The sequence below is a fragment of the Rhinoderma darwinii genome, chromosome 1, assembly GCF_050947455.1.
Source record: "Rhinoderma darwinii isolate aRhiDar2 chromosome 1, aRhiDar2.hap1, whole genome shotgun sequence".
Classification (NCBI taxonomy): domain Eukaryota; kingdom Metazoa; phylum Chordata; class Amphibia; order Anura; family Rhinodermatidae; genus Rhinoderma; species Rhinoderma darwinii.
This window is the reverse complement of record NC_134687.1, coordinates 71,592,342-71,664,430: the sequence shown is the minus strand read 5'-3', so window position 1 is coordinate 71,664,430 and position 72,089 is coordinate 71,592,342. Positions and strand designations below refer to the sequence as shown.

General features: G+C 42.8%; 1 protein-coding gene across 1 annotated transcript; it reads left to right on the top strand.

Moving 5' to 3' along the window:
• Positions 1 to 42,803: 42,803 nt before the first annotated feature.
• Positions 42,804 to 70,164, top strand: CNGA1 (cyclic nucleotide gated channel subunit alpha 1). The gene is made up of 8 exons (XM_075849603.1): positions 42,804 to 42,907; positions 47,829 to 47,945; positions 48,658 to 48,717; positions 59,154 to 59,189; positions 60,238 to 60,417; positions 61,483 to 61,590; positions 66,706 to 66,812; positions 68,756 to 70,164. Exons 1-8 carry the CDS (start codon positions 42,804 to 42,806, stop codon positions 70,162 to 70,164), a joined length of 2,121 nt encoding a protein of 706 aa, XP_075705718.1.
• The last annotated feature ends 1,925 nt before the right edge of the window (positions 70,165 to 72,089 follow it).

Genomic DNA, 72,089 nt, shown 5'->3' with positions numbered 1-72,089 from the left:
AGTGCTTTATTAAAAACGTTTATATTTATTTGTGTGTTTGTGTTTTACTTTTTCTTATTTTTACACTTTTTCTTCCCTATGGGGGCTGCCATTTTTTGTTCCATTTCTGTATGTGTCGATTAACGACACATACAGACATGGAATACGGCAGCCCCAGTCCCATAGGGACTGCGAACGGCTCCCGTCCCATTCACTTGTGTGTACGGCGTCTGTGTGGGAACTGCGCATGCGCCACTCCCACACAGTCCAATTTGAAATTGGCGCCGTCCGGCGCCATTTTCCTGTGGACCGGAAGTCACGGCCGGACAGTAATATTACTACTTCCGGTCGCGGCTTCCGGACTTGTGCACTTGGACCAGCGGCAGCAGACGGAGCGGACGGGCCGGAGGGAGCCGCGGCGGCAGGAGCAGGTAAGAGATTTCAATGTATGTTCCGTGTTTGTGTGTGTTTACTACTGTATGTAAACCTACTACACTGTGTGTTAGCTCAAAAAATGGCGACACACAGTGTAGGAGGTTACACCGTTCAAACCCCTCGTTTATCCCGGCACTAGCCAGGATAAAGGAGGGGGGGATGCTGAGAGCTCACTAGAGCGAGGGCTTTTCACCCAATGTTGCAATGCTGCAATTTTGGGAATAGCTCCATCTAGTGACCAGAAATGGGTAATATTATAAATTAGAATTAATTTATAATATTTCCTGACTCGTGAAAAAAATAAAAAAAATTTGAACAATGTTTAATCACCCACACACTAAATGTTTAATTAAAAAAACAAAAACGTGTTTTTCTGGCAACACATTCCCTTTAAGTCCGGGTTGGTACTGTAACTCAGTTGAATCATTGGTAGTGACATTTGTCATTGTTAGTGAGATTATTTCACACAGACTTATGGTCTGGGTTTGCACTTTGACCCAGCCGAGCCACAGGCAGAGGAATTTGTAATTTTTTGCAAGGTCATTTTACACAGACTCTTGGTCTGGCTTGGCAATGTTACTCATCCGAGTCACAGGCAGCAACATTTGTCATGGTTTGTGAGGTTATTTCACACAGACTCTTGGTCTAGCTTGGCACTGTGATTCATCCACGCCACAGGCAGCATCATTTATCTTGTTTATTAGGTTATTTCATACAGACTCTTGGTCTGGCTTGAATCTGTGACACAGCTGAGCCATAGGCAGCGACATTAGTCATTCTTTGTAAAGGTATTTCACAAAGACTCTTGGCCTAACTTGGCACTGGGACTCAGCCAAGCCACAGGCAGCAATATTTGTCACTGTTAGTGAGGTTATTTCACAAAGACTCTTGGTTGGCTTGGTCCAGTGACTTAGCCGAGGCATAGGTAGAGAAACTTGTTATTCTTTGTGAGGTTACTTCACAAAGACTCTCTGGAATTGGATCCGTAGTCCATCGATTGTTTGAATACAGGTTGTCATTTTGATTAAGCCGAACCACAAGCATAAACATTTGTCATTCTTTGTGAGGTTATTTCACACAGACTCTTGGTATAGATTGGCACAGTGTATGGTACTATTATAATCAGGGACATAGTGTATGGCTCTATTATAGTTAGTGGTGCAGTGTATGGCCCTTTATTATATTTAGAGGTGTTGAGAATTTTAACTTCATTTATAGGTGTAGAAATTTTTTAAAAGTGACAAGCTGAAGACATCTGAGCAGAAAACTGCAGAAATGGGTCGTGGCCGGGAGAAATCCATCATAGAGGTCTGGACCGGAGGGAGAAGACAAGAACTAGAATCTGAGACGTCACCTGAGTCACTTAATGTAAATGTTTATTCTGCCTCTAATCTGTACTGTAGTCACTGTATGATCTGCAGCGAGATGATGGGTGGTTTGATTTTTTTTTTTTGTGAAACAGCATCTCTCAGCATATCCTTACCATTGTTCGGGCCATGCTGGGAGCTGTAGTTTTACGCCGTACAAACCTATACGGCACTAAATTGAGCTGTATTTGTTCTGGTGTTGTATATATGTACAGAGCTTGGTTCTGGGGCTGTATATATGTACTGATCTTGGTTCTGATGCTGTATTTAAGTACTGAACTTTGTTCTAGTGCTGTATATATGTATGAGATTTGTTCTGGTGCTGTATATATGTATGAGCTTGGTTCTGGGGATGTATATATATGTACTCAGCTTGGTTCTGGTGCTGTATTTATATACTGAGCTTGGTTCTGGGTGTAATGTGCGTGGTCGCTCACCACGAACTCCTTCCATCTGGTCGACGCCCTTCTCTCCAGAGATGTCTGCACATTCGGCTGTCCTGTTCCACAGTGACCACCAGGGTGCACTCGCAAGCTCAGTCCTGACAATGAGCCAGGTCGCACACAGGTGGGAGATTAAGCTGATTGCCATCAGAGCACCCTGGACTGTGTCCCTCCCTGCTAAGCCTGAGCCTTGTTGTCGTTATCCTAGTCTGTCTATGCAAATGGTCTCCAAAGTGTTTTCCAGTTCCCAGTGTTTCCTGTTCCTGCTACCTGTATCCCGCGCTATCCTGGTCAAGTGCCGCATTGAGCTGAAGCCGTGCTGTGCTGTACTGCACGACTGACGCCTGGCTGCTGCCTAGTCCCAGCCGAGCCTGTCTTGCTACTGACTGAGCTACCACAGGTACACTATACGAACTATAGGCTGCGACCTGTGTCCTGTTGGTCAGCTGCCATACCGTCAAGGCGGATATGTCAGGGTGGGTACACATACCCATCGTGACACTGGGGATGTATATATGTATTGAGCTTAGTTCTGGTGCTGTATTTATGTACTGAGCTTGGTTGTGGTGCTGTATATATGTATGAGATTGGTTCTGGTGTTGTATATATGTACTGAGCTTAGATCTGGGGATGTATATATGTTCTGAGCTTGGTTCTGGTGCTGTATTTATATATGAGCTTGGTTCTGGGGATGTATTTATGTACTGAGCTTTGTTCTGGTGCTATATATGTCTGAGCTTTGTTCTAGTTATGTATTTATGTACTGGACTTTGTTGTGGCACTGTATGTATGAGCTTGGTTCTTGAGCTGTGTATATGAATGAGCTTGGTTCTGGGGCTGTAATTATATAGGATATATTTATAATAACAAAATTGTAGGGCAGATGGAATTGTTCTCAATTCATTGTATATTTAATGGGAACCTGTCTGGTAGTTTTAACCCCTTGAACCGCCACCGTGCGGTAATACATGACCTGACAATATTTCCAACTGTATGTTTTTTTCAGATGCAGCAAAATCTTTAAAATCCACTTTTAAAACGGCGCACACTATATGCAAATTACTCATTAAAGGGTCATTGGGCGGTGCCGCTATCCTGAAAAGTCACATAGTCCTGCCTCCAAACTCACCTTTACATGTTTGATTGACATCCCCCTGGCTGATACAACATTCTTAGATGCCATTGCCATGTGGTACTATACACATGGGGGAGCTGTGTGGCCCTATATACAAGGGGGAGTGTGGCACTACTAAGGGGGGCTGTGTGGCACTATCTACTAGGGGGGCTGTATGGCACTATTTACAAGGGGAGGGCTGTGGCTCTATCTACAGGAGGCTGTGTGTGGTGCAATCTACAAGGGTCTGTGTGTGGCACTATCTACTAAGGGGGTGCTGTGCGGCACTATCTACTAAGGGGGGCTGTGTGGTACTATATACAAAGGAGGGGTTCTGTGATCCACAATATACAGTGGGAGGTCTATAGCGCTATATACAGGGGGGCTTTATGGCGATACCTACAAGGGGAGGTGGGGGTCGCTATCTACAAGTGGGGTGTGACACTATCTATAGGTGGGGCTGTATGGCACATTCTACAGGGGGCACTATTTATAAGTGGGGCTGCTTGTGCCACCTGGGGGGGCCTCAATCAAGAGTTTGCTATGGGGCCTAGTCTTTCCTAGTTACGCCCATGCTATCCATATATGGACAGTGAAGTCAGGGGGTCTTCCTGGAGCGGAATCTATGGTCGGAATGTTGCCAACGCTCTGGAAGGGCATTCCACTTCTGGAGTGGGCACTGTGGCACTATGGAATTATGTGGACACTGGCACTATCTATGTGGACACTGGCACTATCTATGTGGGCACTATCTAAAGTGGGAACTGTGACACTTCCTACAGGGTCATTGCGGCACTATCTACATGGGCACTGTTTTTTTTTAGGGGGTTTGGACATAAAAAACCCTGACTAATGAAATCCATCCGTTTTTTTAATGGCCATGAAAAATGGATGGCGAATGGATGAAAAACAACCATTAAAAATGGACAGACGGACTGGAAATGGATGAAAATTTGGAGACACACTGATGCAAAACGGCCATAAAAAAACTGACAGTTGATAAGTTTTTAATTGCCCTTTTTTTTCCACTGTCGTGTGAATATAGCCTTAGGCCTTATTCACACGACAGTGAAAAAAAATGTCCATTTAAAACTGATCAACTGTCAGTTTTTCATGGCCATTTTGCATCAGTGTGTCTCTAAATTTTCATCCGTTTCAAGTCCATCTGTCCGTTTTTAATGGCCGTTTGACATCCATTTTGCATCAGTTTTTCATGGCCGTTAAAAAAACTGATGAATTTCATTGGTCAGGCTTTTTTTGTCCCAGCCCCCTGAAAACAACCAAAGGAAGGTCACATGTTCACCTAGACTCTATTTACAGCCTCCCTGTATATGATGCCACGCGCCTCCCTGTATATGATGCCACACACCTCCCTGTATATGATGCCACACACCTCCCTGTATATGATGCCACACACCTCCCTGTATATGATGCCACACACCTCCCTGTATATGATGCCACACACCTCCCTGTATATGATGCCACACACCTCCCTGCATATGATGCCACACACCTCCCTGTATATGATGCCACACACCTCCCTGTATATGATGCCACACACCTCCCTGTATATGATGCCACACACCTCCCTGTATATGATGCCACACAGCCTTCTTGTATATGCCACACGCCTCCCTGTAGATGATGCCACACGCCTCCATGTAGATGATGCCACACCTGCCTCCCTGTAGATGCCACACCAGCCTCCCTGTAGATGATGCCACACCAGCCTCGCTGCAGATCATGCCACACCAGCCTCGCTGCACATCATGCCACACCAGATTCCCTGCAGATCATGCCACACCTGCCTCCCTGTAGATGATGCCACACCTGCCTCCCTGTAGATGCCACACCAGCCTCCCTGTAGATGATGCCACACCAGCCTCGCTGCAGATCATGCCACACCAGCCTCGCTGCACATCATGCCACACCAGCCTCCCTGCAGATCATGCCACACCTGCCTCCCTGTAGATGATGCCACACCTGCCTCCCTGTAGATGATGCCACACCTGCCTCCCTGTAGATGATGCCACACCTGCCTCCCTGTAGATGATGCCACACCAGCCTGCCTGTATATGATGCCACACCAGCCTGCCTGTAGATGCCACACCAGCCTCCCTGTAGATGATGCCACACCAGCCTGCCTGTATATGATGCCACACCAGCCTCCCTGTAGATGCCACACCAGCCTCCCTGTAGATGCCACACCAGCCTGCCTGTAGATGCCACACCAGCCTCCCTGTACATGATGCCACACCAGCCTCCCTGTAGATGCCACACCAGCCTCCCTGTAGATGCCACACCAGCCTGCCTGTATATGATGCCACACCAGCCTCCCTGTAGATGCCACACCAGCCTGCCTGTAGATGCCACACCAGCCTCCCTGTAGATGCCACACCAGCCTCCCTGTAGATGCCACACCAGCCTCCCTGTAGATGCCACACCAGCCTCCCTGTAGATGCCACACCAGCCTGCCTGTAGATGCCACACCAGCCTCCCTGTAGATGCCACACCAGCCTCCCTGTAGATGCCACACCAGCCTCCCTGTAGATGCCACACCAGCCTCCCTGTAGATGCCACACCAGCCTGCCTGTAGATGCCACACCAGCCTCCCTGTAGATGCCACACCAGCCTCCCTGTACATGATGCCACACCAGCCTCCCTGTAGATGCCACACCAGCCTCCCTGTAGATGCCACATCAGCCTCCCTGTAGATGCCACACCAGCCTGCCTGTAGATGCCACACCAGCCTCCCTGTAGATGCCACACCAGCCTCCCTGTAGATGCCACACCAGCCTGCCTGTAGATACCACACCAGCATGCCTGTAGATCGTGCCACATACTCACGAGAGCAGCGCCGTCTCTCCTCTTCTTCACTTGTGGTCACTCGTCTGCACGGGATCTGGCAAGGCAGCGCGACGGGGCGATGACGTCATCGAGGCGCCTTCAAACCCATGAAGACGAGTGACCACACCTGAAGAAGCGCCGCAAACGTGAGTATGCCAACGATAGCCAGCAAGGGAACTAGTAGTTCCCTTGCCAATCCTCATGTAACAGATCCGTTTTTAACGGTTGTTACATGTATTGACAGCCGTTAAAAACGGATCCATTCACTTCTATGGGGGCCGTCAGGCCGTTAAAACGGCCAAAAATAGGACATGTCCTATTTTTTGACGGCCATTATTCACGGGCCGTTAAAAAAACGGCCGTGTGAATGCACCCATAGAATATGATTGTTCTGAAAACGGCCATGTGAAAGCCGTTAAAAGGACGGCCATCACATGGCCGTTTTTCACTGTCGTGTGAATGAGGCCTTATTGTTAACCATGAATATTTATGAAAACCCCACATTATGTAATGCATTTTTGTATTATTTTGCTGATTTTTTTAAAATGAAAATATCCATATAATATATATCTGGTACATATTCAGCATCGTTCTACACTACTCAATGTTATGTTCACGTGAATATATAGAGATAGAGATACAACTAATTCGATTAAGTAGCATTACAGAGAGCTGAGCAAGCAAGATAAAGGAACAGATTATTGAACTGGTGTAAACATAATCCAATGTTAGTGCAATTCCTGTCAGCCAAGGTTACAAACTGGCAAAATATGTTTCAATATCCTACATTTTTACCATCAGTTGTGGTGTAAGTAATAAATGAATGTTGTAATTACCGCTGTGGAGTATAGACATATGCATTAGACATGCATCTTGTCAAATCCTATAAACTAGATAATGATCACAAGAAGAGTGGAAATTATTATCACATAGATTTACATAGTGGAATACAATTATTTCTGGGTGTTGTTTGCGTACACAGCTCCAGTGCTGTTAAATGTCTTATTTTAAACATATACTATGCAAATACCATGATCTATATTTATCCCTACTACTTTTATTCATGTTTTATTATTGCGTTGTAGCAATTGATGCTTTTATATATATATATATATATATATATATATATATATATATATATATATATAGAAATAGCCTATTTATATATACAGTAACCTTTGAAATACAAGGTAAAAATATATACATTTTAAGTAAATATTCATTATAACATTTTTCAATGCAATGATAAAGTCAATCCTATTCATTAAGTTTACACCCAAACAAAAGCAAGTCATTGGGTAAATCTTGTGGGTGGTATATCTGTATTACCATGGGTGGCAGTTCACTCTGGGAAAGCAATACTCAACACCTATTAGTAGACGATCCCTCTTGCATATTCATGAGCCTCATAATCCTCTTTTTAGGTGAAAGGATAATAGTAACTCTTTCTGTGCTAGCCGCATCAATCTCCAAATCCTAAATGAAACCTGGTGCTGTGTCAGGAAAATTGTTGTTCAACACTGAAATGGGGGAAACTTTCCTGTTCTAGGTATTATATGGGCCTGTATCCTTGCCTAACTTTTGGCTATGGTTGCAACTTATTTGTGGAAAAAATATCTTACACTGGATATGCTGGCTAAGATTTGTCGGAGATTTATCTAAGGAAGGATTACAGGACACTAAGGAGGTGAGTGGCCAGCTTCACATATACCATTACTGATAATATCTGTACTAAACGTGCAATGTATTGTTTCCCCATATAATGAATTCAGATACAGATTATGGTTGTGTTTTAAGATGAGTCACTTTTTAAAGACACTTGTGAAAAGTGGGTGTGGCCAAATTATTATCATATTTAAAGTATGTCTTTATCAATACTGCAATTTAATATATACGCTATACACAAACATCAATAACTAATTGTATCACTACTGTTATAATGGGTATTGAAACATCTTTCAGCAAAGTCTACGTGCTATGTTCTGTTCTTAACAGACTTTACATGTCTTAATAAATTCGTTTTTCCAGCCAATGAGATGACTAAATGTTGCAAATTCTACTGAAGGAAATCACATTCTATTTCTGTGTCTTATAGAAATAATTTCAAATATATACCGTTTATTGTTAGCACTATATGTGCGGCATGCCCGGATACTGACCACAGAGGGCCCCTGTACAAAAACAGTATATGGGCTACCTGTTTTTCAACTGCTAGTTGGATGACAACGGTTTGCTAGCCATAGACCACCTTATTCATGGCTCTCCAGAAAATATCTCTCTGGTGTGACAATTCAGACACGGGTGGGGTGTGTGTATTATATCTATTAGGCAGTAGGAAGCAGTATTGTTTTTTTTAAAGTAAATAAATTCATACTGTATAGACAATAAACACAATTCTATATTTAAATATACTAAAACTGGGAAAATGAAGAAATTCTGTGGGACTACGGCGCAATACTCATACAATAATCATCAGCAAGATTGCAATTCTTAGCAGTTAGAATTTTAAATTAGAGTTGGATAGCCGGTTTCCAGATTGGCCACCAAAATCCTTCTAGACACATCAGTAGAGGAAAGCTGCTAAAGCTTTGTTGCCCAGATATTAAAAATTATACGGCCATTTTCCACATAGTACCACCCATATTAGATATTATGAGGATGTTGATTACTTTAAGGGCTCAGCCAGGTGGAATATTGTATAGATTATCCTATTCAAAGATGATTACTAAGATGATGGTTATGAGAGTTGGCGATTCATAAAGGCTATGTATATTGTCCTATATTAACGGGACACTAAAGCTAATGTATTGTTTCCCCATATAATGAATTCAGATACAGATTATGGTTGTGTTTTAAGATGAGTCACTTTTTAAAGACACTTGTGAAAAGTGGGTGTGGCCAAATTATCTCCAAATTATCTTATCTCCCTTTGCAATCTAATGGCCAGTGTGAAAAGTGGAATATTTCGAAAACATTTTTATATTGACAATCCGTGGGTACCGCATGACCCTTGATACTGCAGCCTAGGTTCCCACGTGTATCGCTGTCTACTGTTGCAGCTTCATCGGAAATAACTACTCAAAGACACTGCAGGTCATATATATATATATATATATATATATATATATATATAAAAGCTATATAGACAAAGTATTGGGACACACCCCTTTATAAGTGAATTCAGATGTTTCAGTCAATCACATTGCTACAGGTATATGACATTAAGCACCCAGCCTTTACAAACATTTGTGAAAGAATGGGTCACTGAATTCAAGCGTGGTACTATATTAGGATGCCACCATTGCAACAAGACAGTTTGTGAAATTTCTTCCCTCCTAGATATTCCATGATCAACTGTGAGTGGTATTATTGTAAAGTGGAAGTGTTTAGAAACCACAGCAATTCAGCCACAAAGTGGCAGATCACGTGAAGTTACAGAGCAAGATTGTTGAGTGCTGAGGCGCATAGAGCATAAAAGTCGCCAATGCTTTGCTGACTCAATAACTGCGTTCCAAACCTCCTTTGGCATTAACATCCGCACTAAAACTGCACTGGGAGCTTGATTAGGATGGGTATTCATGGCCGAGCAGCTGCATGCAGGCCTTACACTACCAGGCACAATGCCCAGCGTCGGATGGAGTGATTTAATTCATGACGCCACTGAACTCTGGAGAAGTTGAAACGTGTTCTATGGAGTGATGAATCACCCTTTTTTTTTTTACCTAGCAGTCTGATGGACGAGTCTGGGTTTGGCGAATATCAGGAGAATGTTACCTGCCTGACTGCATTGTGCTAGCTGTAAAGTGTGGTGGAGGAGGGATAATGCTATGGGATTGTTTTTTAGGGGTTGGCCTAGGCACCTTAGTTCCAGTGAAGGAAAATTTTAATGCTTCTGCATACCAAGACATTTTGGACAATTGCATGCTTCCTACTATGGGGGAACAGTTTTGGGGTAGGTCCCTTTCTGTACCAGCATGACTGTGCCCCAGTGCTCAAAGCAAGGTCTATAAAGGCATGGTTAGGGAGGGTTTGGTGTGTAAGAACATGACTGGTCCTCACAGAGCCCTGATCTCAACCCCATCGAACACCTTTGGGATGAACTAGAACGGAGATTGTGAGCCAAGCCCTCTTGTCCAACATCAGTGTCTGACCTCACAAATGCTCTTCTGGATGAATAGGTGAAAATTCCCACAGACACACTCCAAAACCTTGTAGAAAGCTGTCCCAGAAGAGTGGAAGCTGTTTTAGCTGCAAAGGGGGGGGGGGGGGGGGACCAACTCCATATTAATGCCTATAGAGGTGTAATGTGTAGGTTTCCCAAAACTTTTGTTCATGAAGTGTATATATTTACATTACTGTGCAAAACTTTTAGGCAGTTGTGGAAAAATGCTGCAAGGTAAGAATGCTTTAAAAAACAGAAATGTTAATAGTTTTTTTTTTATCAATTAACAAAATACAAAGTAAATGAACAGAAGAGAAATCTAAATCAAATCAATATTTGGGATGACCACCCTTTGCCTTCAAAACAGCATCAATTATTCTAGGTACACAGATTTTGAAGGAACTCGGCAGGGAGGTCATTCCAAACATCTTGTTGTTGTGACTGTATGCTTCCTCAAATACTTCTGTCGCTTCATGTAATCCCAGACAGACTCGATGATGTTAAGATCATGGCTCTGTGTGGACCATATCATCACTACCAGGGCTCCTGGTTCTTCTTTACACTGAAGGTAGTTCTTAATGACATTGGTTGTATGTTTGGGGTCATTGTCCTGCTGCAGAAAAAAATTTGAGCCAATCAGACGTCTCCTTGATGGTATTGCATGATGGATAATTGCAAGATGGTATTGGCCGCAATTCTTCCATGAAGACCGCTTCTGGCCAGACTTCTCCAAACAGTAGATGGGTGTACCTGGGTCCCACTGGTTTCTGCCAGTTCTGAGCTGATGGCACTGCTGGACATCTTCCGATTTCAAAGGGAATTAAGCATGATGTGTCTTTGATCTGCGGCACTAAGTTTCCTTGGCCGATCACTGCGTCTACAGTCCTTAATGTTACCCATTTCTTTGTGTTTCCTCAAAAGAGCTTGAACAGCACATCATGAAACCCCAGTCTGCTTAAAAAATCTTTGCCTGGGAGAGACCTTGCTGTTGCAGTATAAGTACCCTGTGTCTTGTTGCTGTGCTCAGTCTTGCCATGGTGGACCTGTGACATGAAACTGTCTTCCACAACATCACCTTTGTAGGAGAGTTTGGCTGTTCCTCACCCAGTTTTAAGTCTCCAACACAGCTGTTTCTGTTACAGTTAATGACTGTGTTTCAACCTACATATGAAAATTATGAAGTTATCACCTGCATAATTGGTTTATCATACACCAGACTATAATCCTACAAAATCCATGACTTTGTGCAATTGTACCTAGAAGAATTGATGCTGTTTTCACGCAAAGGGTGGTCACACCAAATATTAGCTTGATTTAGATTTCCCTTCTGTTCATTAACTTTGTATTTTGTTAATTAATAAAGAAAAAACATGAACACTACTATTTTTTAAAGCATTCTTACTTTGCAGCATTTTTCCACATGCCAGCGGTAAATTGATAAGCCCTGACATATTCATCTCTAACCAAAATGAATATTAGCGCAGCCCAAACATTATCAACCCTCCATATTAATACTAAAAACGAAAACTAGAATAGATGGCATATAATGCTAAAAAAAATTCTGCAGCGGCAGTTTCCACAACGACAATCACTTACGGTTAGAGAAACTTCATTCATGAGACAACCCCTTAAAAACCTTGTTCAATTGTTCTTACCACCAGCCCTAATGTGGACATTCTTGACCACAATTGGTTTGGTCAAAGTGTAGAATATCCAAAATGGTCTCCTTATTTTTCACCCTTAACCCCCTCATGAAGGCATGGTTTTCATGGTTAGTGCTAAAAGTCATGACCGTTGCCAATTGGTGGAATTTGCTAGGATGTAGAAAAAGCTGGCACCAGCTGGTGATGCAGGTAGCAGAAAATAGCAGACAAATAAAAGGCAACTTTAGTTTACTTTTGAGAATTGCCAGATTAGACAAAACCTACTTATCCAGTAATTTAGAGTACACCCCTTTTTAAACTTTACCTCAGACTCATGGGTAAGTTACCACCACCACAACCTTATAGGGCACTCCCAGATGTCTGTAATAAAGTAAATACAAATAAGTTGCTTTCCCATTGCTCATATTATTTCCCTATACGGTTATAGATTACAAATACTACATTCCACATTTGTGGGAAAACACTCTACACTAGCATTGTGCATTAATTATAGGTGGCTATAAGGAGTGATTGGTGTATAGGATATATGAAAAGAGCTTGTCTGTTTCAGTCAGCCAAAAATGTTTTAAGAATACATCTTTAGGGTTAAATCTGTATATTTTCTTCCTTACTATCTGTATCCGTTAAAGATTTTGTATAATAATAGACTTTCTATAATTAAGTTGTTTAATAGACTGGTAAACAAAGTGTTTTACTTGTGTGGTTTAAGGCATTGTTATTTGGGTACCATAAGATGTTGTTATATGTGCAGCGATGCAGTGAATGGAGTTATTATGTAGGCATTGCTATATAGTTATGTGGCAATGTAGTGCAGTGGCATTTTATGGCAGTAGCATGTGGTCAGTGTAATGCAGCTTTATATGGGCATTGTTTGGCAAAATCATGTGGGCAGTGTATGGGAGCATTATGTCAGCACTGCATTTCAATGATATTTAGGCAGAGTATTATGTGAGCAGTGTAATAAAGAAGTATTTATGCACAACATGGCACTTTTTCTCCAGTATACAGCGCTATTGTATAAGCAGAGCCCGATGGTTTTCTCTTCATATTTATGGTAACAGGAGTCGTTTTTGGGAGTGTGATCAATATATATGCTAGGGTACTATACCGATACGGAGAACAACCAAAATTCCCCACCACATCATAGAGATAATCTCATATATATAGCATATATCTTATACGGGGGAGGGCATCTGGGCCCAATGTATACATGATATAAACGGCGAAAAATTCACTGACGAGAGTAGCAACCTAGAAATTAGAGTCTATGGTACACCAAAGCAGTATAAAAGAAGTTTATTGATAACAAAAACATAAAAATACATTAAAATTCAGAGATGGTTACCACAGTGTGAAAAGATGGATGCCAGACAGTGACAGACTAGATGGGCATAAATGCTACATCAAAATATAATAGCAGGTAAATATATACACCAATATGAAAGGCTCAGTGGAAGCAGGGATTAGAACATTACAATTTAGAGGTAAAGGCGAAGACCAACCACAATTTATGCAAACATTAGTTGTCCAATAGTATAAGTCAGAAATATCTGTGTATACATTGCATGGTGCATTGGAACAACTTACCCATCAAATAACAGTCACTGTCTGGCATCACACCCCGACGAAGGCATTCAGCCAAAACGGACTGGACCAAATGATCCCATTGGCCTTATAGGGCCCACAGGCCGGAGTTTACCCACCCCCGCGGTAGAGGCTTCAAGAATACAAGCGTGAAGAAAAAGAAACACCGGCAAGTCAAGGTCAAACATCACATAATATGGCTTACATGTTTCAAGCCCATAATAAATCAGAGAACAGAAAATGCAAGATTAGCAATAAAGTTGCTGGTGCTTCCTATTCTTCATTAATTGTAATCACTATGCAATCAGGACTGTTCTACTTTTAAAATGGTATCCTTCTCGCCACTGGGTATAAACTTTGCCCTGCACTGTGATGGTAACTTCCCCATGAATTTAGGTGAAAGTTTGGAAAGGAGTGTGCTTCCAAATAGGCCTTATTCACACAACGGAAAATTCACGCTGATTCTGATGCATAGGAATCTGTGTAAATTATGCTTGTGAAAAGCCTCCCATTGTGCGGGTAGCCACATACAGATTATTCCAAATCAATGGTGATAATCTGCATGCAGAAACGCAGCTGTTTGTACTGTGAAAGTATTGCAGAAATCGAAAAGTCAATCCTGGTCAAATCCATATCGGATTTTTCCTATGAAAAACTTTGTCGTGTGAACATAGCCTTAGTAGATTAGTAGGTTTTAGCTCACATGCCAATACTCAAAGGGAAACATTATATCCTGGATTACCCAGTCAATTGGTATGGGATATGTGTGAAATGCCATCGGATCCCTAGAACAATTTGATGCTACAGAGAAGCAAAAAGCAGTTTTACCTATAAAACAGCAAGTACAGGTGAAGCATATGGTTTTATGTACTTTACCAGTGCTTGTCGCAAAACTGCGGAAACCGCTACGTGTATGAGCAGCTTTATAGGTCCCGATAATGATGGTGGATCATCATCAGTTCTCCCTAAGTTTACAAGTGCTGACATGAGAACCATCTGTCATTATCATGTGCAAATGTAATATCCCTGAAATCTTTTCAGGCCTAATTATCTATCCTGGATGAAATCTGACACTGGAGCTGTCCAGCAACCTAGGGAGCTCAGTGAGGAGAACTAGACAGAAGTGAGACAGAAATGTCTCTTGGATCAAATTACATTTCAATCTCAATTTTAATTGAGAAACACCTAATCTAGAAAAAAAAAATTAAAAAATGTCAAAGGGATTGAAAATCAGTCGATGTAAGGCCGGATTCACATGAGCGTGTGCATTTTGCGTGCGCAAAAAACCCTGCGTTTAACAGCTCCGTGTGTCATCGGCATATGGCGCGCAGCCGCCATCATTATGACACGTGGCGCTTTTCTGTTTTCATTCATACTTTTCACTGCTGTTGCGCGAATCACGCACGTCCCTCGGAAGTGCTTCCATGTGCCATGCGTGATTTTCACGTACCCATCGAAATACGCACAAAGAACGGACATGTCGTGAGTTTTACGCAGCGGACTCACGCTGCGTAAAAATGACGGACTGTCTGCACGGCCCCATAGACTAATATAGGTCCGTGCGAGACACGTGAAAATCACGCGCGTTGCACGGACGTATATCATGTTCGTCTGAATAAGCCCTAAGTGTCTATGTCGATGTAACAATCTGCATTGGTACAATGTTTTATGATATTTTGAACTTAAGCTTGTTTATATGCTTTAACAATATAAAGCCGGATACACACGAGCGTGTTCGGTCCGTGATATACGAACCGTATGCCGGCAGTATTTCCCGGACCAAACACATTGCAGGGAGCCGGGCTCTTATCGTCATAGTTATATATGATGTTAGGATTCCCTGCCTTGCTTCAGGAAAACTGTTGAGAGAAAAGTTGAGTCTCTTGAATCAACTGTGAGATTACATTTTTATCTGCTTTGCTGAGGATGATTCAAATTTGTATTATTTTAACTTAAAGGCTATGTACACCTTTGAAAGGATTTTTTTTTTTTTAAATAAATCTATGTTTTATGTGATTTTTAAACAACTTTTATCTTGACTTTTTATAAATACATATACAGGATACATAAAAGCTGTATCTTCAAAAGCCATTTAAAAAAAAATAAAAGTCAATTTGAAAGTTGTATAAAATCACATAAAACATTGATTTATTTAAAAAAAACAATATTTTCAAAGGTGTACAATAGTCTATAAGATATATTTACACGAGTAGATATTTATATTAGTAATATTCAATATGATTGCTGGAAGCAATAGGTAAGTATTTACACACAACATTTGTCTCAATAATATGATAATAAATTCATCATCTGGTAACCTATTTAACCCCTTGACACACCAGGACGTAGCGGTACGTCATGCATTGCAATGCTTTAACACCCCAGATGTACTGGTGCGTCATGGATGTAAACTGTCACCCTGTCAAAGGACAAGGTGACAGAACTGTGCCATCAACTGTTTATGACAGTTGATCAGCACAGTAAGACGGCAGGGGACCAATCACAGCGGTCCCCTGTCGTCGATCGCTGTGATTGGTTACTCACAGCAGACTGACCAATCACAGCTCCTTGACAACAGAACTGGCTGTAAATATTGTTACAGCGTCTGATCTCCTCAGTGTGCCCACTTACCCGCAAAATCACATACAGTTACCTGATGGGCGCTAGTGTGTTAAAAACTGCAGGACGTTCCACAATAAACAAGCCCTCCCACAGATTTTTGGACGAAAAAATTAAAAAGTTATTACGCTCAGAATATGACGACACCAAAAAATAAATTATTTGAAACAAAAGTGATTTTATTGTACAAACGATGCAACACATAAAAAACCTATATACATATGGTATCGCCGTAATCGTATCAACCCTCCAAATAAAGTAAATATGTAATTTATAGTGCGCGGTGTACGCCGTAAAAAAAAAGGTATAAAAACCTTATCAGAATTGCTGGTTTTTGGTCACCTTGCTTGCCACAAAATGAAATAAAAAGTGATAAAAAAATTGCATGTACCCCAAAATGGTACCAATGAAATCTTCAGATTGTCCCGCAACAAATAAGCCCTCACACAGCTCCGGTAGAGAAAAAAGTTCTGGCTCTCAGACTATGGCGATGAAAAATCTGCAGAGCGTTCCAAAAGCGGATAAGATCGGGCACCATTTATCAGTGTGACACTGGCAACACATCTGTGTATTATTATTTATTTACCGCATTATTGTACCACCCTATTAAACCCTGATGTTCTCTGTCCAGCTTACATATGCCCCCACATTATAAACTGAAATACCAGCAAAACCCAAAACGGAACAACTACCAAGCAAATTCTGCGCTCCAAAAGCCAAATGGTGCTCCCTCCCTACTGAACCGTACAGTGTGCTCAAACAGCAGTTTATGTCCACATATATGGCATCACAATACCCAGGAGAATCCGCTTAACAGTTTATGAGGTATTTGTCTTCAGTGGCCCAAACTGGGCACAACATATTATGCCCTAAAATGGCATATCAGTGGAAAATAGAATTTTCACTTTGCACAATCCACTGAGTGTTAATTTCTAATAGAAAAAAAAAACAACAACCTGTGGGGTCAAAATGCTCACTACACCCCTTAAAAAATGCCTTGAGTACTGCAGTTTCCAAAATTGGGGTCACAATGTGGGGGTTTGTTTTACTATTTGACCCCAGAGCCCTGCAGTTGTGTGCCAATGCTGCGAAAATCACCAAAATAGTCCACAAATGCGCATTGTGCTCTTTTACTCCTAAGCCCTGTCATATGTCCAGGCAAATGATAAATGCCTTGAGGGGTGTAATTTACAAAATGGGGACACTTCTCTATACTCTTGTACCTAAGGGATCTCTGCAAAGGCGACATGGTGCCCCTACACCAGTCCAGCAAAATCTGCACTCTAAAAGCAAAATGGCGCTCCTTCCATTTTGAGCTCTGCCTTGTGCCCAAACAACAGTTTAGGGCCACAGGTGGAGTATTGCCATACTCAAGAGAAATTGGGTAACAAATTGTGTGTTTTTTTCTCCTATTACTCCTTGTGAAAATAAAATAATTGGGAGCAAAAACTACATATTTTTGGAAAAAATTTAATTTAATTTTCACTGCCAAATTCTAATAAAATCTATGAAACACCTGTGGGATCAAAATGCTCACTACAACCCTAGATGAATGCCTTGAGGTGTATAGTTTCCAAAAGGGAGTCACTTCTCAGGGGTTTCTACTGTACTGGTACCTCAGGGGCAGGGCCGAAACTAGAAAAGACTGGGCCCCATAGCAAACTCTTGACTGGGGCACTCCCAGGTGACACATGCAGCTCCCTATTGTTAGTGCCCCCTGTAGATTGTGCCATACAGCCCCCTGTAGACAGTGCTATACAGCCCTGCCTGTAGACAGTCACACCCCACTTGTAGGTAGCTCCCCTACCTCCCCCTTGTAGATGCAGTGGCGGATTAAGTAGACCATGGGCCCTGGGCTGTTACCCAAACTTGGGCCCCCCTTCCTCACCGCCGCCCTGCCGCGCCGTAACTATTTTTAACACTACCTTTTTGGGCAAGCATTAACAGTGTTACGATTTCCCTTGTCACAGCGCGGTGTCCCTACATACTGACAGTATCACACTGTGCAGGGACACATCCTCCTGACAAGGGGAATTGTCTATCAGTCCTGGACTGCAGAAAGACTTTTTGTGAAATACAAGTATTCCTATAATAAAAATGTCAGGAGAGGTGACAGATTCTCTATAAATCTAGTGACTCACAGGTGACGACGTCTCAGATTCTAGTAGTTTTTTTCCTCTTTTCTTCTCCATCCGGTCCAGCGCTCATGACGACTTCTCCCGGCCATGACTCATTTCTGCAGAATTTGCCACTCAGACGTCTCCTCACTTTTCCAACATTTCCACACCTATAAACGAAAATAAAGTTATCATGGTGCCACATACTGTACCCCTAAATATAATAGCACCAAACACTGCGCCTGAATATAATAATACCACACACTGTAAAACACCACATACACACAGCCCCCTGTACATAGTGCCACACACAGCCCCTGTAGATATTACACACCCCCATAGATATCGCCATACACAGCCCCCTCTATATATCACACATCCCCCCCCCATAGAGAGCGTTACACACAGCCCCCTATAGATAGTGCCAAACAGCCCCCCTGTAGAGAGCGCCACACAGCCCTCCCCCTTGTAAATAGCACCAAAAAGCCCCCCCTATAAAGAGCGCCACACACATACCACTGTGGATAGCACTACACAGCCCCCCCCTTGTATATAGTGGCACACAGCGCTCCCCCTTGTATATAGTGGCACACAGCGCTCCCCCTTGTATATAGTGGCACACAGCGCTCCCCCTTGTATATAGTGGCACACAGCGCTCCCCCTTGTATATAGTGCCACAAGGTTATGTACACATTTAAAAACTTTATATTCTAATTATATATATATATATATATATATATATATATATATATATATAAGTATGTGTGTGATTGATTGATTTCATTAAAAAATATTTTTACTTTTTGAGATACAGCTGCTTTGTATCCTGTATCCGTCAGGTCAGCAGGACTGACAGGATCAGTGACACGCAGGATCCACCTCAAATCTATCACATCTAAGATTATAATTTAGCGCAGGGCCCGTTTCACTGATCCCGTCAGTCCTGCTGACCTGACGGATACAGGATACAAAGCAGCTGTATCTCAAAAAGTGAAAATATTTTTTAATAAAACGGAATTACAAGTTGCACCAAACACACATTTTTATAAAAAAAAAACAAAAAACGACGTGATTTTTGCGACGTTTTTTCCGTAGACAATTGCTATTTTAGAATTTTTATTCATAAAGTTTGAAAATAATAGTAAAAAAATAAGCTTTTTTACGTTTCAGCTATTTTTTTTGGTAATAACAGTTTTAAATACCTTTTAATTAGTAACTAGTTAAAAACAGGGGTAACACACCACTGTGATTTCATTTTTAAAGGTAATAGCTTCACTAGCGTCACCACACAGAAACAATACACTATTCGGGATTATGTCAATTGCAAGACTGCGGGAGTGGTCTACCTAATCACATGTCCATGCCCCCTTAACTATGTGGGAAAAACAGCACGACAATTTCGTCGCCGTATTAGGGAGCATGTTGGAGACATTGTCCATGATAGGGACACTCCAATATCTAAGCATGTGCATGCCAAACACCAAGGCCAGGCAGCATGTTTAAAGTTTCAAGCTATTGAACTTGTTAGACCCCCCAAAAGAGGAGGTGATTGGGATAACCTGATTTTACGCAAAGAAGCACAATGGATCCACAGACTGGAATGCATACATCCAGCAGGTTTAAATGAGCAGACTAATTATACATGTTTTATTTAACACTCCGTATGGACGACCTATCTCCCTTGGGTTGCCCAGGGGGTGGGTGAGTTCATTTTTGCTCAACACATGTAGGTTTGAGATGGCCCTATTGGTCTGCCGTTTTTTAACGGCGATCGTCTCTCGGTCCCCCATGTCATGAGGGATCGTATTTCCTTCCACCCTACATGTGATTAATTACATTTTTAGTTGCTTTGTGAGGTAGCCTACTTGCGGTGTTTAACTGTCCCGCGAGATTTACTTACAATCCATTATCGTGTAGCGCTTACCTTCTCCTATTTTGGCAGTCTGGGCGAATTGTCCCTGACTTCTACTGCGCCTGCGCGTGCGGCTTGATGCGGCCGATGATGACCCCTGGTTGTCAGCTGACGGCGGGGGGTCACATGGGCAGGTGTCACTAATCGTGAGGGTGTGGGGATTGGTCAGTTCATGTTTGCCGCTAGAATACGAGGGGTGGAGTTTAGCGTTTATAGTAACGTAGCGCCTGCAATGAAGTATGCCGTTGACATCAATACGTGCATCTTTGCCGTGACGCACAGCAGAATATCTGCTGTTAAAGGATTCTATCGCTGGTGTGAAGGCCAGAGTTACCATTATACGGACCCCTGAGGATGAGTACCTGAAACGCGTAGGGTCGTTGTACTGTTTATGGAATGTTTGCATTGGGGATAGTCATATCGTGTTACACCCAGCACTAGGAGACCCGATCTATTCGGACGCCTGTGCTTTATTTTTTGGGATTGTACTACTGATGTGCCCTGGATATATGCTGTTTCCAGACATAATATTGTTATAAACACCGAGTTAGATGTATCACAATGACTCAGTGTTTTTTGTTTAATACGTTTTTTAACAATCACGGTGGGGCTTATGTCACAGTGGTGTGTTACCCCTGTTTTTAACTAGTTACTAATTAAAAGGTATTTTTTACTTTATTGTTACTTCAGTGAACTATATAATTTACTCATATTGTGGGAGCACAATTAGATTTCTATCAAACTAGACAGTGAAATTTAATAACAGTTTTACCCTAAAACAGACCTTTTATTTGTAATCGTCATTGTTTACCGTAAATTTTAATATATTACATGTCTATATTAGGGTAATTGGGTCAGCGCTAGCGTTACAACAATGATTGGCGGGGGGGAACGTTTTTTTTGGGGGGTGGGTATTTTATGTGTATTTATTATTTCTTTTTTTTTGCACTTTACTTTACTATTTTTTTATTACTATGGTCTGTCCCCCAAAGGTCAAAGAAGACCTTTGGGGAACTTTATATATATTTTTTCTTTATTTTACACCAGGTTTTTCCACTGTAACTGGGGCTGCACAGCAGCCCCAGTTACAGGGGAAATCAGCCCTCTCATAGTGACGATTGTCACTAATAGGGCTGTGCTGGGTCTAGTTAGACCCAGCAACAGTCTGTCACTAACGGCACCCGGTGATCATGTGACCAGTCACATGATCACCGGGAGGAATAGAGACAGCGCCGCTGCTGCTGTCTCTATTCCTATACACAGCGTTCATTGAACGCTGTGTAAGAAGACATCGGAGAAGACAGAAGCAGCGAAAGCTGCTTCTATCCTCTCCTCAGGGTCCCCGGCAGTCACTGACAGCCGGAGACCCGACATTCAGCTGCCCGATCGCGCGGGCAGCAAGTTAAAACCCGAGCCGTAGAAAGTCTATGGCTCGGGTTTTAAGGACCCATCCCTGACCGCTGGCCGTAAAAATACAGCCAGCGGTCGGGAACCAGTTGGGTAGGAGGATAACTAACCTCAGCGCCGGTGACCGCCCGGCTCTTCTCTTCTCTTGCAGCTTTGGAGTAACAGAACAGCCGTCCGTCGCTGTTCTGTTACTCAATGGCGCACTTGTCAGGGAGGCGTGTCCTACCCCTTTCCCGGCCAATTCCCTGCTCCTCCCCTCCTCATCTTCGGAAGTTAGCAGCGCTAGCGCGCTGAATAGGTTTGGAAGATGTGCGGTTCGGGCTGCCATGGGCCCCCTGGGAGCCTCGGGCCCCGGGCGGCCGCCCGAATCGCCCATATGATAATCCGCCACTGTGTAGATGGTCCCATACAACCCCCCTGTAGATATCGCCATATAGCTCCCTTTGTATATATAGTGCCACACAGCCCCCTTAGTAGATAGTGCCACACACAGACCCCTAGAGATTGTACCACACACAGACCCCTGTAAATAGAGCCACAGCACCCCTTGTAAATAGTGACATACAGCCCCCCTAGTAGATAATGCCACAGAGCCCCCCTTAGTAGTGCCACACATCTCCCCCATGTGTATAGTGCCACACAGCTCCCCCTTGTGTATAGTGCCTGTCACGGTTTGTGGGCATGTGGACCCACTAGGCCGCACCGCCGTAGCAGGGAGGCAGCTGGCCAAAAAACAGGGAACTTCAGCAATACAAAGTCCCGCACAAGGGTACCTGGATAGTCCAGACAGTGGCCGCAGCTCTGGCACGGATGGAGGTGTGTGCAGCAGGTTGCGCCAGACGTGGCGAATCCCTCTGGATGTGGCAGATGACACAGGACGTGGCAAACAAGGGAACGGGTAACAACTGGAACAGGAAACACTAAGGGACCATTTGCAAGACAGACTTGGGATAAACTAACAACGCTCAGGCAATGATCAGATGGGTTGGGGCCCTCTTATAGTCTTTCATGTGCGCACGCTGGCCCTTTAAGAGCAGGCACGAGCATACGTGCACACCCTACGGGACACAGCAGACCGGAGCAGAAGTGAGCGCTGGCGTCTCCTAGGAAGGAGATGGGGACCAGCGCTCACAGATCCATGGCTACGGGCATCAGGAGGTGAGTAGACCCGACGGCCCGCGGCCATGGACGCTACAGAGCCACACAGCCCCCCCTTGGGTATAGTGCCACACAGCCCCCCTTGTATATAGTACCACACAGCCTCCCTTGTTTATAGTGCCATACAGCCCCCCCTTGTAAATAGTGCCACACAGATCCCCAAGTAGTACGAGACAATGGCACATCTGAGAAAGTTGTATCAGCCAGGGGGATGTCAATCAAACATGGAAAGGTGGGTTTGGAGGTAGGACTATGTGACTCTTCAGGATAGTGGCACCGCCTCCTGATCCTTTAGTGAGTAATTAGCATATAGTGTGCGCCGTTTTAAAAGTTGATTTTATAAATTTATAAACCTTCCCGGCCATTCTTCACTAATGCATGTATTTTTACCTGCGTGCTATAGACGCAGGTACAATTACTGCAAAAGGGGTTGGCTGTCGCTAGCATCGGGGCCCCCTCAAATGCTAGCGACGCCACCGGGCATGAGAGGGCCCGTGCCACCCGGCCCATAAATGTTAGAGGCTCGGGGGCGCGGGCCCCGTAGTAGCGTCGCTACCGCTGTAACAGTTATAACGGCTAGTAGCGCCGCCACCGGGCATATGGTGGGGGCGTGCCGGTTATGCGGCACGGGCCCCCTACTGCCGCGGGCCCCGTAGCAGCCGGTAGCTGTAGATACGCCACTGCTCAGGGGCTCTGCAAATGTGACATGGCGCCACATTTATGACCACATATGGGGTATTGCTGTACTCGTGTGAAATTGCTTTACAAATGTTGGGGTGCTTCTCCTTTATTTCTTGTGAAAATTAAAAAAAGAAAACATTTTAGTGGAAAAATTTTGATTTGGATTTTCACTGCCGAATACCAATAAATTCAGCAAAAAAGTGGGGTCAAAATGCTCACTATACCGCTAGATAAATTCCATGAGGGGTGTAGTTTCCCAAATGGGGTCATTTTTACGGGTTTTGCACTGTTTTGGCCCCTTGGGGGCTCTGCAAATGTGACATGGCGCCGCAAACCATTCCAGCAAAACATGATGTAAAGACGGGGTAGGGAGACAGACAGGTGAGCCCTAATCTGCCCGCCACTCAGTCCCTGCCTACTTGCAACGGCCCGTCCTAGGCGACGGAGTACAACTGGGCGACGGTCCCTACTCTCACTATGTGCACGACAGACAGACAGACAGACAAGGGTACAAAGAAGCTAAGGGAAAAGGGGCAGATGCCCACGGCAACACCGTGAGCAACAAGAGTAGTGAACGAGCCGAGTCAAACCAGGAGTGTACGAGGTACCAAACGCAGAGCAAGAGAGTAGTCAGTAAAGCCAGGGTCAATATGAAGCAGAGGACAAACAGTACAAGCAGCAGCAGCAGCAGAGCCAGGAAACAAGCAGAATCACAGACAAAGGAGAAGCAGGAAATGAAGGTATAAATAGACAGAGGGCAGGAGCTAGCTCCGTCTGGCCAGGCTGTGATAGGCTCTCCCACTCCTCAGCCTCCCAGCCTGACTGGTAGAAGATCGTGTCACTCTATCAGACTTAGGAGCAGGTGCAGACTGACTAACCACGGGCGTCGACACAGAAGCGGTGTCTGGCAGATCCTTTACAGTACCCCCCCTTTTATGAGGGGCCACAGGACCCTTTCTAGGTGGACCTGGCTTATTGGGGAACAAAAGATGGAACCTCCTGAGCAATACCCCAGCGTGAACATCCCGGGCGGGTACCCAAGTCCTCTCCTCAGGCCCGTATCCTCCCCAATGGACCAGGTACTGGAGGGAGCCTTGGACCACTTGGCCACCTCGAATTCTACCCCTTCAGGGGTAAGAACAGGGACCGGAGGTTTCCTCGAGGGAGCCAAGGACGGGGAGCAGCGTTTCAGGAGGGAGGCATGAAACACGTTGTGTATTCGAAAATACGGGGGTACCACCAGTTGGAAGGAGACAGGGTTAAGGACTTCAATGACCTTGTACGGCCCTATATACCGGGGAGCAAATTTTTTGGACGGGACTTTAAGGCGTAAATTTTTAGAAGACAGCCACACCAGATCCCCGACCACAAACAAGGGGTTAGCAGAACGTCTTCTATCTGCCTGAGTCTTTTGTATGCTCTGGGACGCCTCTAGGTTCTTCTGAACCTGGGCCCAGTCTGTGCACAGTTCCCGATGAATGACATCTACCTCAGGATTGTTGGAACCACCAGGTGAAACGGAGGAGAACCGTGGATTAAACCCAAAATTACAGAAAAAGGGGGAGACCCCTGACGAGTTACTGACCCGGTTATTAAGGGAAAATTCAGCGAGGGAAATGAAGGAGACCCAATCATATTGACAGTCAGAAATAAAACACCTTAAATATTGTTCTAGGGACTGATTAGTCCTCTCAGTTTGGCCATTAGTTTCAGGATGGAAGGCCGAGGAGAAGGACAGATCAATCTCCAACTTCTTACAGAAGGCTCTCCAAAACAATGAAACAAATTGTACCCCTCTGTCAGAAACAATATTGACAGGAACCCCATGGAGACGCAGGATGTGTTTGACAAACAAGGTAGCTAACGTCGTAGCATTGGGTAGTTTCTTGAGGGGCACAAAGTGGCACATCTTACTGAAACGGTCTACTGCAACCCACACCACCGACTTGCCTTGAGATGGGGGCAGATCGGTGATAAAATCCATGGAGATATGGGTCCAAGGTCTCTGGGGAATGGGCAAAGAACATAGTAAGCCCGCTGGTCGGGACCTGGGAGTCTTTGACCTAGCACAAATTTCACAAGCGGCGACGTAGGCCTTAACGTCTTTAAGCAACCCAGGCCACCAATAGTTTCTGGCAATGAGGTGCTTGGTACCCAGGATGCCTGGATGGCCAGATAGTGCAGAGTCATGATTCTCCCTGAGTACCCTTAGCCGGAATTGCAGGCGAACAAACAGCTTGTTTTCAGGAAGGTTCCCGGGAGCTGAACCTTGATCAGCCGCAATTTCGGAGACTAAGTCAGAATCAACAGAGGAAATTATTATACCTGGGGGCAAAACACAAGCAGGATCTTCCTCCGAAGGAGGGCTGGCCATGAAGCTACGCGACAGTGCATCAGCTTTAATATTTTTAGACCCAGCCCTATAGGTGACCAAAAAGTTGAATCTCGTAAAAAATAACGCCCATCGAGCTTGTCTCGTGTTTAGCCTCCGGGCAGATTCTAGGAAAACCAGATTCTTGTGGTCGGTAAGGACCGTTACCTGGTGCCTAGCCCCCTCCAGGAAGTGGCGCCACTTCAAATGCCCATTTAATGGCTAAGAGTTTGCGGTTGCCAATGTCACAGTTACTCTCAGTGGGTGAGAACTTCCTGGAGAAGTAGGCACAGGGACGGAGATGAGTGAGGGACCTGGTACCCTGGGACAAGACAGCACCCACTCCCACCTCGGAGGCGTCAACCTCCACGATGAACGGCTCCATTTGGTTAGGCTGAATCAGCACTGGGGCCGAGATAAAGCACTTCTTAAGGACCTCAAAAGCCTGGACCGCCCTAGTCCTAGGCGACGGCGTACAACTGGGCGATGGTCACTACTCTCACTATGTGCACGACAGACAGACACGGGTACAAAGAAGCTAAGGGAAAGGGGCAGTTGCCCACGGCAACACCGTGAGCCACAAGAGTAGTGAACGAGCCGAGTCAAACCAGGAGTGTACGAGGTACCAAATGCAGAGCAAGAGAGTAGTCAGTAAAGCCAGGGTCAATATGAAGCGGAGGACAAATAGTACAAGCAGCAGCAGCAGAGCCAGGAAACAAGCAGAATCACAGGCAAAGGAGAAGCAGGAAATGAAGGTATAAATAGACAGAGGGCGGGAGCTAGCTCCGTCTGGCCAGGCTGTGATAGGCTCTCCCACTCCTCAGCCTCCCATCCTGAGTGGTAGAAGAAGGAGTCACTCTATCAGACTTAGGAGCAGGTGCAGACTGACTAACCACGGGCGTTGACACAGAAGCTGTGTCTGGCAGATCCTTTACACATGAGCTCCAAAAGTCAAATGATGCTCCTTTCTTTCTAAGCTCTGTTGTGTGTGAAAACTGCAGTTTATTACCACATATGGGGTATTGCTGTACTCGGGAGAAATTGCTTTACAAAAGTTGGGGTGTTTTACTCCTTTATCTATTGTGAAAATGAAAAAATCTGAGCTAAATCAACATTTTATTAGAAAAAAATGTAGATTCAATTTCACGGCCTAACTCCAATAAATTCTGCAAAAAACCTGCCGGGTCAAAATGCTAAGTATACCTCTAGACAAATTCCTTGGGGGTCTGGTTTCCAAAATGGCGTCACTTTTGGGGGGTTTGCACTCTTTTGGTCCCACCAGGGAGTTGCAAACACGACATGGCACTGAAAACCATTCCAGCAAAATCTGCGCTCCAAAATCCAAATGGCGCTCCTTCCCTTCTGAGCCCTGCTGTGAGTCCAAACATCAGTTTATGACCATATATGGTGTATTGCCGTAATTGGGAAAAATAGCTTTACAAATGTTGGGGTGCTTTTTCTCCTTTATTCATTGTACAAATTAAAAATATCAATTTTTTTCAGAAAAAAAGGAAATTTAAATTTTTACAGACTAATTCCAATAAGTTTAGCAAAAAACCTGTGGGGTCAAAATGCTACCGTTACCCCTAGATACATTTCTTGAGGGGTTTAGTCTCCAAAATGGGGTCATTTTTTGGGGGTTTCCACTGTTTTGGCACCACAAGACCTCTTCAAACCTGACATGGTGCCTAAAATATATTTTTTTTAAAAAGGAGGCCCCAAAAGTGCTTCTTTGCTTCTGAGGCCTGTGTTTCAGTCCATTAGCACACTAGGGCCACATGTGGGATATTTCTAAAAGCTGCAGAATCTGGTCAATAAATATTGAGTTGTGTTTCTCTGGTAAATCCTTCTGTGTTACAGAATTTTTTTTATTACAAATGAATTTTGGCAAAAAAAAAAATAAATTTAAATTTCCACACTACTTTGCTTTAATTCCTGTGAAACTCCTAAAGCTATGTTCACACGCAAACTCAAAAATGTCTGAAAATACGGAGCTAGTTTACGGAGAAGTTTTTTAAACCACTCGCGATTTTCGCAGCGTTTTTTACGGTCGTATATGGAGCGGTTTTCTATAGAGTTAATGAAAAACGGCTCCAAAAACGTCCCAAGAAGTGACCTACACTTCTTTTTTGCAGCCGTTTCTATACACGGACATTTTGAAAAACGGGCGCGTAAAAAAATGGCTCGTCAGAACACAATGCCGTTTTTCCCATTGAAATCAATGGGCAAATGTTTGGAGGCATTCTGCTTCCGATTTTTCAGACAATTTTCGGGCGTTTACGGCCCGAAAAATGGCAGAAAATAGGCCGTGTGAACATACCCTAAGGGGTTGACAAACTTTCTGAATGCTGTTTTGAATACTTTGAGGGCTGCAGTTTTTAAAATGCAGTGATTTATGGGGACTTTCTAATATATATAAGGCCCTCAAAGCCACTTCAGAACTGAACTGGTCCCTGAAAAAATAGCCTTTTAAAATTTTCTTGAAATGTGAAAAATTGCTGCTAAAGTTCTAAGCCTTGTAACGTCCTAGAAAAATAAAAGAATGTTCAAAAAACGATGCAAACATAAAGTAGACATATGGGAAATGTTAACTAGTAACTATTTTCTGTGGTATTACTATCTGTTTTACAAGCAAATACGTTTAAATTTAGAAAAATGCTTTTTTTTTGGAAATTTTCTCTAAATTTCGTTTATTTGCACAAATAAATACTGAATTTTTCGACCAAATTTTTTCAGTAACACAAATTACAGCATGTCACGAGAAAACAATCTCAGAATCGCTTGGATAGGTAAAAGCATTCCGAAGTTATTAACACATAAAGTAACACATGTCAGATTTGAAAAAAATTGACAGTGTCCTGAAGGCCAAAACAGGGGGTGTCCTTAAGGGGTTAATAATGTAACTTCAGAATGACCAATAATTATTTTTATGTTTTCATAAACAATTATTTGCATGCTGAGTCGCTATACCTATTTACATTAAGCGATTATCAAGTATGCTTGCTCGTTATCCTTGGAATCTGAATTGTCTGCTTGTGCTTTAGAGTAGCCCTGGCATCGGGAGAAAAGATTAGTAATAATTGATGAAGGTACAGAAGACTTTAAAGAGGCTCTGTCACCAGATTTTCAAACCCCTATCTCCTATATGCAGCAGATCGGCGCTGCAATGTAGATAACAGTAACGTTTTGTTTTTTTTCAAAAACGAGCATTTTTGGCCAAGTTATGACCATTTTTATATTTATGCAAATGAGCCTTTCTTAAGTACAACTGGGCGTGTTTAAAGTTATGTCCAAGTGGGCGTGTATTGTGCGTGTACATCTGGGCGTTTTTACATGTTTTACTAGCTGGGCGTTGTGAATGGAAGTGTATGATGCTGACGAATCAGCATCATCCACTTCTCTTCGTTACCACCCAGCTTCTGGCAGTGCACAGACACACAGCGTGTCCTCGCGAGATCACGCTGTGACGTCACTCACTTCCTCCCACAGGAACTTCATCGCGTCGGATGAGCGAGGACACGCTGTGTGTCTGAACTGCCAGAAGCTGGGTGGTAACGAAGCGAAGTGGATGATGCTAATTCATCAGCATCATACACTTCTATTCACAACGCCCAGCTAGTAAAACAAGTAAAAACGCCCAGATGTACACACATAATACACGCCCACTTGGACATAACTTTAAACACGCCCAGTTGTACTTAAGAAAGGCTCATTTGCATAAATATAAAAATGGTCATAACTAGGCCAAAAATGCTCGTTTTTGAAAAACAACAAACGTTACTGTTATCTACATTGCAGCGCCGATCTGCTGCAATAGGAGATAGGGGTTTGAAAATCTGGTGACGGAGCCTCTTTAAGACTAAGATAATTGGACAATTGTGTGTTTAAACAGAGAAAGCAGCCTGGTACTAGTCACAAGTCAAGACAGACATTAGGCACACTTTGCTATAAGGGACTTGGCAGTGTGTTGTAAAACTGCCTTATTTGCTCCAGTTCTGTATTGTTATCTGTCCATAAGGGACAGGGCATCATATTTTATGTTAACCAGGGCCCTATACAAAGGCCTGGTTAACCGGTCAGCAGGAATAATACATTTTATAGGGGCCACCAGGCAATGGACTCTATGTTGTGTGCTTTGCCTAGTCTACCAGTTAAACATCTACTATGTGCAAAAACTGGCATGAGAACAAATGTTTTCACAGTCATCTAAACAGAATAAAAGTGTCACATGTAAGGCCAATTTCCCACGAGCATGAATCACGTCCATGTGCTGTGCGTTGAAACAACGCACAGCACACGAACCTATTGATTTCAATGGGGCCATTCACACATGCGTGATTTTTCACGCAGCGAGAGTCCACTGCGTAAAACTCACTGCATGTCCTATACTGGTGCATGAAAACCACACACCGCACACGGATGCACATCCGTGTGCGGTGCGTGATTTACGCATCAATTCAATTGAAAATAATAATAAAAAAATGTGCTTTGCGAGTGTGTGAATAACGCATACCACTCGCAAAGCACACTGACACATAACACAACACACGGACCAGATTCACGCGCGTTTTTCACGCGTGTGAATCTGATACGCTCGTGTGAATGAGGCCTTATAGTTATTATATCCCGCCAAGAATGTTTTTAACCACAAAAAAGACTGAAAAGTAATATTCCTACAACCAAAGCATTGTGCAGTGATAAAAAAAATAAAGGTCAAGCATTAAGAAAATCTGCTAGATAAGGTTATGCTTTTATGCTCCCTTTCCTAGAAGGCTTTGTTGTCTGGATCAAGACTATATCAAATGCCCAAAAAGTTTTTATAACTACATTTGATAAGCATTTTATACTGTGGAATGTGCAGCATGCCAAGCTTAGATATCCTATTTCAGCAGAACATTAGTAAACTAGTAAACATGACACAGGGCTTGATAAATATAGCATTCAGCTTGACTACCATTCTTGGTTGCATTCTTTTGCATTGAAGAATACGCATCATTGTATCCACCTGATATAGTCGATAAACATGAGGTATAATAGGTGTGATAATATTTGATGGCTTTCCCATTTCACCTTCTTAGAACCCATCACTATAGGTATAATCTGACATTTTGTACTGTTACAATGTTTGTTTTCTTGTAAGTGTGTGTACAGTAAGGAGCACACTATTTCAAGTTGCATGTGCATCAAATGTTGCTCTTTCTTGGTGAACCTACCAGAATGGATTATGGCATGGCTTAAATAGCACAGGAAATTATTCACTTTGCCATAGACGTTCTTATTTTAGCAATAATAACCAGATAATGGATCTTTTTGTATATAAAGAAGTAAAATACTTTTATTGGTTGTCTATGGCCAAACATATCTGGACACCCTAACATCATATCCATGTGCTTGCTGAGCATTTTATTCTAAGGCTGTGGACACCGTTGGTTCCGTCCACTAGTCTGGTGAGGCTTTTTGAGATTTTGAAACATGGATGCAGGGATTTGCATTATTCAGATATAAGAGTATTCATGAGATCATGTGTTGATCTTGGAGTAAGTATTTCAGTTTCTGCTATAGGTAAACACACGAGGTTGATGTCAAGACTGTGGGCAAAACATATTTTTATGGACCTTGCTTCGAGCACATAGACACTGTTATACTGAAACAAGAACTGTTGCCATGAGTTGGTGGCATGAGAAAGAATTGTTATGGTATCCACCAGCCCTGATTCATCTTCCCAGATGTTAAAGTGTGATTTATCAGTTCTTTTCATTGTCACAAAGTTTCTTAACCATCAGGTTTATACTACTCTTTGATGACAAAAAAAAGTGTAGCATTAGGTAATATTCTTTACAGCACAAAAAATGGAAATCTAATGGATAAATTATAAGTCAATGGAATCTATCATGGTACCTGTAAAAACTGGATGTGACATGACAGACATGATGTCAATATGAACAGCAGCCACACCAGCCAATGCTTAGCAGTGTGCTCTGTGATCTAAGGCAGTGTTTCTCAATTCCAGTTCACCAAGTACCCCAAACAGGTCATTATTTGAGGATATCCCAAAGAGCAGGGGTTCCCAACCTGAGGTGCAACAAATTTTGATTGATTTTACTGTTTTTACATTTTTTTCTCAATAAATTCAAATTTAATTGCTAAATTTATTAGTTAACGAGTTAAAAGCTTATTTTTTTTTTACGTTTAATTTGTTCATCTGCAGTATTTTATGTGGCTCAATTTGTGTTTCAAAAATTAGGAATTAGGCCGAGTTCACATAACTTTTTTTTCTTTTGTTGGAGGGCTGCAATACATCCCAATGTATAGGCATACAGTGGTGAACCCCCTGGGTGGGAAGAGTGCTAACTAAAGTGCTGTGCCTAGGGAAGCTCCTGATGTCACTGTCCATACAAGGACAGTGAAGTCAGAAGCTTTGTGATGCTGAATCGGAAGCGCTCTGGCCAGGAATTCTAGACACAACTCGCACAGTGGCCCTATATCCCCTGCGAGTGCAAGAAATTTTAAGCAGCCAGAGTCCCCATCTGCTTTCAAAGCAGCCAGAGTCCCCGGCTGCTATCCCTGCATGGAGAAGCTACATCACTGGAGCGGTGTTGGGGTAGCCTAAGTTATGTAACTGGCGGGTGTCGGCAGTTGCGTCAACGAAACTTAGCCACGCAAATGTTTAACGAAGGTGTTTGACAAATAACATACAGTGGCATCAGTCAACCATAGATCTCCACCTTAAATAATGTTTACTGCGTGGTAAATGTTTCTTTGCGGAATCTGGCGTGATGGAAAAGCACAGTCTACTACGCTATTCAATCCTTAAAAAAAAAAGTATAGTGATGTATACCAGCCCGTCAGAGGCAAAATAAGCACTCTTTTGGCCTCCATTGGAGCCCTATAGACACATTTAGTATGTACGTCGGGAGCTAAGTGAAATAGGCCTTAGACGTCTTCATTTTCAAATGTGCTAAGACTTTTGTAGTGGGTGCAAACATTAGCCAAACATTTTCTAGGGGTGTGTGGCATAGAAAAGGTTGGAAACCACTGCCATATAGAGAACATCTGTGTCAATTCCTGAAACACTGACAATGGTTATGTCACCTGTGCAATACTAAGGAAACACTGTAGGAAGCTGCTGGAAACCCAATCCATAAAGCTCCTAATGAACAGTTCTTTTGCCGATGACGTTTCCCAGAAACAGTTGAAAATTTGATATGGTTGTAGCTGAGGAAAATTCACTACCCTTTTCATTACTCCTGAGCTTGTGTAGCATTGTGAGTGTCATCCCCCTGTCCATATAGTAACATCTCTGCATCAACATCCCTCCCCGCATTACCGCCACACAACCAACTACCCCCCCTATCATTCGATCGCAGGGTTTACCTGTAGTCTGTAACCATGGAAGTGCATAAGTCTGCATAAAAGCTACAAAACGGTAGGATATTTTTAAAATCAAAAGTTGTTTTATTTTTACTCTCAGATGCATTGAAGTGACACGTTCAGGCCTCAAGACAGCAGCATGGACCCACTGTGTCACTATTAGATTTGGCAAATGCTAAAACGCAGTCAATGGGAGTTTGCGATCTTCATCCTAAAATACTCCTCACGGGGGTGGGGCCTTTGTGCAGGGAATCTCTGGGTCGTATGCCCTAGGTAGGACAAACAGCTGACCAAATGGACAAGCAAAGTAAGCAATGAAGCTGCTCAGGCAACATGTGGCAGTTCTGAGCAGGTTTAGTCCAGAGTACATCAGCCACAGGCCTTTCCGTTTTTTAATACATAGCAAAGATCTTGTGTGCCTCTGTGGAGAGGCTGGCCAACGGCGCTCTTCTTTGGCTTGTTAGAGAAGTGCAGATTAAATCTGTGGACAAGTGCAGGGAATTAATATTCTTTACAGGTTCCCAAGTTCTTTCCTCTGCCTTTGCAATAAACAAAATAAAATAATTTACATCTGATCTATTTGGAATTGAGTATTTCTTTTACCTAATTTTCTTGATCTTGGGAGCAGATCGCAGTCTCGTGTTGCAAGAATGAGTTAGCGATATGCAGGGAGGCAGGAATCCACAGCTTATATGTCACAGGGTTTCTCTTTCGCAGGACAGAAAAAGAACCAAGAAAAATAGGAACAAACTTGTATAAAGGTACTTCAGGCGGATGTATCTGGACAACAGCCACACTTTGTCTCCTGGTTGGTCCTGGGAAGAAATTCTACATTTCCTTTCAGCAAATTTCTTGTAGCGAGTGGTGGCATGAAAACAAGTTGCCCACGTGTCCGTTTCCAAATCTTTAAAAACTGGGAAAACTATGTGGGTACTTCAGAAACAGGTTGAAGGAGTAATGGGACCATTAGATGCATAGCGTGTACAATAAAGGATGGCAAACTGCCAGAAGATTAACTTTTGTGACTATTTTATGAAAATTTGTCTCAGGGAAAAATATCAACCTAGTTGTCCTGTTGGGAAAACACAAGTTTCCACAAAAATCATTTGAGTACTTGGATGATGTTCAGTCTGGCCATTAGTGTATGGATGATATTGAGCTGGATGTTTAGCAGTTTACAAAGAGAATGCCACAATCTAGAAGTAAACTGTCAGACACAATGTAAAGTCCATATTAACTTATTAAGTCCATATTACTTATAAATTGGTAGAAGTCTCTCCTGTTTTTAATTGACCCAAGTAGATATTTCCTGGATATGGCACATTGCACATCATCACTCTTTCAAATATTATATATTCTAGAAGGGTCCAGAATTTTATTGATATAAAATGTATTCCCTCTCATTCATAGATTGAGAGCTAAAGTTAAAGTTTTTTTTTTAGTTAAACAATTAGTGTGTAGGTGATTAAACATTGTTCTAATTTATTTATTTTTTTTCACGAGTCAGGAAATATTATAAATTAGATTCTAATTTATAATATTTCCCAGCACTGGTCACTAGATGGAGCAATTCCCAAAATTGCAGCATTGCATGTGGTAAAGCAACCACATTGCTTTATGCTACAAAATTGGAAAAAAATCCCTCGCTCTAGTGAGCTCTTAGAATCCCCCCCCCTCCTTTATCCTGGCTAGTGCCGGGAGAAACGAGGGGATTGAACGGTCTAACCTCCTACACTGTGTGTCGCCATTTTTTGAGCTAACACACAGTGTAGAAGGTTTACATACACTAGTAAACACACACTGAAACATGAACATACATAGAAATCACTTACCTGCTCCTGCCGCCGCCGCTCCCTCCGGTCCGTTGGCTCCGTCTGCTGCTGCTGCTCCAAGTGCACAAGTCCAGAAGCCGCGACCGGAAGTAGTAATCTTACTGTCCGGCCGCGACTTCCGGTCTACAGGAAAATGGCGCCGGACGGCGCTCAGTTCAACTTGGACTGTGTGGGAGCGGCGCATGCGCCGTTCCCACACAGACGGCGTACACCATAGTGGATGGAACGTGCCCCGTTCGCATTCACTATGGGACTGTAGCTGCCATATTCCATGTCTGTATGTGTCATTAATCGACACATACAGAAATGGAAAAAAAATGGCAGCCCCCATAGGGAAGAAAAAGTAAAAAAATAAAAAAAAAGTAACACACAAACACACAAATAAATACAAAAGTTTTTAATAAAACACTAACATCAAACTGATATAAAAAAAATTTTTTTGGTGACACTGTTCCTTTAAAACCTGGGAAGATCTTCCAATATCAATGGCCTCAAGAGTGGCACTTATTAAAATGGTGATGTTGCCACAGGTAATCTTTATTGTGGCAAACAGCTCAATCTAGATTCTACTAAAAGTTTTTAAAATGCTTGATGTGCTGATTACTTGATTATGGAATAAGGATGTGTCTTTCCAGCCTAACAATGTCCAAAAGAAAAGGGGGGACTTTTAGTCCGGAAAATGTTCCATTATTAGCTGGCGGCATAAATTAAATACTTTGTGGAATGGGAATTTAATATGGTAAACCAGTAGGTTTAATAAATTTATTGTACGGCCGATGATCTAAAAGGGAATCTTTTTGGATGAATATTTGTGGTATTATTTGAAGTCCACCACCTGGACGAAAATAATTTTTAATTTGTTCTCCGTGAGTGTATATAAAATATAACCTTTACTGGGTTTTGTTAAAACATTTGTAATATGCAACATATACACATAAAAATTTCATGTGCTAATATTGCATGCAATTTTTCATATATTTTTTATGATATGCATTTTCATTATGATTTTTGAGGCAGCAAATGAGTCCACCTGTATGAGGTTTCTTAATCTGTATTGTTTGATCGTTATTCTCTTCGGGAGGTTCCCCCACATTTGTTTATTTTCTTTAATTTGTATGAAAAACATATAGGGGTAATATGGAGATTTTAGGGCATTTGCCTTCCTACCCCATTTTCCGGTGTTAATAGTCCTTTAACAGTTGTCTCCAATGCCAGGATAGTGGTGAACCTCTTTTAGGTAGTAAATGATAGATAAGTATTCTCCCAACGCGCTTCTTCCTGACCAAACGATTCCTCAGGGGAGATAGGTCAAAAGAGCAGCTTCATCCGGGTTCATAGGAGGCTGCTTGGAGATTAGTATAGCTGTCTATCCCTTTTATATCCGGTCATTCCCTAAACCCTCCCTCTACACACACACCTCCCTGTGACGTTTTGGGGCTTGTGTCTTGTACGGGGCGATGACCCGCCGCGCGACCGCAGCTCCACTGACATCAGACAAACCGTCCATATGTCAGTTAAGGCCGCGATCGCGCCGCGAGCCACCACCCCAGTCCCCGCCAATGTCAAGCTCCCTGCTGTCTCTCCTCAAATGGAGATATATTAGGTCTGCAAGCAGCGATTCTGTTGTTCACCGTCTGCAGAGGCGTTGTTAGGGAAATGGAGATAACTCCGCCCCTTATTGATGACGTGGCAGCCAAACACTGGCTGCGACGTTACATCAATCCCCCACTCATTGGTCAAGTCTGCAGCGTCTCGGACAGATGCTGCAGATCTGAGTCGGAGTGGGTAAATAGACAGGAAAATCCTGTCTATATGTGAAAGCAACGAGCTCGACTGGTCAGTGGGGTATCAGGGGGTGGGGAAGAGCAGATTTTAAAAGGTGGCGTATATTTCTTTTGGGAAAACTCTTTCTCAGAGAAAACTTCCCTAGCCTGATGCAACCATGCCTCCGTATTGATGGTACTTGCAATAAAATTTGCCATATCCTTTTGAAAATTTTTGGATGAATATTTGTGGTATTATTTGAAGTCTACCACCTGGACGAAAATAATTTTAAATTCGTTCTCCGTGATATTATAACAAGAAAAATAGATCCGGAGTGTATATAAAATATAACTTTTACTGGGTTTTGTTAAAACATTTGTAATATGCGACATATACACATAAAAATTTAATGTACCAATATTGCATGCAATATTTCATATATTTTTTATGATATGCATTTTTATCATGATTTTTGAGACAGCAAATGAGTCAACCTGTATGAGTTTTCTTAATCTGTATTGTTTGATTGTTATTCTCCTCAGGAGGTTCCCCCACATTTGTTTATTTTCTTTAATTTGCATGAAAAACATATAGGGGTAATATGGAGATTTTAGGGCAGTTGCCTTCCTACCCCTTTTTCCGGTGTTAATCGTCCTTTAACAGTTGTCTCCAATGACAGGATAGTGGTGAACCTCTTTTAGGTAGTAAATGATAGATACGTATTCTCCCAACGCGTTTCTTCCTGACCAAACGATTCCTCAGGGGACTAAACCTATTGAAATCTTTGAGGGGTTTGTTCGGTCTATAAATCAAAATGATATTGGGCTGAGATTCACGTCTGAACCCCAATACACCTCCATTTCTAGACGTGCTTATATCCATAGAAGACAATGGCAAATTAAAAACATCAATTTATAGAAAACCTACCGCCACAAACAGCCTTCTGAGGTGTATCCCTACCCACTTAAGAAAGGCATACCGAATGGGCAATATCTCCACCTCAGAAGGAACTGTTCGACTGCACGAGATTTTAGGAAACAAGCAAAAGATCTTGAGGCACGATTTGTTGAAAGAGGCTACCAATCCAAAATTTTAAGGTAATCATACAAATATGCATTTTCCCAGAAAAGAGAAGAACTACTAATTCCGAAAAAGAAGGAAACCATTAAACAACCCATACGGCTAATCAGAACGTATGATATGGCAGATCATACACTGGAAAATTCTTCATATGGGCGCAGACCTAAGTGAAATAATAACACCAAGGGCACAAATAAACTATAGAAAAGGAAGAAGTATAGGGGATCAAATAACGCACAGTCATCTAGACAGCCTAAGGCCTCCTGGACACTTCCGACACGGTTTTCACGGCTGTTTTTGACAGATCCGTGTGTCTGTTTTGTCGGCCATGTGCAATGCCGTGTGCACTCTGTGTTTCCATTTCCGTGCGCCGAGCATGGTACTGTCCAGGGTGCTGAAAGAGTTAATGGGCTGCACTGATCGGCGGTAACTCTTTCAGCACCCTGGTCAGTACCATGCTCGGCACACGGAAAATTCAATTTTAATGTAATAAAAAAAAAAAGTTCATTCTTACATTCCTCCTGTCCGGCCTCCAGCGATGACGTTCAATCCATGTCGCCGCTGCAGCCAATCACAGGCTGTGGTGGCAGTCACGCACGTCAGGATGACGTCAGAAGGCCGGCCTCCAGGGATGAAGCTTCATCCCACGTGATCGCCTCTTCAGCCAATCACAGGCTGCAGCAGCCTCTGCAGCCAATCACAGGCAGCAGCGGCCTCTGCAGCCAATCACAGGCTGCCGCGTCACAAAAGAAGGTCGGACTGGAGGAAGAAGAGGGACTCGTCACCAAGACAACGACCGGGTAAGTATGAAATGCTTTTTATTTTATTTTTAATCAGCAGCCTCTTCTCTATCAGTTATTGATAAAGACAAGTGGCTGCCGATTAGTGTAATATTTTTCTAATGTTTTTCTGCCCGCCCGGCGGTTGCTAGGCAACCGCTCCATCACACATGGACGGCACACGGATGGCACACGGATGCCTTCCGTGTGCCTTCAGTTTTTTTGACGGCCCCATTGACTTGCATGGGCCTCACGGTCACGGAATCCCGGACCAAAGTAGGACATGCTCTACTTTGGATCGGAATGGAGCAACGGACCGTCAAAAAAACTGTAGTGTGCATGGCCCCATTGAAATGAATGGGTTCAGGGTGCTATCAGTGACAAAAACGGATAGCACCCTGAAGGAAAAAACTGAAGTGTACATGAGGCCTTAAAAAGGAAGGTTGCTGGTTAAACAGAAAAATAGACGGATGTTTTAGATGTGGGCACTGTAAAGCATGTACATATACAAGTAACAAAAGTTTTTCATAGCGCCCACACAGGAATCAGTTACCCTATAAAAAGCTTCTCCAACTGCAGAACAAAAAATTTAATATACAAAATTACTTGTCCATGCCCCTTAGATTACGTTGGGAAGACCACAAGGGAGTTAAAAAAGAGAGTTCTTGAACACATAGGCGACGTTCTGCATGAAAGAGACAAACCAGTATCTCGCCACGTCCATCTTAAACATAAAGGAGACCCAAGTTGCCTTCAATTTACAATAATAGAATGGTTACAATCATCCATAAGTGGCGGGGACATCGATAGAATATTATTACAGAGAGAGTCTAAATGGATTTTTTAATTGAGATCAACCATACCAAATGGGCTTAATGAGCAGCTCGATTTTGGATGTTTCATCTAAATCGACTTTGCATGTACTTCTCAATAATGAAGCAAACTTCTATAAATGTTGTTACGAATCCCACTAAATAAAAAACGACACTCCCTACCTTTGCAATTCACACTTGGTTTAGAGACAGTCTTATAATTATTACCCTTGCCATCAAATATACTTAATATAATATCACTGATCATACAAAATAAATTCTTTTAAAATAAACAAGTTCATTCCGTAGTTTTTTGAGACACTATCTCTATGTGGGGGATGCATGAACGTCGGTCAAGATTATCTTGCTCCGGCTCCCATGCACCATACACATGGATGTTCTTTTAAATAGCCCCCCCCCACCCAACCCCTACCCCACTGACCAGTCGAGCACGTTGATTTCACATATAGACAGGATTTTCCTGTCTATTTACCCACTCCAACTCAGATCTGCAGCATCTGTCCGAGACGCTGCAGACTTGACCAATGAGTGGGGAATTGATGTAACGTCGCAGCCAGTGTTTGGCTGCCACGTCATCAATAAGGGGCGGAGTTATCTCCGTTTCCCTAACAACGCGTCTGCAGACAGTGAACAACAGAATCGCTGCCTGCAGACCTAATATATCTCCATTTGAGGAGAGACAGCAGGGAGCTTGACATTGGCGTGGACTTGGGTGGTGGCTCGCGGCGCGATCGCAGCCTTAACTGACATATGGACGGTTTGTCTGATGTCGGTGGAGCTGCGATCGCGCGGCGGGTCATCGCCCCATACAAGACACACGCCCCCAAACGTCACAGGGAGGTGTGTGTGTAGAGGGAGGGTTTAGGGAATGACCGGATATAAAAGGGATAGGGAATCCTTCAGTATAGTGACGTCAGACGCTAGGAACGGGCGTTGTTACTGACTTCCCAGACGGGAAGCTTGATCTCTTGCCACTGCAAGTATGCTCTTATCTGAAAGCACTTTTCTCGGATAGACAGCTATACTAATCTCTAAGCAGCCTCCTATGAACACGGATGAAGCTGCTCTTTTGACCTATCTCCCCATTGGAATAGTTTTGTCAGGAAGAAACGCGTTGGGAGAATACTTATCTATCATTTACTACCTAAAAGACGTTCACCACTATCCTGGCATTGGAGACAACTGTTAAAGAACGATTAACTCCGGAAAAAGGGGTAGGAGGGCAACTGCCCTAAAATCTCCATATTACCCCTATATGTTTTTCATGCAAATTAAAGAAAATAAACAAATGTGGGGGAACCTCCTGAAGAGAATAACGATCAAACAATACAGATTAAGAAACCTCATACAGGTGGACTCATTTGCGGTCTCAAAAATCATGATAAAAATGCATATCATAAAAAATTGCATGCAATATTGGCACATGAAATTTTTGTGTGTACATGTCGCATATTACAAATGTTTTAACAAAACCCAGTAAAAGTTATATTTTATATACACTCCGGATCTATTTTTCTTGCTAAAAGGGAAACTGTCAGCAAACAATTGCATACCAAACGGACCCCAGCATTTGGTAGGCATTTAAAAAACCCTAGTGTTTTCCGTTATATGCAAATTAGCTGCAAGGGCTACTCGGGTGTGCCTTTCCACCGCAAGTGCTCCTCTTTTCACTGGCAAACATGCCTCCTTCCTCAGGACTGATTTAGCCAGGGTAACGTGACATCACAGTGCTATTCACCCTAATCTCGCGCTTGCGTCGTTACCTCGCACTACAGCGAAAGCGTAGTATGCCATGCGTAGCACTAAATCTACTGATCCCTCTTATTTAATTCCAGTGGCTAGATATAGGGTGGGTACACACAGCATTTTTTTTTTTTTTTATAGCTGCCATTGATTGTAAGGAAACAGTTCATATCTCTATGTAGGTCATAAACTTCCCTATGTAAATGAGTAATATTTTGTCATGTATTAACATAGCAATAAATATAGTTTATTTAGAAGCCTTAGGCTGGGTTCCCACACAGTGTAAACACAGAATTTACAGTAGCAGCAAAATGATTGAGATTTAGCAAATCTCAGTCACACACTGCAGAAAAAAAAACGCAGAACAGTAGTGTGGAAAGTGTTCTGCTGTGCGACTTTCAAATCCGCAGTGTATCAATTTATTGCTTATTCTGTGCAGAAATGCTGCATTTGGCCTATAGCCTTCAATGGGGAGCATAAATTCTGCATTAAAATATGCAAGTTGAGTTGTGTTGAGTTTTATACAGCGTTTGCGCTGCGCTGGAAATCTGCAAGTGCACATAAAATGTTCTATAATCAATGCCTGACGCTAAATTCACAGGTAAAACCGCTGCAATATGTGCAAAAATAATTGACTATTTGTTGCGGATTTCTGTGACTAAACAACTTGATGGTTTCTGGATCGTCTGAAACAGAATATCTGCAGCTTCTCCTGCCTTTGGGAACATACCCTTAAAGTGTCAGTCCAGTTACACTCTCCCACCCAATCTAACATTGGGCATGGAGGAACTCTCCTGTCCAGCGTATAGGACCGTCGCTCCTCGCCCAATGCTAATTCAGACAGGAGAGTATATATGGACTGACACTTTATTATAAGTAGGAAACCTTATAGACTATTGCCTATTGAACAGAGACAATTACAGGTATTTTGTGTGAAATAAGAGTGGTGACGTATCTACTTATGAAGTTTTACATAGAGCATATGCAACAATTATTTAGGTAACTCACTGGTTAGCACTTTAGTATTGGGGCAGTGGATTCCTAGATGACCTGAGTTATGTTTTAAGTCTCTATTAAGGGTTGAGCATTGACTTACAGTATATCTACCTATAGGTGGCATTAGAGAGAGTTGTCTTCTTTCTAGAGGAGAGCTATTTTGCATACTTTTTCCCAGGGAGTATTGCCCTAAAGATTCTACTAGTTGGCTCTAAGCAAGGAGAATCAGTACATTTTGAGAGCGTATTTAACTAGGACAACATGGAGTTAGCATGTTTTTGCAATGCTTGCATAGGTTTAAGTACTCTGGGTTTTCTCCCACAAACCAAAAATGTACATATAAGCTTTTTTGTATTCTTAATTAGCCCTAGAATGCGTGTCTTAGGTGAGGTAGATGGAATGCTCCACCGGAGACAGGGTCTAGGGTAAGTATCTGTAGAGCTTTGCAGAATATGTCAGTGTCATACCATAGAAAATAAAAAATATCTACTTGGATTAAAACGTGCTCATTACTGTATATGATTTTTTTTTCTTCTAGAGTCACAATGGCCAAATTAATTAATACTCATCATAATTATGGTGCTGTCCCAAAGGTTTCCATACAAGACATGGATGAAGAGATTGACAAAATGGAAAATGGTGAAAGCAGGTACAACATACATGTAATTTATTATTACAGTCAAAGCATTCTGAGACTGTTTGGCATAACATATGATTAAAAGCTACGGACATGGAAAATGTGACATGGAAAACATTATATATATTTTTTTATCAAGAACTTAGCACTCCATTGTAGTTTGCACGAAACTTGTTTATTTTCCTATTAGACATTTAATGGCGTCATTCCTTGTGACTGAGGTCGCAAGCAGCGCCGCTACACTGACGTATGATAAGTTATCCGTGTCTGAGGAAGGTCTGAATTAAGACTGAAACGTTATTTGATTTACTACCTATTTATGGAAAATAAACAACACGTTTTGTGTAAACTACATTGGAGGACTAAGTTCTTGATAAAAATATTAGTGTCGTGAAGCCCACTTATGCACCCTAGACCACAGAGTGCTAAAGGATTACAACACAACGTGATATTTATATTTGTTAGAGGTTACCTGAAGTTAAAAAAAAAAAAAGTTGCACTAAGTTTCAGGATACATTCTACAATACTACATTCATTTTCAAACCCCTGATATACCATTTGCAAGCTGCTCTAGTTCCACATTTTTCTCCTGTTGATGTATCCCTCCCAGTAATACATGCTGGATGTGAGGTCTGTGTGTCCAGGATGCTGCTGTTATCACTAGCCAGAGGTGTAGCTAGGTTCTCCAGCACCCGGGGCAAAGATTCAGTTTGGCGCCCCCTCAACTTCTTTCCCGACATCTCCTTCCCCCTCGCAATGCTTGCTTTCTCTACCAGTCAATGAGGTGTAATTTTTTTTCACATTTGTCTTTATGTAAAATCATTTGTGCATTTTAGAAGCAAAATAGTTATATAAGGTAGTTAACATAGCAATAAATAAAAAGAAAATAAATTAAAGAGGTTAGTGTGACTGACTTAAACAGTTTGCATAACTGTGGCTAATGAGACTATATGGTGACATAATGAACAGCATCATCTTGTCGATAGTGCCACAAACCCCTTGTAGATAGTGCCACACAGCCCCACTGTAGATAGTTCCAAACTCCCCCCTTTTAGATAGTGCCACACACCCATCATTGTAGATTGGGCCACACATCCCTTCTGCACACACCCCTTGTAGATAGTGCCACTAAGCCCGCCTGTAGATGTTCCACACTGCCCCTTGTAGATAGTGCCAAACACCCCCCTATAGATAGTACCACACAACCCCCTTGTAGATAAATCCACACAGCCCCCCCTAGTAGATAGTGCCACACACACCCCCTGTAGGTAGTGCCACCCTCACCCCCTGTAGGTACTGCCACACTCCCCTTGTAGATAAAACCACACATCCCCCTTGTAGATAAAGCCACACAACCCCCTGTAGATAGTGCCACACATCCCTCCAGGTAGATAGTGACACACATCCCCCTTGTAGAGTGTGCCAAACACCCGCCCGTAGGTAGTGCCACAAAACCCCTTGAAGATACAGCCACACTGGCCCCCCTTTGTAGATAATGCCACACATCCCCCTTGTAGATAGTGACATAAATCCCCCTTGTAGACAGTGCCAAACACCCCTGTACAGAGTGCCACAAAACCCCCCTTGTAGATAAAGCCACCCAGGTCCCCCCCCAGTAGATAGTGCCATGAAACCCCCTTGTAGATAAAGCCACACTGTTCCCCCCGTGTAGAAAGTGCCACACAGCCCCTTGTAGATAGTGACACAAATCCCCCGTGTAGATGCTGCCACACTCCCCCCTAGTAAAGTGCTATACATCCCCCTTGTAGACAGTGCCAAACACCCCACGTAGATAGTGCTACACAACCCCCTTGTAGATAAAGCCACACAGCCCCCCTTGTAGATAGTTTCACCCACCTTGAAAATAAAGCCACACAGCCCCCTTGTAGATAAAGCCACACAGCCCCCCTTGTAGATAGTGCCACACAGCCCCTGTAGATAGTGCCACACAGACCCCTTGTAGATAAAGCCACACAGCCCCCCTTGTAGATAGTTTCACCCACCTTGAAAATAAAGCCACACAGCCCCCTTGTAGATAAAGCCACACAGCCCCCCTTGTAGATAGTGCCACACAGCCCCCTTGTAGATAGTGCCACACAGACCCCTTGTAGATAGTGCCACACAGACCCCTTGTAGATAGTGCAAAACACCCCCACTGTAGATAGCCGCACACTCCCCCCCTAGTAGATAGTGCCACATACCCCCTTGTAGATAGTGCCAAACACAACTCTTCGTAGATATTGCCACACAGCCCCCCTTGTAGACAGTGTCACACACACCCCCTGTAGGTAGTGTCACAACAACTTGTGGATAAAGCCACACAGCCCCCCATTGTAGATAGAGCCACACAGCCCCCCCTTGTAGATAGTGCCACACAGCCCACCTATTAGATAGTGACACACATCCCTGTAGATAGCGCTACACCCCTTTCTTGTAGATAGCTCTATTGAGGCACCCTCTAGGAGTGGAATCCCCAGCCAGAGCGTTGCCGACGCTCTGTCCGGGGATTCCTCTCCTGGAGGTATCTCTGAAGTCACTTTCTATATATGGATTCGCCAGGGCTCCCTCTAGGACTGGAATACTCTCTGACCGGGGATTCCGTTGTAGGAGGAGTGAATGGCAGAGAAGATGTTTTCCTGTATTCAATTGTATCTGCATCCTAACGACGCAGATACAATTAAATATGGCTGTTGGCAGGACACATCCTGAAAAGTACTTTGCCGGGACTCTCTGTGTAAATTCGGGACAGTCCTGGCAAATTCGGGACTGTTGGCTACTATGCAAGTATCGCCCGACCCGGCACCCCCCTTACTTCCCACCTAGTTGCGCCCGTGGCACATGCCCCGCCTCCCCCCTTGCTACTCCCCTGCACTAGCTCTCATGTAACAGCATAGCATTCTCTCTACACTGATAGCCTGTGTGATTTCCCCTCTGATCTCCTCCCTAGCTACACTCTGTGTGATCTTCCATCCCTGAACAATCTCTGATCTGCCGTGTACAACCTACTACTCCTCCCAGCTGCTATCTCTAACACTGAGAACCCTTTCCCTGCCAAGGACTTATCTCATACGTCCTTGCTACTAACAACTGTAACTCAGACTAGGTCGTAGCTAGAGCTAAAGTTGGAAAGATTTTTAGCTTTCAAATGAGCCCTGGATCTCAATTGTAGCTACAGTCCAGACTGAATTAGAGCAGGTTAAAATGGCAGATGCATATATTTGCAGCTCCCATTTCAGCCTATATGGAGGAGGAGATGGGGGCGCGGCAGGGGGGACGTATAGGCAGTGTGCACGGAAACAAGGAGAAACTGTGATCATCCTCCTGTCCCTGTATTGCTGTAGAAGACCCTGCGCAAGGGGTAATATGAATGTTACTTCATGTTATTCCCCCCCTTATCAATCAGAGAGCCTACTTGCTCTCTGATTGTCCCATATGTTTTTTGTTGTTTTTTTTTAATCAGAAAAACAGTGAGAAGATGAGAAGTAGCACATCTAATAACCCCTCTGCATCTTATTAGGCCGTTTATGGACTCCACGACCCGGATGATTAATAGCTTCCGGATCTAGGTGTGAAATAAGTCGCAGCAAGCCTTTGCGCCACACACAAACATCAATAGAGTTTGTACATTTTACACTGTCCCTATGCTGTCCGTACCTGATCTTTAGCGTAAAATTTGCTTCTTTAGCGATACCCATCACACGCTACAGCCACAGCAACAAAGAATATCACTAGAACGGAATGTCTTATACATTTCAGATGAATAGAAAAGATTTCCATCAGTCAGAAAATATATTATGATCCACTGACGGTAGCCATAAACAATCACTTCCAAGTATTTCCACAAAAAAATCAGATTAAGATTAGAGAAATGTGATTATTAAATCAGGGTTAGACTGTGTTCACATATTGCAGAGAATTTATGGTTTTTAACTTGATTTTCTCAGAATTGTGGAAATTATTTTTTTTTTTAAATCGTGCCAAAAAACTTCATTTGACTGCGACGTTTGAACACAGCCTAACCTTGATTGAGAGTTTGTATAGGGGGGCAGGTGCAAAATTATATACCTATAGAATTCCCAATTTAATTAGCATGAAAAAAAATTGGTGCATTCCTGGGGTTTGGGCGTGTCTTTCACACATGCAACTGTGAACGTAGACATGTCTGGTATGTATCAACTCTTCACATTTTACAGTTCTTTTCAGAGCACAGTTTTTTGCATAAGGGGATCTGCTTGAGTATGTATTTTAGTCACAAATTAGATATTTTTCTTATAATCACTGTGGCAAAGTTACGTGAAGTTGATTGTATGTATAAATTATTAAGTTATATTTTTATACATGATGTACTCTGTGCTCTCAAAAACTGTAGATTTTGGTAGCACTGTAGCGGTTTGCCATGTGCAGTATATATTTTAACACATTTGTGGATGACTGGCAAATACTGCACAGCCTCCGTTTCAAGTCTTTTGAGAGCACTAGCTCGTATTGATGTAGGCATTTGTGGTATATATATATATTTTGCAGACCTTGTTCAATTTTTTTTACATGCATTTTTTAATAAAAAAAATCACTTTGACACAAAATTTCATGATGGTATCGGTCTGTATAAAATTTGCCAGGTGTCTACTTTCAGAAACTATATAGATATGGGGATTAAGGTTTTATTTGTACATAGTCAAAAGTTTGAAAATGTTCCTGGCTACCAGAGGAGCAAAAAGATTTAAATCAATGCAATATATAATATAGTGTAAATATGTTATATGCTCCCCAAATTGCTCCTCTATACATTTTCAAATTCTCCTTATGCCCAGCCAAATTAGATTTTTCTTGAAAGATTGCAACATTTTCTAGTTAGCTGTTATTATGTTAAGGATTAGTGTACATGTATGAATTTACATTAAGTTTACAGTATGTTTTATCGTGTTGATAACAGACTTCTAAGTATGCATGATGAGAGTAATGGTACGGTACACCCAGAGGATCATGTAAAATGCTACAGCATATTCTCAAGCAAGAATCGGATACATGCCGTTACTGCAAAACTACACCGGTACGTACTTACTTGTGTATGCATCCTAAAACAGGATTAAGATATGAAATTTGGATTAACCAACTGATGTGAAATTAAGTAGTCTACATAGGAAAAAGCTATGGTGTCAGGCCCAGGTAATTTGTGATAAGGGGGAACAAGACATATTCTCAAATATGTTACAAACTTTTTTAAAAAATAAATATTTAGTTTCCCCTGGAATTACACTTTAAATATTATAAAATTCTAACCCTATTGTTTGGTTAGGCCAAGTTCACACAGTTTTTTAGCGCTGATTTTGATTTCAAAACTGTGTCGGAATCAGCGCCAAAAAAAGGCTGAAGTCCTCCCCCCCATTGATTTCAATGGGAGGCAGAGGCGTTTTTTCCCGGGCGGCTTTTGGCCGCTTGCGGAAAAAAAATGCGGCATGTCCTTTCTTGCTGCGTGTTCCACAGCGCTCGTTTCTAAACTTTTTTTTCAGCATTTTATTCCCAGGGGTCCTTGCATTAGCTTCAAGGGCCACCGGCGAAAAAAGGCTGCGAAAAAACATGGAAAAATATGTGCAGGCAGTTCAAAAACTTTATTTTATTCCTAAAGAAATTCTGAGGCAGATTTTTTCTGCCTACAAGAAACTCTGTGTGAACATGGCCTTAAATGGCTTTACCAACATTGCAATGATCCTATTGCTATTAACCTCAGAAGTTTGCATGTAAACATTTCTTTTTTTTCCTAGTGAACATCTTCCTGGCACAGCTGCAGTCTGTAATACCAATAACAGTAACAATAAGGATGAGTAAGTTTACAATATATTTACTACAACCAAAATCAGGGGTACTGATCGGTAGTAGCCCGACTGCCGTGGCCTCAATCCAATTTCAGAATAATGGGGCTGTAGTGCTAGTTAACCCCTTAGCGCTCAGCGATGTAATATACCGTTGCGCTGACCATCCCGTTCGCGCTCAGCGACGGAATATTACGTTGCAGGAGTAACGGCCATTTCGGAAATCTTCCCGACACATGCAGGAGCTGTGACAGCTGCTGTCTCGTACAGCAGTTGCCGCAGCTCCTATAGCGGGGACCGATCGCTGTGTCCCCGCTGATTAACCCTTTAGTATTAACCCCTCTAAATTCCCGTGAAACACCTAAAGGGTTCATAAACTTTCTAAATGCTGTTGTGAATACTTTGAGGGGTCTAGTTTCTAAAATGGGGGTGTTTGATAGGGGTTTCTAATATATAGGCCCCTCAAAGCAACTTCAGAACTGAACTGGAACCTAAAAAAAATTAAAATGAGGCAATACTTTGCTTCTTACATTATACTGATAATGAGCCGTGCCCATCCTGAGATGACCCCAGTTTTGACCGTTTGTATAAACAGAGACCCCTATAAGACAGTTTCAGTGCCCAGTTTTCCCAAGCATTCACCCCCGAGAATTGTATTTGTATTGATGTGTCCTTGGTACATTTTAAAGGGAGGCTTCAATTCCGCCAGTACCTGCCGGGTAAGAGGGCAAGGTATGGCGTGAAGATGTATAAGCTGTGCGAGAGTGCATCAGGGCATATCTACAAATTTAGGATATATGAAGGAAAGGACACCAGTATTCAGCCCCCAGAATGCCCCCCCCCCCCTCACTGGGAGTTAATGCAAAAATTGTTTGGGATTTGGTGCACCGACTGCTGGACCAGGGTTACCACCTCTACCTGGATAATTTTTATACCAGCTTCCCACTCTTCAAGTGCCTCGCTTCCAGAAGGCATGCGGCACTGCTAGAAGAAATCTGAGAGGCCTCCCTAAGATTCTGCTTGGGCAAACACCCAGAATGGGTGAGGGCAGGGCACAATCCAGCAGCAACATATTGTGTGTCAAGTACAAGACAAGAGAGATATCCTTGTAATGACAATACATGCCCACACCAGTACCCATGTACCTGTACAAGGTACCAGTACAGAGACCCCCAAACCAGACTGCATCCTGGACTACAATAGGTACAAGGGGGGGGGGTGAACTTGTCAGATCAAGCCCTACAGCGCCATGCGGTGTGGTATAAGAAGCTGGCCGTGCACATTATAGAGATGGCATTGTACAACGCGTAAGTGCTACATCGATGTACAGGCCAGACGGGAACTTTCCTGGAATTTCAAGAGGTGGTTATCAAGAAACTAATTATTAGGGACCAGGAAGGGGGGGCTCCCAGTACTTCTGGAAGCGAGGCCACACGCATCGCACCAGGGCAACACTTTCCAGGACAAGTTCCCCAAACTGGCAAGAAGGGAAAAAGTCAAAAGAGGTGCAAAGTCTGCTATAAGAGGGGGGTAAGGGAGGACACAATATATCAATGTGACACGTTTCCTGAAAAACTAAGGCTCTGTATGAAAGTGTGTTTTAAAATGTATCATACTGTAACGACGGGGGTAGGGAAATGAACAAGTGGGCCCTAATCTACCCACCACTCTGTCCCTGCCTACTTGCAACTACCCGCCCTAGGCGACGGGGTACAACTGGGCGGCGGTCCCTACGCTCAGGAAGTGCACGAGACAAACATACAAGGGAATACAAAGCAAAGGAAAAGGGGCAGTTGCCCACGGCAACACCGTGAGCAACCAGAGTGGTGAACGAGCCAAGTCAAACCAGGAGAGCACGAGGTACCAAACGCAGAGCAGGAGAGTAGTCAGTAAGCCAGGGTCAGTATGGAGCAGGATCAAATAGTTAGGAGCTGTAGCTGGGCCAGGAAACCACACGGAAAGAATCACAAGCAAGGAGGAACAGGAAAGGCAGGTATAAATAGACAGAGGGCGGGAGCTACCTCCGTCTGGCCAGGCTGCGATAGGCTCTCCCACTCCTACGCCTGCCATCCTGAGTGGTGGAAGATGGAGTCAGTCTCAGAGACGTGGATTCAGGTGCAGACTGATTACCTATGGAAGTTAACCCCGAAGCTGTGCCTGGCAGATCCTTTACAGTACCCCCCCTTTTATGAGGGGCCACCGGACCCTTTCTAAGTGGACCTGGTTTACTGGGGAAACGAAGGTGGAACTTCCTGACCAATACCCCAGCGTGAACATCCTGGGCGGGTACCCAAGTCCTCTCCTCAGGCCCGTATCCTCTCCAATGGACCAGGTACTGGAGGGAGCCTTGGACCATCTTGCTGTCCACAATCTTGGCCACCTCGAATTCCACCCCCTCAGGGGTGAGAACGGGAACAGGAGATTTCCTCGAGGGAGCCAAGGACGGGGAGCAGCGTTTAAGGAGGGAGGCATGAAACATGTCGTGTATACGAAAAGATGGGGGTAACTCCAGCCGGAAGGAGACAGGATTGAGGACTTCAATGACCTAATACGCCCCAATAAACTGGGGAGCAAACTTCTTGGACGGGACCTTAAGACGCAAGTTCCTAGACGATAACCACACCAGATCCCCGACCATAAACAAGGGGTTAGCAGAACGTTTTCTATCAGCCTGAGTTTTTTGTACGCTCTGGGACGCCTCTAGGTTCTTCTGAACCTGGGCCCAGACTGTGCACAGTTCCCGATGAACGACCTCTACCTCGGGATTGTTGGAACTACCAGGTGAAACGGAGGAGAACCGTGGATTAAACCCAAAATTACAGAAAAAGGGGGAGACCCCTGACGAGTTACTGACCCGGTTATTAAGGGAAAATTCAGCGAGGGAAATGAAGGAGACCCAATCATATTGACAGTCAGAAATAAAACACCTTAAATATTGTTCTAGGGACTGATTAGTCCTCTCAGTTTGGCCATTAGTTTCAGGATGGAAGGCCGAGGAGAAGGACAGATCAATCTCCAACTTCTTACAGAAGGCTCTCCAAAACAATGAAACAAATTGTACCCCTCTGTCAGAAACAATATTGACAGGAACCCCATGGAGACGCAGGATGTGTTTGACAAACAAGGTAGCTAACGTCTTGGCGTTGGGTAGTTTCTTGAGGGGCACAAAGTGGCACATCTTACTGAAGCGGTCTACTACCACCCACACCACCGACTTGCCTTGGATGGAGGCAACTCGGTGATAAAATCCATGGAGATATGTGTCCAAGGTCTCTGGGGAATGGGCAACGAACGTAGTAAGCCCGCTGGTCGGGACCTGGGAGTCTTGGACCTAGCACAAACCTCACAAGCGGCGACATATGCCTTAACGTCTTTAGGCAACCCAGGCCACCAATAGTTTCTGGCAATGAGGTGTTTGGTACCCAGGATGCCTGGATGACCAGATAGTGCGTAGTCATGATTTTCCCTAAGTACCCTTAGCCGGTATTGCAGGGGAACAAACAGCTTGTCCTCAGGATGGTTCCCGGGAGCTGAACCTTGATCAGCCGCAATTTCAGAGACTAAATCAGAATCAATAGAAGAAATGATTATACCGGGAGGCAAAATACAAGCAGGATCTTCCTCCGGAGGAGGGCTGGCCATGAAGCTACGCGACAGTGCATCGGCCTTAATATTTTTAGACCCAGCCCTATAAGTAACCAAAAAGTTGAATCTGGTAAAAAATAGCGCCCATCGAGCTTGTCTCGGGTTTAGCTTCCGGGCAGATTCTAGGAAAACCAGATTCTTGTGGTCGGTAAGGACCGTTACCTGGTGCCTAGCCCCCTCCAGGAAGTGGCGCCACTCTTCAAATGCCCATTTAATGGCTAAGAGTTCGCGGTTGCCAATATCCTAGTTACTCTCAGTGGGCGAAAACTTCCTGGAGAAGTAGGCACAGGGGCGGAGATGGGTGAGGGACCTGGTACCCTGGGACAAGTCAGCCCCCACTCCCACCTCGGATGCGTCAACTTCCACCATAAATGGCTCCATTTGGTTGGGCTGAACCAGCACCGGGGCCGAGATAAAGCACTTCTTAAGGACCTCAAAAGCCTGGACAGCCTCAGGAGGCCAGTGGAGGAGATCAGCACCTTTGGGAGTGAGGTCCGTAAGAGGCTTAGCGATGACCGAGAAGTTAGCAATAAATCTCCTGTAATAATTAGCGAACCCCAAAAAACACTGTAACGCCTTCAGGGAGGCAGGTTGGACCCATTCCGCCACAGCCTGAACCTTGGCGTGGTCCATGCGGAATTCATGAGGAGTGAGGATTTGACCCAAAAATGGTATCTCCTGTACCCCAAACACACATTTTTCGGTTTTTGCAAACAGTTTGTTTTCCCGAAGGACCTGGAGCACCTTCCTGACATGCTCAATGTGGGAGGACCAGTCCTTGGAAAACACCAGTATGTCATCAAGGTACACTACAAGAAATATCCCCAGGTAATCTCTCAAAATCTCATTTATGAAATTCTGGAAGACCGCCGGAGCATTACACAACCCAAAGGGCATGACGAGGTATTCGAAATGACCTTCGGGCGTGTTAAACGCAGTCTTCCACTCATCCCCCTCTTTGATGCGGATAAGGTTATACGCCCCCCGTAGATCAAACTTTGAGAACCATTGGGCCCTCTGAACCTGATTAAAGAGATCAGGAATCAAAGGAAGGGGATACTGGTTCCTTACAGTGACCTTATTCAAGCTTCGGTAGTCAATGCATGGCCTAAGACCACCATCCTTCTTGCCTACGAAGAAGAAGCCAGCACCTACCGGAGAAGTAGAGGGGCGAATGTAACCCTTAGCCAGGCATTCCTGGATATACTCTCTCATGGCTTCACATTCAGGACAAGAAAGATTAAATATCCTACCCTTAGGAAGCTTAGCTCCTGGTACCAATTTGATAGCGCAATCGTATTCTCTATGAGGAGGTAACACTTCGGAGGCCTCCTTAGAGAAAACATCAGCGAAGTCTTGAACAAACTCAGGTAACGTGTTCACCTCCTCAGGGGGAGAAATAGAATTAACAGAAAAACATGACGTCAAACATTCATTACCCCATTTGGTAAGCTCCCCAGTATTCCAGTCAAATGTGGGATTATGCAACTGCAACCAGGGAAGGCCTAAAACCAAATCGGACGATAATCCCTGCATCGACAGTACAGAGCACTGCTCCAAATGCATGGAGCCAACAAGGAGTTCAAAAACAGGGGTATGCTGTGTAAAATAACCATTAGCAAGAGGAGTGGAGTCGATACCCACTACCGGGACAGGTTTAGGCAAATCAATCAAAGGCATAGCAAGAGACATAGCAAATTCCACAGACATGATATTAGCAGAGGACCCTGAATCCACGAAGGCACTGCCGGTAGCAGACCTACCACCAAAAGAGACCTGAAAGGGAAGCAAGATCTTATTACGTTTCATATTTACGGGAAATACCTGTGCGCCCAAGTGACCTCCCCGATGATCACTTAGGCGCGGAAGTTCTCCGGCTGCATTCTTACGCTTAGGACAGTTGTTCACTTGATGCCTGTCATCCCCACAGTAGAAGCAGAGACCATTCTTCCTGCGGAAATCTCTACGTTGTTGGGGGGAAACGAAGGCCCCGAGTTGCATAGGTACCTCTGAGTCTTCCGGGGAGGAACGAAGCAACGGAACCTCGGGAGGCATCATGTGGGAGTCGGAGGGGAAAACACATAAACGTTCACGTTGTCGTTCCCTGAGACGTCGGTCAAGTCGTACCGCTAAAGCCATAACCTGGTCTAGGGAGTCAGAAGAGGGATAGCTAACTAGCAGGTCTTTCAGGGCATTCGACAGACCCAACCTAAACTGGCACCTTAAGGCAGGGTCATTCCACCGAGAAGCTACACACCACTTCCTAAAGTCAATACTCCTCAACAGGTCTCTTACCCTGACGTAAGGTCACCAGCTGACTCTCGGCAAAGGCAGTCCTTTCAGTCTCGTCATAAATGAGTCCGAGAGCAGAAAAGAAGCGATCAACGGAGGAAAGTTCAGGGGCGTCAGGAGCCAAGGAGAAGGCCCACTCTTGTGGCCCTTCCTGGAGCCGGGACATAATTATACCCACCCGCTGGTTCTCAGAACCTGAGGAATGAGGCTTTAAGCGAAAGTAAAGCCTACAACTCTCCCGAAAGGAGAGAAAAGCCCTCCGGTCCCCTGAGAACCGGTTGGGCAACTTGAGGTGGGGTTCAGGAGGTGAGGTGAGGGGAACTACCAAGGTAGCATCAGACTGGTTGACCCTCTGAGCCAGGGCCTGGACCTGTAGGGAGAGACCCTGCATTTGCTGAGCCAGGGTCTCAAGGGCATCCATAGTGGTGTCAGGGACCAGGGTAGACTAGGTATGGGCTTGTGATTATGTAACGACGGGGGTAGGGAAACGAACAAGTGGGCCCTAATCTACCCGCCACTCTGTCCCTGCCTACTTGCAACGACCCGCCCTAGGCGACGGGGTACAACTGGGCGGCGGTCCCTACGCTCAGTAAGTGCACGAGACAAACATACAAGGGAATACAAAGCAAAGGAAAAGGGGCAGTTGCCCACGGCAACACCGTGAGCAACCAGAGTGGTGAACGAGCCAAGTCAAACCAGGAAAGCACCAGGTACCAAACGCAGAGCAGGAGAGTAGTCAGTAAGCCAGGGTCAGTATGGAGCAGGATCAAATGGTTAGGAGCTGTAGCTGGGCCAGGAAACCACACGGAAAGAATCACAAGCAAGGAGGAACAGGAAAGGCAGGTATAAATAGACAGAGGGCGGGAGCTAGCTCCATCTGGCCAGGCTGCGATAGGCTCTCCCACTCCTAAGCCTGCCATCCTGAGTGGTGGAAGATGGAGTCAGTCTCAGAGACGTGGATTCAGGTGCAGACTGATTACATATGGAAGTTAACCCCGAAGCTGTGCCTGGCAGATCCTTTACACATACATCCCTTGATTTTTAATCTACCCCAGTTTTAGTTACCCTGCACTCCGCACAGCTTATCCCCCTCGTCTTTCTTTTCTGAGCCCTGCTGTGTGCCCAGGCAGCTGATAACAGCCCCATGTAGGGTATTGCCATACCCGTGAGAACCCACATTACAGTTTATGGGGTGTATGTCTTCGGTCAAAATGCTCACTACACCTCTAGATGAATGCCTTAAGGGGTGTAGTTTTAAAACGGGGTCACTTCTCGGGGGTTTCAACTGTACTGGTACCTCAGGGGCTTCTGCATACATGACTTTGCACCCGAAAATCCCCAGTAGGCCAAATGGTGGTCCTTTCCTTCTGAGCCCTCCCATGGGCCCAAACGGCAGTTTATCACCAAATGGGGAATTGCGGCACTCAGAACAAATTGGGCAACAAAATGGAGCATTTTATTGCTTGTGAAAATAAGAAATTTTGAGCTAAAACTACATATTATTGGAGAAAATTAATTTTGTTTTAATTCCCAGAGTAATTCAAATAAGTTCTGTGAAAAAACTATGGGGTCAAAACACCCATAAATGAATTCCTTGAGGGGTGTAGTTTCAAAAATGGGGTCACTTCTGGTGAGTTTCCATTGCTGTTATACCTCTGGGGCTCTACAAATGCGACATGGCACCCAAAAACCAATCCAGCAAAATCTGCACGCCAAAGAAGACACAGCGCTCCTTCCCTTTGGAGGCCTCCCATGTGCTCAAACGGCAGTTTATCGCCACAAATGGGGTATTGCTGCACTTAGGATAAATTGCGCAACAAAATGGGGTATTTGGTTCCCTGTGAAAATAAGAAATTTTGATGAAAAATTAAATTTTATTGGAAAAAATTTCATTTTTTAAATTTCACAGCCCAACTCAAATACGTGCCGTGTAAAAACTGTTGGGTCAAAATGGTAACAACAACCATAAAGTAATCCCTTGAGGGGTGTAGTTTCTGAAATGGGGTCACTTTTGGGGGATTCCTACTGTTTTGGCACCTCAACACCTCTTCAAACCTAGCATGCTGCCTAAAATATATTCTAATAAAAAAAGAGGCCTCAAAATGCACTAGGTGTGTAATGACGGGGTAGGGAGACAGACAGGTGAGCCCTAATCTACCCGCCACTCAGTCCCTGCCTACTTGCAACGACCCGTCCTAGGCGATGGGGTACAACTGGGCGACGGTCCCTACGCTCAGTAAGTGCACGACAGACAAACAGACAAGGGTACACAGAAGCTAGGGAAACGGGGCAGCTGCCCACGGAGACACCGTGAGCAACGAGAGTAGTGAACGAGCCGAGTCAAACCAGGAGTTCACCAGGTACAAAACGCTGAGCAGGAGAGTGGTCAGTAAGCCAAGGTCAATAACAAGCAGAGGATCAGTAGTTCAAGCAGCAGCAGCAGAGCCAGGAAACAAGCAGAGCAGAATCACAGGCAAAGGAGGAACAGGAAAGGCAGGTATAAAAAGACAGTGGGCGGGAGCTAGCTCTGGCTGGTCAGGCTGTGATAGGCTCTCCCACTCCTAAACCTGCCATCCTGAGTGGTGGAAGATGGAGTCAGTCTCACAGACATAGAAGCAGGTGCAGACTGATTACCTATGGGCGTTGACGCAGAAGCTGTGCCTGGCAGATCCTTTACACAATCATTGACAAATATTGAGTCCATCTAAAAGACTTAAATATTCCAGGCAAAAAGGCACATTGCAGCTGTGTTAAAAGACCAACTTACACTGGGCAATGAGAATTGTTGTTTTTGTTTCCAAATAATTAACAATAATTGCAAAAAAATGCACTAAAAGTTAAACGATATACATCAATGCTATTGTTTATCTTTAATCTTAATCGATTGTATGTGCAAATTATTTCCATCGGCAACAGTATTGGTAAATGTAAATGCCACTCATACCGACACTCCTTCCTAATACTAGCTCTGATGGGAAATGTTCATCAGTGGTGTGAAGGATTGATCAGTGTAAACAAGACTTAAAGAGAATCTGCACCTTTTCTCATTATTTTGGTTTTAGGTCCAAACTTTTGTGATGATTCATTTCTTAATAAATCTTTATAGTGATTCACGCTCTATTTTTCTGAAGCATAGCTCAAAATCATCTGCATAGACTTAGCGTTAGAAGATACAATTTTGGCTGCGTACAGTCGCCAGTAGAGGGAGCATGTGAGCTTACTGCAGACTGTGTTATTCTTAATTATGTATAACAGTATTAGGCAATTTCCTAAACTCCCTCTAGTGGCAGCTGAAAGCCACCAGCATTTAATGTTTTAAATCTGTGTTTTTGGGGCTCTGTATTAGCAGGTGCAGACTGATTACCCACGGGCGTCGACACAGAAGCCGTGTCTGGCAGATCCTTTACAAGGTGCTTCTTTGCTTCTGGGGCTTGTGTTTTAGTCCACGAGCGCACTAGAGACACATGTGGGACATTTCTAAAAACTGCAGAATCTGGACAATACATATTTGGTAAAACCTTCTGTGTTACAGAAAAAAATAGAATACAATTGAAATTCAGCAAGAAAAATGAAATTTGCAAATTTCACCTCCACTTTGCTTTAATTCCTGTGAAATGCCTAAAGGGTTAAATAAACTTTCTAAATGCTGTTTTGAATACTTTGAGGGGTCTAGTTTTCAAAATGGGGTGTTTTATGGGGGTTTCTAATACATAGGCCCCTCAAAGCCACTTCGGAACCGAACAGGTACCTTAAAAAAATGCTTTTGAAATTTTCTTAAAAATATGAGAAATTGCTGTTTATGTTCTAAGCCTTGTAACGTCCAAGAAAAATAAAAGAATGTTCAAAAAACGATGCCAATCTAAAGTAGACATATGGGAAATGTGAACTAGTAACTATTTTGGGTGGTATAACCATCAGTTTTACAAGCAGATGCATTTAAATTCTGAAAAATGCTATTTTTTATAAATTTTCTCTACATTTTGCAATTTTTCACCAATAAACACTGAATATATCGTCCAAATTTCACCACTAACATAAAGCCCAATGTGTCACGAGAAAACAATCTCAGAATCGCTTGGATAGGTTTAAGCATTCCGACGTTATTACCACATAAAGTGAAATGTCAGATTTGAAAAATGGGCTCTGAGCCTTAAGGCCCAAACTAGGCTGCGTCCTTAAGGGGTTAAGCGCTGCTGCTCCATCACATTATTTCCATGCACAGCAATGCTTCTGGCCACCCTCTGTGCAGTGAAATAAAAAACAGTCAAATTCACTTAAATAGGGCTTTATTGCCTGTCCCTGCACAGAAAGTGGCAGGGAGTATCGCTGTGAGGCAATAAGCATTGTGATCAGCGGGAGTTTTAAAGGTCGGACCTCCACCTACCATAATGTTATGCCATAAAATTATAAAATAAAAACACCCCTTTAACTCTGAATAAACGTCAGCTATCTGATAGAATAGCCTTTATTAGCTGAAACTTAATAAACTCATCCATTTATTTATTTTTTAGGGAAGAAAAAAAGAAAAAGAAAAAAGAAAAAAAAGGGTATGTATAGAAATAATCAGAATTAATCAGCAGATCACTTTGTTAGGGGGAGTTCACACTGAGTTTTTTTGATGCAAAAACCGTGCCGCAAAACGTGCAAAAAAAACGGCCGGATATGCCTCCTATTGATTTCAATGGGAGGCGGAGGCGTTTATTTCCCTTGAGCGGAAAAACCGACTCGCAGGAAAAATAAGGGACATGCCCTATCTTCGGGCGTTTATGCCTGTGACCTCCCATTGGCATCAACGGGAGACAGAGAAAGCGTATTTCGCTGCATTTTATGCCCGCGGGCGAAAAACGCCATGAAAATCGGAGTGCAGGCAGAGGAAAATCTGCCTCAAAATTCCAAATGGAATTTTGCATATTTTCCCCCTGCAAAAAACTCTGTGTTAACCCAGCCTTAAGTTCAAAGCTTACATGGTCGAGGTTTCACTGAATTTTATACTTTTAGCTATATTCAGTTCTTAGTACAGCAGGAGAATTATCAGAAAAAATTCTTGACTCGTTAACCAGACTAAGGCCTTAGGCACATGGCCAAACCTTGTGCAAGCAGCCTATACGTAGGCACAAAGAGTCCTTACAGTTTTGTACTACAGAGCCATAGGCACTCCCTTTGCTTCTAAGGGAGAATATCTCCATAATACGTCATGCGATGGAATATGAAACTTCTGTATGTCTCTAAATGAAATCAGAGGTATACGGAGGTACAGTATGGGCCTATAGATGTCTATAGGATCAGTGTTACAGAGCCTAAAACAGGCTATAGATGTAACAATGCAATCATATTTATCAGGACACAATAAATCCTAACCAACTGTCACATAAATTAAATAATGATGTCCGATCGGTTACTGAAAAACCATAATCAACATATTTACTTTGTGTCATCAGATGCTTAATACATCTCACATTTGCATACTTACAATCAATGGAGAAGACAAATTGGTTACTATTTGAATTGTATAGAACATTTCTATTTAGCTGGAGAGACTTAGATAACCTTTGTCTACACTAAATAGTTTTTAAATGTCTATTTTTTTTAATGTAGCAAGTCTGATCATAAAAAGGAAAAGAAAAAAGACAAAGAAAAAAAGAAAGACAAAGAAAAAAGCACAAAAGATGAAAAGGCTAATAATAAAGATGATGGAAAAGACAAGGGAAACGAGAAAGAGAAGGAAAAAGCTGAAAAAGACAAAGACAAGGACAAAGATAAAGAAAAGAAAGATGAGTAAGTGCATAGTCTGCGCAGAAGCAGAATGTACAATATAGTGGGAGGCAAATGGTTTATGAACATCTGTACATAAATATAATCAAAAAGCAACTAATAATAATAATCAACTATTACATGTGCAGGAGATTGGGAATCTTTGCTTTACACATTGCATTCTAGAAAGGAGTAAAAGCCCAATCTTTACATCTGGTATGTGGACAAAATCTGGCCATACATTAGTGTTTTAGACGGGTGATTTCAAAACGACTTGTCATTCGTGGTTGGTCTGTGAAGGTTGTCATTCTGTATGACTAAACTATAGGTTAAAATGACAAATCGTCAATAAATCTCTGCGTTGATCTGTGGCCTGGTCTGGGCTGGGCTTCTATTGATGAGATGCAGATCTTGTGTTTGACAGGTGCGACTTTCTAACTACTGCACCTGACAATGACTGAAAAAAATTCAACACAGCAGGTCAAGTTTTCCACAGATATTTGTCTTGCGTCTGACACTATTTAGAGTCACGGAAAGGTGCCTTCAGTCGTCAATAAATTGTCTAAATTGGCATTTTGGCCGTCCAAAATCTCTACTGTTTAGCCAGCTTAAGAAATGGAATCATAGTCCAATTTTTTCGTTGAAGGGTATGTCTGGATTACTAAAACCCATTAAAAAAAAACTTATTTGGGTATTCAGCCTTAATAGGGAGTCTCTTATTTATAACCTCCATCAGTTAACTGGAGCATAGGACAGCTGGAAAGAGCGTATTATACAGACAGCCCATTGATTTCAATATGCACCATGCAATGCTTTATTTCTCCTGTGGTGGCGCTGCAGGAGAATTGAACACTTGTTGCAAAATTTAACTGCAGATATCAGCTGATCACTGTGCTCCCAGCAGTGGTATATCCTGTGATCATCTTGTTTTCTGGAGGGCCTTCTATTAAAAATAAGGACATAATATTGCTGTTTAGTCATGCAATTAACACAGTGTATTTGTATATGGACATTTTAATTAATTCGCCAGAAGAATGATCTTTCTATTTAATATGCTATTACTTTATGTATTCTATTTCCTCTCTCCAGGAAGAAGAAAGAAATTTATGTTATTGATCCATCAGGCAACTTATATTACAACTGGCTCTTTTGTATTACGATGCCTGTAATGTACAACTGGACCATGATTATAGCAAGGTGAACATCTACAGCATACACTTAAGTCCTTTCCGGCCGTAAACTTAGCAAATACCGCTAGATAGGCGAAGTGGAAACCGATTTTAACATACCTATGTTGCCGATGATACTGCTAGCATAACTGAGAAAATGTTCTAATGAGAAAAGTTTTAATAGCTCATTCGTCATTTGCTAATTAGATGGGAAGTGCCTGCTGGGCATTCCTTAACGGGCAAGTGTCTTGGTTTTTAGTCTGTAAACTCTCCCCAACCAGTCCACTTTGTTCTTGAGTGACAGGATTTGGATCTCATGTCGTATGAGTCAGGGAATTGATTTGATTTAGGTCATAAATACTTTATAAGTTATGTGAAAGTGCCACTGGTTACACCCAGTTTATGAGGGGAAAGACTCCCATATAGATCCCTTAGAATGCCCCCCCCCTTCCTAGGGAGATTAGTGGAAAGATCGTATGAGATCTTGTTCATCCTTTGATCGGCCAAGGATATCATTTATATCTGGACAACTTTTACAACAGTGTCCCATTGTTAAAAGTTCTCTCGTCCAGATCCACATTGGCGTGCCGAACAATCCACAGAAATCAGAAGGGCCTCCCCAAAACTTTGCTAGGTTAGACACTCAAATTAGGAGAAAGCAGAGCTGTCTGCAGAGACGATCTGCTGCTCCAGAAATATAAGGATAAAAGGGACATCTTTATACTGACCAGCATTCATGACAGCAGCTGCAGCCTTGTCCATGTATGCGGATCCACCAAATATATGGGTGGTGTTGACCTGTCTAACCAGGTCATAAAACCATAGAGCGCCATGCGCAAGACGCAGGTGTGGTATAAAAAGCTTTCTGTCCATCTTACGCAGATTGCTTTATACAACGCCTTTGTCCTCTGCAGATATGCTGGCAGTAGGAACACGTTCCTGCAATTTCAGGAAAAAGTCATTAAGGCCCTGAAATTTGCTGATCAGGAAGGGGAGGGCAGCTCATCTGGTCCTTCCGTCAGCAGGAAAATTCCCGGCCAGCATTTCCCCACAGAAGTCCCCCCAACTGAAAAAAAACAGAAGCCCCAAAAAAATTGTTTGTGCGCCAAACGAGGCATTCGTAAGGACACCACATACCAATGTAAGATGTGTCCCACAAAGCCCGGCCTGTGCATGAAAAAATGTTTCAAAATATATCACACCTCCTTGGATTTTTAATTCTATTTATTCTTTATCCACCGTTCTGTCTCTCGTATTGGCCATGAGAAATTAAAAATTCTCACTATACCAAGAACCCGAGGGAGTGTCTATCTCATCCAGATTGCAAAACTGGGTGAGAAGAATAAATCCAGCAAATCTTTTTTTTGCTGAGGCCTCTGATTTATTTTTTGGGCTGGATTTTATGTAATGGTGGGTAGGTTGGTAGTGGGACCTGCCATCCCCTCTCCCTCCATTGCGGATTTTCCATGTTGTCCTCAGTTACTGCACAAATTAAAAATTCTTACTATACCCCTAGATGAATACCTAGAGGAGTAACACTTCACAAATCTAAAATTCTCACTATACCTCTAGATGAATTTGTTTGGGGGTTTCGTTTCCAAAATGGGGTCACTTTTCTGGGGTTTCTAAAATTTTGACACCCCAAAGTCTCTTTTTTAATGACACAGGGCAGTAAATACCACCATAGTAGGCCTCAAATGTTGCATGGTGCTCTTTATATTCTGAGCCCTGCCATATACTGAACCAGCCGTTTATGACCACATATGGGGTATTGTTTTACTCCGAAGAAACTGCTCTGAAAATTTAGATTTTCATTTTGACGACCTACTTCCAATAATTTGTGCATAAAACCTGTTGGGTCAAAATGCTCACTATACCCCTAAATAATTTCCTTGAGGGGGTGTAATTTCCCAAATGGGGGTCACTTGTGGGGGGTTTCTACTGTTTTGTCCCCTCAGGGCTTGGCAAATGCGACATGGCCTCCTCAAACTATTCCAGCTAAATTTGAGCTCCAAAAGTCAAATGGCACCCTTTCCCTTCTGAGCCCTGCCGTGTATCCAAACAGCTGTTTATGACCATATATGGGGTATTGTTGTACTTGGGAGAAACTGCTCTACAAATTTTAGGGTGCTTTTGCTCCTCTAGTTCTTGTGTAAATTAAAAAACTGTGTCTTATTGGGAAAAATGTAATTTTTTATTTTCACGCCCTAATTCTAATAAAATCTATGAAACACCTGTGGGGTCAAAATGCTCACTACACACCTAGATGAATTTCTTGAGGGGTGAAAGCTTCCAAAATGGTGTCACTTTTGGGTGTTTCCTTTGTTTTAGTACCACAAGACTTCTTCAAACCTGACATGGCGCCTAAAATATAATCTAATAAAAAGACGGTCCCAAAATCCACTAGGTGCTTCTTTGCTTCTGAGGCCTGTGTTTCAGTCCATTATCACATTAGGGCCACATGTGGGATATTTCTAAAAACTGCAGAATCTTGGCAATAAATATTGAGTTGTGTTTCTCTGGTAAAACATTATGTGTTATAGAAATAGAATGGATTAAAAATGAAGTTCAGCAAAAAAAATAAAAAATGAAATTTGTCAATTTCACCTCTACATTGCTTTAATTCTTGTGAAATGCCTAAAGGGTTAAGAAACTTTATAGATTCTGTTTTAAATACTTTGAGGGGTGCAGTTTTTAAAATGGGGTGATTTATGGGGGTTTGTATTGTATGGGCCCCTCAAAGACACTTCAAAACTGAACTGGGCCCTGTAAAAATTGCCTTTTGAAATTTTCTTGAAAATGTGAAAATTGATGCTAAAATTCTACGCCTTGTTACATCCTAGAAAAAAAAAAGGATGTTCAAAAAAAACGATGCCAATATAAAGTGGATATATGGGAAATGTTAATTAGTAACTATTTTGTGTGGTATAACTATCTGTGTTACAAGCAGATACATTCAAATTTATAAAAATGCACATTTTTGCTATTTTTCACTACATTTTGGTGGTTTTTTTCACGATTAAATACTGAATGTATCAACCAAATTTTACCACTAACATAAAATCCAATGTCTCACGAGAAAACAAACTCAGAATCGCTTGGATAGGTAAAAGCATTCCAAAGTTATTACCAGATAAAGGGACACGTAAGAATTTAAAAAATGGAGCTCTGTCATTTGGTCCAAATGTGGCTGCGGCGGGAAGGGGTTAATTCTCCATGACCTATTGTTTAAAGGGTACTTTTGTCGGACAACCCCTTTTAAGGAACACATCTAGGAGCAGGACTCGTTTACTGCACGTTACCTCTGTAAAGAGCATTGTGCTTGCATGTCTAATAGAGGTTTGCTGAATAGGTGGTCATGGTAAACCAGAAGTTCTTGGTAAGCACATGTACCTTCACATCCATGTTGAATTAACAACAGTGCAGCTGCAGTTTCAATGACCTTTAAGGAATTTTCCAAGAGTAAACATTGAAAGCCTATTCTAAAGCTGGACATAATAAACATTAGATAAATGTCGACTGAACCCACCGATTTTGGATAACAGTTTAATCTGTGATGGAGGGATCGGACATGTTGGATTTCGACATGCTTGATAGTTTGCTCCCGTAGATGGGTTACGGCTGCGACTCTTTGTAATCTCGCCTCATTGAATTAAACACACAATAATGGGTTAACCTAGCGTGCATGTTTATGATGGAGTCAGATGGGGGTCATCACAATGTGTGATCAGTGGGAGTCTGACCCTCAGCAATCAGAAGAACGGTAGGGATTTTGCTATGAAAATCTCCTGATTTAAAGCTATTGCCTGTAAGCAATGACTTGAGTGGCTCCGGAGGAGTTGGCAAGTCTGTTATCTGTACCTTGCCTCCAGGGCAGCACATACATGGTGCCTCCTTGGGAAACCTCAAGGCACTACAGAAAGTGCATGAAATTTAAATTATGCCAATCACAACCAATCTGTGTTGGCCATAGACTATGGTTGAATTATAATTGAATACAGCATCATTCATGAAAGCCAATTTATTAGCATTCTAAACAACATGATGTTCTCTATCAGCCTGCCTTCTGGCATGGGCTTGGGTGGGAGCCTCTGTGCTTCTGAAAGCCACCTGTCTGATCTGTTGCTGAGAAAGCTGGGACGAGTTTGCTTCAAATTTGGTAAGTTTAGAACCTGAAGGTGTACTGGCTGTGTAGAAGACAAGTGCAAAACACTTTAGTGAAACGTGAAATCAAAATCTCACTGCATGAGTGGCTTCAAGCCTCCACTGGACTTGGTTATATTTTTCAAGACTTCTTAGTGGGTCCAAAGCATCCCACTGAAGTCAGGAAGATCAACTCGCAGTTGTGGCCCCCCTTCAAGATCTATGACTGGTAACTTTAATATGTGCCCAAAAAGCATAAAATGCAATGGGGGATGATTTATCTAAACTGGTAAAAAAGAAAAATGAAAGCTGTCGCCCATAACAACCAATCAGATATTAGTTCTTATCTTTCCAAGGCCCCTTTGAAAATGAAAGTAGTAATCTGATTGGTTGCGATGGGCAACTACTCCACTGTACCTCCCCATCTAGTTTTATCTAGTAGCGTGCACTACCTGCTACTGCCAGATAAAACCATATATACTATAAAAGTGAATGTCTGTATTTGCTTTTATAGTATTGGATTGTGATCCTGTGATAATGGCTGATAGCCGAGAACAATGGCAAGGTCATTTACGAAAATCCTTCCGGATACCCGATGCACCTATGTGCGTTAATATTTTCTAGCCACTAGTTGCTTCTTTGTGTGATGCTTGCGGCTTTCAATTTAATTCAGCTAATTAACACTTTGACCCACTTTTATCAAAAGTGGCAACATTTCAGCTAATATCGAAGTTAAAGCTAGAAATACTAAGCGAAGCAGAGATGGAACTTTATTCTTTGATATGCACTTTTCCCAAAAAAATAAAAATTTAAAAAGTCGCAAATGACTCTTAATGTCTGTGTGTTCTTGTATCCTCAGCCACTATGTGTGGCCTTTACTATTGTTATTTTTATTAACAGGTTTTTTTTTTTAATAATGTCTACGTCATTGCTTGCTTGTACGGCAAAAAGTATCTGATTTTCCTGTTCATAACATTTGATATCTTTTTCCATTTTATAGGGCTTGTTTTGACGAACTCCAGCAGGATTATCTGGAAATGTGGTTCTTTCTTGACTACATGTCAGATGTCATCTATATTGCAGATATGTTTGTTAGAACAAGAACAGGTACACATGAATGACTATACTAAATACAATTAGTCATCCACACAATATATGGGTGAGTTCAGATGTGATGGAAATGCTGCGGACCTTTGGTGCAGATTCTGCACTGAAAATCTACAACAATTTACAGTACAAATTTATGTGGATGGGGTTTTTAAAACCCCATTTATACTTAGCGGAAAAAATCTGCAAACACAATATGATGCGGAAAAGCTGTGGATTTTCAGTTGATTTCACCCTTTGCAATGCAAAAGGGGTGAAATTCATGGCAAATCTAAAGCAAAATCTGCTATCTGTCACGTCTAGCTTCAGCCTAAAAGCTTCACATTAGCTATCTACAGTAGATAGCAATGATCACTGGTCCTTATATAGAATACATACATAGGCTTTAAAAGAAATGAGAAATATAGAGTGTGAATGTTTGATGCTGAAAAAATGTCTAGGTCTCTACTTATATATCTAGCTGGTTATATCCTACTATTTTTAGAAGTATATGTTGTTGTGATGATACCATTCGCCAATCAGATTCTATGAGAAACTGAGAACTCATGTTAAATAAAGGAGAGAACCAATAGATCAGTTTTCTTTCTTTAGGCATGATTCTTTTTCATGAAATAATGCCCACGCTTAATCCAATGTATTGGCACTACACGCCAAAGATTCACGGATGACAAAATTTATGGCACGTGGCATACATATCCTGAATTTTGGAATGATGATCATTATAATTACTGGAAACTTAAAACTAGATTTGCTTGTGATAAATGTTTTCTTCTAACAATTAGAGTCCATTAGACGGAGCACCTGAAGAATTAGAAGTTAGGCACAAATATTCCTCTCTGGTCCTGCTGTTACCTATCTGCTGTCGAAAGTTTCAGAGTATATTAGCGATCTCCTTTTTCTTCTCCTCGTTTTTTAAAATTCAACATGGAGAAAACAAATTTCATCTTCTTTCCACATCTTAACTTAACCACCTTACCAGAACCATAATTTAATTGCTCCACACTACCCCAGTCTCACAGGCCTGCTGTCTCAGGATAACCTTTGATTCCGACCTCCATCTCAAAAACATTTCTTGAACCCGCTTTTCCCTCAAACCTGAGTCAACAAAAATGAAAAATGCTTGTACATGCTCTCATCATCTCTCACCTAGATGGAAGGCCACAGAAAAGGATGTTGCAGTAGTCTAACACTCTTGCACCCCTCAAATCCATCAACTCCCTACCCTCGTTCCTCTTCTGCCTTCCCCTCTGCCAGTCCCTTCACTGGCCACCCATTGCCTAGCAAATTAATTTAAAAATACTAACCATGACATAGAAGGCAGTCCTCTTCATACATCTTTGCACTAATCTTCTGATATCTTCTGTCTCTGCTGTCCTCATTTACTTCTCACATCATCGCATTCAAGATTTCTCCAATGCATCACTAATACTCTACAACTTGCTACCCCAACACATCAGACGCGCTCCCACTATCTAAACCTACAAAATTAACCTAAAAACCCACCCTTCAGAAAAGCTTACAACCGACATTTAACCTTGCCACCACTACACTACTGGATAAACAGCTTCTACCCTTACCTTATGTCTCCTTCCCTCATTGAATCTAAACCCTTGTGGGCAGGGCCATCACTCATTGTCTAATAGTTTGTCACTCGGCAAGCTCAAGTTTATTGTACATGTTATGTATTTAAGTCCTTATTTATTTATTTCCTATGTACAGTGCCCTGAGATTAATGGACCTTTAAAATAAATAATGTTAACAATTTCTTCTAGTAAGACTTTTTTAGCCTGGTCCCTGAGAGCATATCTAAGTCGAGGAAGTTTTATTTTAATCAATGAACTAGAAATGTAAGTTTCTTGATAAGTTGTTTATGATCAATTTTGTACTAAGCCTTTAAATGTGTTTCAAATGTGCTCTATCACTAACCCTTATTCTCATTTAAGGCTATTTGGAACAAGGTCTTCTGGTCAAAGATGAAGGAAAACTGAGGGACAAGTATAAAAAGACTTTACAGTTTAAACTAGATATGATGTCCATTATACCAACAGATATATTGTATTTCAAGTTTGGACTGAACTATCCAGAACTCAGGCTTAATAAACTGCTAAGAGTTTCTCGTATGTTTGAGTTTTTCCAGCGAACTGAAACAAGGACCAACTACCCTAACATCTTCAGGATTTCAAACCTCATCATGTACATCGTGATTATCATTCACTGGAATGCTTGTGTCTACTATTCCATTTCTAAAGCTATAGGATTTGGAGAAGATACATGGGTTTATCCTAACACTTCACACCCAGAATATGGCCGTTTGGCCAGGAAATACGTGTACAGTCTTTACTGGTCAACACTAACCCTAACCACTATTGGTGAGACTCCTCCTCCTGTGCAGGATTCTGAATTTTGGTTTGTTGTTGCTGATTTCTTAGTGGGAGTCTTGATTTTTGCTACCATTGTCGGTAATGTTGGTTCCATGATTTCAAACATGAATGCAGCCAGAGCAGAGTTCCAGGGCAGGATTGACGCAATCAAACAGTACATGCACTTCCGTAAAGTCAGCAAAGACTTGGAAAAAAGAGTAATTAAGTGGTTTGACTATTTGTGGACAAATAAGAAAGCGGTTGATGAAAGAGATGTGTTAAAGTACCTACCAGACAAGTTAAGAGCAGAAATTGCGATCAATGTTCATCTAGACACACTAAAGAAAGTAAGAATCTTTGCCGATTGTGAAGCTGGACTTTTGGTTGAACTTGTATTAAAGCTACAGCCTCAAGTATACAGCCCTGGAGATTACATCTGCAGGAAAGGAGATATTGGACGAGAAATGTACATTATCAAAGAAGGTAAACTTGCTGTTGTGGCAGATGATGGAATAACACAATTTGTCGTTTTGAGCGATGGCAGCTATTTCGGAGAGATCAGTATCCTTAACATCAAGGGCAGTAAAGCTGGTAATAGAAGAACAGCAAACATTAAAAGTATCGGATATTCTGATCTGTTTTGTTTGTCTAAAGACGATTTAATGGAAGCTCTCACTGAATATCCTGATGCTAAAGCAATGCTTGAGGAAAAGGGAAGGCAAATCCTAATGAAAGACGGTCTTCTTGATTTAGACGTTGCTAATGCAGGTGTTGATCCCAAAGACATCGAAGAAAAAGTTAGTCATATGGAAGGCTTAGTTGAAAATCTGCAAACAAAATTTGCTAGATTGTTGGCGGAGTATGACTCAACACAACAGAAGCTTAAACAGAGAGTGACAAAAATAGAAAATATGTTAAAGCCTGATCCTGAAGTTTGCGAGGCTGTAGAAACAGAGAGACCAGAAGAAGCACAGCCTCCTCCAAAAGAATAAGTCAACGAATGTACAACTGGAGGGACTTTATTATTATGTCATAAGGGATTGCCACTAATCCTTCACTTACAGTATCAGACAAAGTTTGTCAATGGCAAAAATGAACAGTCACATCTCTAGAGAAAATTGTACAGTTGTGAATATTAATATATGTCCTTTATTTTAATAGGATATATATGACAGGACAAAATTAAACAAATAGTCTTGGTCGAAGAAGTGTTAAGGTAACAGTTCAAAGAACAAAGACTGTTTCAATACACATTGTATGTATTAGCATTTTCTTGAACCAATAGTTAACAATTGAGTAAATCTATCATAGTAAAACAAAATGAAGAAATCGCAGCACTCCAAAGATTTCTTAAATCAAATAAGGGGGGTTCTTCATCCATGTCAATAAAATGTTTCAGCCCTGTCTCAAGCAATGTGATAGAGCAAATTGCCAGGTATATAAACCAAACTGTGGCAATAGAACAATCAAGTGTAATTAATACAATTCATTGTAAAATACACTATAAATAAAGTGATAACATACATCATTTTCTTATTGCATGTTCGTAAATATTACACAAAAGTAAATCATATACAGTGTCATTATTGTATTAAAAATGATTAATAATCAATTAAACATACCAGGTACATGGGAGGCGAGAATGAAGCCACTCACCAATCAAAAGATCAAAACGATCCAGGAAAATAAACTGTCCGTAATTACATAGCATTCTTATAAACACACCGCATGTCCAGGGCGCTATATAGACGTAACATAGTAACAAAGTCACAGAGAGATAGGCGAGCCAATAGGGGAACAGATACAACATGTCCTAGGTTACCACAGCTGCCTCGATGTTAGGTTGTTAAGGATCTGCCAGGCACAGCTTCTGTATCCACGCCCATAGGTAATCAGTCTGCACCTGCTTCTATGTCTGTGAGACTGACTCCATCTTCCACCACTCAGGCTCTCCCACTCCTAAGCCTGCCATCCTATCACAGCCTGGCAAGACGGAGCTAGCTCCCGCGCTCTGTCTATTTATACCTGCCTTTCCTGTTCCTCCTGGCTTGTGATTCTTCTCTGTTGGTTTCCTGGCCCTGCTGCAGCTTCTTGAACTACTTGTCCCTGCTTCGTATTGACCCTGGCTTACTGACTACTCTTCTGCTCTGCGTTTGGTACCTCGTACACTCCTGGTTTGACTCGACTTGTTCACTACTCTCCTGCTCTATGTTTGGCACCTCTTACTCTCCTGGTTTGACTCGGCTCGTTTACTACTCTTGTTGCTCACGGTGTTGCCGTGGGCAACTGCCCCGTTTCCCTTTGTTCTGTGTTTCCTTGTCTGTCGTGCACTTATTGAGTGTAGGAACCGTCGCCCAGTTGTACCCTGTCGCCTAGGGCGGGTCGTTGCAAGTAGGCAGGGACTGAGTGGCGGGTAGATTAGGGCTCACTTGTCTGTTTCCCTATCATTACATAATCACAAGACCATATACCTACTTTACCCTGGTCCCTCACACCACTAAGGACCCCCTTGAGACCCTGGTTCAGCAAATGCAGGGTCTCTCCCTACAGGTCCAGGCCCTGGCTCAGAGGGTCAACCAGCCTGATGCTACCATGGTAGTACCCCTCACCTCTTGAACCCCACCTCAAGTTGCCTGACCGGTTCTCAGGGGACCGGAAGACTTTTCTCTCCTTTCGGGAGAGTTTTAGGCTCTATTTTCGTTTAAAGCCCCACTCCTCAGGTTCTGAGAGCCAGCGGGTGGGTATAATTATGTCCCGGCTCCTGGAAGGGCCCCAAGAATGGGCCTTCTCCTTGGCTCCTGACGCCCCTGAACTTTCCTCCGTTGATCTTTTCTGCTCTCGGACTCATTTATGACGAAACTGACAGGACTGCCTTTGCCGAGAGTCAGCTGGTGACCTTACGTCAGGGTAAGAGACC

What these genes read in the sequence shown, in the direction of transcription:
- CNGA1 (XM_075849603.1), top strand. Translation starts at nt 42,804, where the DNA reads ATGGCCAAATTAATTAATACTCATCATAATTATGGTGCTGTCCCAAAG. An exon ending in GTTACTGCAAAACTACACCG is followed by an intron (nt 47,946 to 48,657) that starts GTACGTACTTAC and finishes TTTTTTTCCTAG; the next exon opens with TGAACATCTTCCTGGCACAG. An exon ending in AACAGTAACAATAAGGATGA is followed by an intron (nt 48,718 to 59,153) that starts GTAAGTTTACAA and finishes TTTATTTTTTAG; the next exon opens with GGAAGAAAAAAAGAAAAAGA.